The 72,089-nt window shown below is 41.9% G+C and overlaps 3 protein-coding genes across 3 annotated transcripts; 2 read left to right on the top strand and 1 right to left on the bottom strand.

The window, feature by feature from the left end:
• Positions 1 to 20,141: 20,141 nt before the first annotated feature.
• Positions 20,142 to 21,067, top strand: LOC120858083 (olfactory receptor 8S1-like). The gene is given in 2 exon segments (XM_040233949.1): positions 20,142 to 20,169; positions 20,172 to 21,067. Coding segments are annotated over 2 exon segments (924 nt in total).
• Positions 21,068 to 36,190: 15,123 nt separating this feature from the next.
• LOC120858145 (zinc finger protein 641) lies at positions 36,191 to 47,343 on the top strand. Its single transcript, XM_040234010.1, has 6 exons — positions 36,191 to 36,282; positions 39,325 to 39,533; positions 40,150 to 40,241; positions 41,894 to 42,023; positions 42,646 to 42,759; positions 43,611 to 47,343. The coding sequence occupies exons 2-6, from the start codon at positions 39,350 to 39,352 to the stop codon at positions 44,363 to 44,365; spliced, it is 1,275 nt and encodes a 424-aa protein (XP_040089944.1). The 5' UTR covers positions 36,191 to 36,282; positions 39,325 to 39,349; the 3' UTR covers positions 44,366 to 47,343.
• A 9,209-nt stretch (positions 47,344 to 56,552) lies between these two features.
• LOC120858082 (testis-specific H1 histone-like) lies at positions 56,553 to 57,828 on the bottom strand. Its single transcript, XM_040233947.1, has one exon. The coding sequence runs from the start codon at positions 57,826 to 57,828 to the stop codon at positions 57,010 to 57,012; it is 819 nt and encodes a 272-aa protein (XP_040089881.1). The 3' UTR covers positions 56,553 to 57,009.
• Positions 57,829 to 72,089: the final 14,261 nt, after the last annotated feature.

Raw genomic sequence — 72,089 nt, 5'->3', positions numbered from 1 at the left:
GAACAGAATAGAGGGCCCAGAAATGAACCTTTACTTATACAGGTAATTAATTTATGACAAAGAAGACAAGAATATACAATGGAGAAGGCAGCCTCATCAATAAATCCTACTAGGAAACCTGGGCAGCTATATGTAAAAGAATCAAATTGGACTATTTTATTATAACATCAGTTCAGTTCAGTCACTCAGTCATGTCCGACTCTTTGCAACCCCATGAATCACAGCATGCCAGGCCTCCCTGTCCATCACCAACTCCCAGAGTTCACTCAGACTCACATCCATCAAGTCAGTGATGCCATCCAGCCATCTCATCCTCTGTTGTCCCTTTCTCCTCCTGCCCCCAATCCCTCCCAGCATCAGTCTTTTCCAATGAGTCAACTCTTTTCATGAGGTGGCCAAAGTACTGGAGTTTCAGCTTTAGCATCATTCCTTACAAAAAAATCCCAGGGCTGATCTCCTTCAGACTGGTTGGATCTCCTTGCAGTCCAAGGGACTCTCAAGAGTCTTCTCCAACACCACAGTTCAAAAGCATTAATTCTTCGGCACTCAGCCTTCTTCACAGCCCAACTCTCATATCCATACATGACTACTGGATAAACCATAGCCTTGACTAGACAGACCTTAGTCAGCAAAGTAATGTCTCTGCTTTTGAATATGCTGTCTAGGTTGGTCATAACTTTTCTTCCAAGGAGTAAGCATCTTTTAATTTCATGGCTGCAGTCACCATGTGCAGTGGTTTTGGAACCCCCCAAAATAAAGTCTGACACTGTTTCCACTGTTTCCCCATCTATTTCCCATGAAGTGATGGGACTGGATGCCATGATCTTCATTTTCTGAATGTTGAGCTTTAAACCAACTTTTTCACTTTCCACTTTCACTTTCATCAAGAGGCTTTTGAGTTCCTCTTCACTTTCTGCCATAAGGGTGGTGTCATCTGCATATCTGAGGTTATTGATATTTCTCCTGGCAATCTTGATTCCAGCATATACAAAAATAAATTCAAAATGTATTAAAAACTTTAGAGTAAGACTTGACACCATAAAACTCCTAGAATAAAACATAGGCTATATGTTCTAAGATATAGTTCTTAGCAATGCAATTTTTTAATCAGTCTCCTCAGGCAAGGGAAACAAAAGCTAAAATAAATAAATGGGACACTACATCAAATTAAAAGCTTTTTCACACCAAGGAAACTACTAACAAATGAAAAGGCTGCTTTTGAACAGGAGAAGATATTTGCAAATGATATCTGATGAGGGGTTAATAGCCAAAATATGAAAAGAACTCATGCACTGAACATTAAAAAAAAAACTCTGATTTTTTAAAAGGAGAAAGGACCTGAATATACATTTTCAAAAAAAAATACAGATGACTAAAATGCACATAAAAATTCTCAATATCACTAATCACCAGGGAAAGGCAAATCAAAACCAAATGAGATATCACATCTGTCAGAATGTCTATTTTCAAAAAGACAAGAAATAAGTGTTGGCAAGGTTGTGGATAAAAAGAAACTCTTGTGTATTGTTGGTGGGAATGTAAATTGGTATAGCTACTATGGAAAACTGTATGGAGATTCCTCAAAAAATGAAAAATAGAAATGCCATACAATCTAGCAATTCCACTTCTAGGTATTTGTTATGAGAAAATGAAAATACTAAATCAAAAATATATGCACCTATATGTTGATTACAGCATCATTTACAATAGTCAAAATATGGAAACAAACTATGTGCCCATCAATAGATGAATAAAGAAGATATATGTCACACACAATGGAATATTACTCATCAATAAAATAGAATGAAATCTTGTCATATGTAGCAACAGAGATGGACTTACAAGGTACATGTTAAATTAAAAAGTCAAACAGAGAATGATAAATATTATATGATTTCATTTATATGTAATGTCTAAAAACACAAAATAAATGAACAAATGTAACCAAACAGAAACAGAGTTCCTGGAGAAAAACTAGGTGGTTTCCAGATGATAGCAGGATAAGGGGGGATAGAAATAGGTGAGGGATATTAAGAGGTACAAACTTTCAAATAAATGAGTCATGGGTAATAAAATATACAGTGTGAGGAATATAGTCGATAATTATGTAATATCTTTGTATGGTGACATAACAACTAGACGTGCTCATCATTTAAAATGTATTGAAATATTAAATCACTATGTTGTGTAACAGGAACTGACATAGTGTTGTAGGTCAATTATACTTCAAAAACAGACTCATTACAAAAGAGATGATGGATTAAAGACCTAAACATAAGACCAGAAACTATAAAACTTTTAGAGGAAAACATAAGCAGAACACTCAGTGACATAAATCACAGCTATATCCTCTATGACTGATCTCCTAGATTAATAGAAATAAAAACAAAAATAAACAAGTGGTACTTAATTAAACTTGCACAGTTAATTAATTAAACTTACACAGCAAAGGAAACTATAAACAAGGTGAAAAGACAACCCTCAGAATGAGAGAAAATAATAGCAAATGAAACTGATAAAGGATTAATCTCCAAAATATATACACAGCTCATACTACTCAATATCAGAAAAACAAACAACTCAATCAAAAAGTGAACATAAGGCCTCAATAGACATTTACCCAAAGAAGACATACAGTTGGCTAATAAACACGTGAAAAGATTCTCAACATCACTCATTATTAGAGAAATCCAAATCAAAACTACAGTGAAGTATCACTTCACACTGGTCAGAATGGCCATCACCAAAAAATCCACAAACAAGAAATGCTGGAGAGGGTGTGGAGAAAAGGAAATCCTCTTGCACTGTTGGTGGGAATACAAATTGATGTGGCCACTGTGGAAGACAGTATGGTGATTCCTTTAAAAACTAGGAATAAAACTACCATATGACCCAGCAATCCCACTACTGAACATATACCCTAGGGAAACCAAAATTGAAAATGACACATGTACCCCAATGTTCATTGCAGTACTATTTATAATAGCTAGGACATGGACACAACCTAGATGTCCAATCAAGAGATGAATAGGCAAAGAAGCTGTGGCAATTATATACAATGCAATAATACTCAGCCATAAAAGGGAATGCATTTGAGTCAGTTTTAATGAGGTGGATGAACCTAGAGCCTATTTTACAGAGTGAAGTAAGTTAGAGAAAAACTAAATATCATATATTAACGCGTATATATATGGAATTTAGGAAGATGGTACTGATGAACCAATTTGCAGGGCAGCAATTGGAGAAGGCAATGGCACCCCACTCCAGTACTCTTGCCTGGAAAATCCCATGGATGGAGGAGCCTGGTAGGCTACAGTCCATGGGGGTGCAAAGAGTCAGACACGACTGAGCGACTTCACTTTCTATTTTCACTTTCATGCATTGGAGAAGGAAATGGCAACCCACTCCAGTGTTCTCGCCTGGAGAATCCCAGGGACGGGGGAGCCTGGTGGGCTGCCCTCTATGGGGTCGCACAGAGTCGGACACGACTGAAGCGACTTAGCAGCAGCAGCAGCAATGCAGATGCTTCCCTTGTAGCTCAGTCGGTAAATAAGCTGCCTGCAATGCAGAAGACCTGGATTCGATTCCTGGGTCAGGAAGGTTCCCTGAAGGAGAAAATGGCAACCCACTCCAGTATTCTTGCCTGGAGAATCCCATGGACGGAGAAGCCTGGCAGGCTACAGTCCATGGGGTCACAAGAGTTGGACACGACTTAGCAACTAAACCACCACCAGTGGAGATGCAGACATAGAGAATAGACTTACGCACACAGACAAGGGCTGGGAGGAAGGAGAGGGTGGAATGAATGGACACAGTAGCATGGAAATATATATGCCATCATATGTAAAATATATAGCTAATGGGAATTTGTTGTATGACTCGGGGAACTCAAACCAAGGCTCTGTAACAACTTAGAGGGGAGGGAATAGGTGGGAAGGGGTGGGAGGTTGGAGGGAGGTTTTAGAGGGAGGGGACATATGTATACCTATTGCTGATTCATTTTGATGTATGGCAAAAACCAACACAATATTGTAAATCAATTATCCTTCAATTAAAAACAAATTTTAATAAAGAGAGATGAGATTTGTGCTACCTGAGGTGGAGGGTGAGAGAGGAGGAATTAGACAAAGTGTGTCAAAAGGTAGAAACTTCCAGTTATAAGTGAGTACTAGGGATGTAATGTGCAACATGATAAAAATAATTAATAACGCTGTACATGATAACAGAGAAGGCAATGGCACCCCACTCCAGTACTCTTGCCTGGAAAAATCCCATGGATGGAGGAGCCTGGTAGGCTGCAGTCCATGGAGCTGCCAAGAGTTGGACATGACTGAGCGACTTCACTTTCACTTTTCACTTTCATGCATTGGAGAAGGAAATGGCAACCCACTCCAGTGTTCTTGCCTGGAAAATCCTAGGGACGGGGGAGCCTGGTGGGCTGCCCTCTATGGGGTCACACAGAGTCGGACACGACTGAAGTGACTTAGAAGCAGCAGCAGCAGCAGTACATTATAAATGAAAGTTATTAAGAAAGTAAATTCTAAGAGTTCTCATCACAAGGGAAATAGTTTTCTATTTTTTTAATGCTGTGTCTATATGTGATGATTATTTCATGGTACATGTAAGTTAAATTGTTATGTTGTATATCTTAAACTTATATAGTACTACATATCAATTATAGCTCAACAAAACTGGGAAAAGATAGATAGATATTTTAAATAAATTTTTTTAAAGCCAGAAGACAGTTCTTTGAAAAACAACTTCTGGCAGATTGAAGAAAAAAAATATTGGGGACAAAGAGGGGTTATAACTGTAGGTATAGGAGATATTTTTTAACTGTGGTGGAAATTTCTCTGCTGATTTGTGTTCTGTATCCATTTAGATAACATCTGGCAGTATGTATGTGTAAACAGACTCAAGGATTATTAAATTGTGTGATCTGAAATATTAGTGGTTTTTCTTTTTTTCTAAAAGTCAACCTCTAATATCTGGCACTGCTACACAGAAGAGTTTGCATAAGCCATTTGACTCCCAAGAGTACTCCTCTTGTATTGCTGCTATCAATATTTTGTTTAAACCATTTATTTGTGCAATAAGTGTTTGGAATCCTCATAAGGAAGATATTGCTAGCCTATTACTAGCATATCTATAATATTATCTGCCTTTTTTCTATTACAATTAGTACCAATTAAAGCTCTGGCTCTAATAGTTTTCAGTTCTGGAGTTACAGTATGGAATCCTCTACCACACATCTATTTGGAAATGATGGAGAGGATAAAGTCTTACTACCTTGTTCTTGTCATCAAAACTAGATGTTGGTGGTGGTGTTTAGTTACTAAGTTATATCCAACTCTTTTAGAATAAACTAATGGTTACTAAAAAGCCTGTTGATGAGAGTGAAAAAGTTGGCTTAAAGCTCAACATTCAGAAAACAAAGATCATGGCATCTGGTCCCATCACTTCATGGGAAATAGATGGGGAAACAGTGGAAACAGTGTCAGACTTTATTTTAGGGGGCATTTCTTTGGGCTCTAAAATCACTGCAGATGGTGATTGCAGCCATGAAATTAAAAGATGCTTATTCCTTGGAAGGAAAGTTATGACCAACCTGGACAGCATATTAAAAAGCAGAGATATTACTTTGCCAACAAAGGTCCATCTAGTCAAGGCTATGGTTTTTCCAGTGGTCATGTATGGACTGTGAAGAAAGCTGAGCACTGAAGAATTGATGCTTTTGAACTGTGGTATTGGAGAAGACTCTTGCAAGTCCCTTGGACTGCAAGGAGATCCAACCAGCCCATCCTAAAGGAAATCAGTCCTGGGTGTTCATTGGAGGGACTGTCGCTGAAACTGAAACTCCAATACTTTGGCCACCTCATGGGAAGAACTGACTCATTGGAAAAGACCCTGATGCTGGGAGGGATTGAGAGCAGGAGGAGAAGGGGACAACAGAGGATGAGATGGCTGGATGGCATCACCGACTCGATGGACATGACTTTGAGTGAACTCCGGGAGTTGGTGATGGACAGAGAGGCCTGGTGTGCTGCGATTCATGGGGTTGCAAAGAGTCGGACAAGACTGAGTGACTGAACTGAACTGAACTGAACTGAACTGAGTGGTTACTAAAGGCAAGCAGGAGAAAAGTAAGCAAAAGGAAGTAAGAAATACTACCAATTACGAATAAATAAGTTACAGGGATGTAATGTACAGAACAGGGAATAATAGTTGATATTTTACAGTAAATTGTATAGATATTGAAGGAATCTATAAGGATATTGGATGACCATGTTGTATGCCTGAAACTAAAAAATATTGTCAACTGTACTTCAATTTTTAAAAATATAGATAAGCTAACCCATGCTAATAAAGCTTCAAGGTACAATAGGAAATATAGTTAAAAGTGCCTGTAGTATGTGCTGTACTAAGTATGTCACTTCAGTCATGTCCAACTCTTTGTGACCCCATGGACTGTAGCCCATCAGGCTCCTCTGTCCATGGGATTCCCTGGGCATGAATACTGGAGTGGGTTACCATGCCCTCCTCCAAGGGATCTTCTTGACTCAGGAATCAAACCGGTGTCTCTTACATCTTCACATTGGCAGGTGGATTCTTTACCACTAGCAACACTGGGGAAGCCCCCAAATCTGACCTAAGTGCTAACGAACCATGCCAGTAACATGTATTCCAGATTGGAATAGTTGACCAACTTTAAAGTATAGAGTAAAATAACTAACACAATATAATATGCTTAGGTTTTTAAAAGCAAATCATTGATCTCATAACACCTTGAAATTTGACAAGCTTGTCAAATAATAAGCTAGTCAAATTTCAGGAAGCATCTATACACCTCTGAAGAATAACAATATGAGTAAATTCTCTTTACTGGATATCAAAATTTATAATAAAGCTAATGTGGCATTAGTGGCAAGATATACAAATAAGCCAATTGAACAGAATAAAGAAGTCAGAAATGAAGGCGTATACCCTTGGGAAATTGATGGTACAGCTTGCACTGTAAACCAAATATAAATTTCCCTAAAATTTCCAGGAAATTTTTAAAGTATTTTTTACATTTAAGCCTGTTATCCACATAGAAATTATTTTATGAATGTGTGATATAAGAAAAGATTCAATTTTATTTTTTTCCAAGTGGATGCCAATTGTTCCATTTACTGAAAAGCTCCTTATTTTTCCTACTGATTTGACATCTCCATCTTGCCAAGTATTGTTTTCATCTCATAAACATAATTTTGAGAGAATAAAACATGTCACTGCATAATACATATTATTATTTCCTTTATGTAGGGTTAAAAAATATACAAAACTAAACATATAGCTTAGGAATATATACATTTGAGATAAAATCATAAAAACAGAAGGAAAAAAATTAAACTCAAATTTTAGGACAATGGTTATCAGAGGGAGGAGTGTACAGGGATCTTTCAAAGTGTTACCATGTTTTTACCCTTCAATTGAATGTACACAGAGGTCCATTTATTATAATTTTTACCACACATAGACAAAATATATAGCCTTTTTCATGTCTGATATACTTCTTGAGAATTCAGAGTTCCAAGCTGGAGAGATAATTTTTTTAAAACACAATGTAATCACTTAATATACAGTGAAACTTGAGAACTTCAAAAATGAATAACACTTTCTTAAAAGTTTCTAAAATATTTCTAGAGATAAAGAATTCCCTACTAAGCAAAAAGATCAGATTGACACTTAAATTAACAAAAGCTACAGAGAGAGAGTGAAGAAAGACTTTAAAGCATTGAAGGAAATAAATTTTAAGATTAAGAATATCTGCCCAGTGATGCTTTCTCTTTTTAGATAGAAAGCCTTGGAAAATTTACCCAATATCCACCTTCTTTGAAAACAGTTTTTGGTAAAGTATGCTAATAAGAAGAGAATAAAACAAGCAGGATGCTATATTTCTTGCTGAGGATTGTATCACCCAGAGTATGTCATCCTTCTCAGGGTACCCTGAGGCCTGAGTACTTTCTGCAATGACCTATGATGGATAATCCGTCTACTGTCACTCTTGTTCTATTCCTCAATCAAGAACAATGGAGGCAAGAATAAACAATGGGGAAAAGACAGTCTCTTCAATAGGTGGTTTGAGAAAAAGTCAGATACACATAAAAGAATGAAATTAGAATATATTCTCATGCCAGAAACAAAAGGAAACTGAGAATGTATCAAAGGCCTAAATGTAAGATTGGAAACCATAAGAACCAAACCTTGGGCAGAATACTCTTTGACATAAAACACAGCAGTTATTTTTTTGGATCTGTCTCTTAAGGCAAAAGAAACAAAAACAAAAGTGAACAAATGGGACCTAATTAAAAGCTTTTGCAAAGCAAAGGAAACCATCAACAAAACAAAAAAGACAACCTACTGAATGGGAGAATATATTTGAAAATGATATGGCCAATAAAGGGTTAATATCCAAAATACATAAATAGTTCACATAACTCTATATCAAAAACAAAAGTTTAAAATATCAGCAGAAGACCTGAATAGATATTTTCCAAAGATGATGTACGGATGGGCAACAAGCACTTGAAAAAATGCTCAACATTGCTAATCATCAAAGAAATGCAAATCAAAACTACAATAAGATATCCCCTTATATCTATCAGAAAAACTATTCATCAAAAAGGCCACAAAAAGGGCTTCCCCAGTGGTCCACTGCTTAAGAATCCACCTTCCAATGCAGGGGACACCGGTTTGACCACTGGTCCAGGGGGATCCCACATACTGCACAGCAACTAAGCCTACTGAGCCCATATGCCTAGAGCCTGTGCTTGGCAACAAGAGAAGCCACCACAATGAAAAGCCCATGCACCACAACTAGAGAGGAGCTTCCACTCACAGCAACTAGAGAAAGCCTGTGTGCAGCAACAAAGAGCCAGCAAAGCCAAAAATAAAAATAAATAAATCGTTAAAAAAAAAAACAGATAACAAATTTTGGTGGGGAAGTGGAGTAAGGGAACCCTTTATACTTTTGGTGGGAGTGTAAATTTGTATAACCACGGTGGAAAACAGAATGGAGTTTCCTCAAAAAACTAAAAATAGAATTACCATATGATCCAGCAATTCCACTCCTGGTTATATATTGAAAGAAAATAAAACACTAATTTCAAAAGATACATGCACCCCAGTGTTCACAGCAGCATTATTTACAATAGCAAGATACAGAAGCAACCAACAGATGAATGGATAAAGATGTGGCATGTATGTGTACAGACACACACACACACATACACACACCTACATATATATATACAATGGAGTACTATTCAGCCATAAAAATGAAATTTTGCCATTTGGAACAATTTGGATGGACCTGGAGAGTATTATGTTTAGTGAAATAAATTGATGTGTGGCAGAACCAATACAATATTGTAAAGTAATTAGCCTCCAATTGAAATAAATAAATTTAAATTAAAAAAAAGATAAATACATGTGTTAGCACTTATATGTGGAATCTAAATAATAAATGAATCAGTATAACAAAACAGGTTCACAGATACGGAGAAGAAACTAGTGGTTACTTGTGGGGAGAAGGAAAGGGAGATGGGCAAGATAGGGACAGGAGATTAAGAGTACAAACTACTAAGTGTAAAATTAATAAGGTACAAGGATAGACTGTTACAGCAAAGGAATATAGCCAATATTTTACAATAACTAGATGGAGTATAAACGACAAAAATTCAGGATGGGGAACACGTGTATACCTGTGGCAGATTCATGTTGATGTATGGCAAAACCAATACAATATTGCAAAGTAATTAACCTCCAATTAAAATTAATAAATTTATTTTTTAAAATTGAATCATTGTGTTGTATATCTGAAACTGATAAAATACTATAAATCAACTATACCTAAATTTAAAAATACAAACAAACTCAACCATTTGCATTTATATAGACTGAGAAGAGAAAGTGGTGAAAGCAGGTTTTGACCTCCTTGCTGACCATTAATTTGTTTCCCAACATGATTTTGTATCACTGTTCAAATTACTTGCTAACCCCTCCTGAGGAAGAGTCATAATTTCTCTGCAGCCCATGCACCTCAGGTTTTACCCGTGCCTCCTGGGGGGAGGATGATACACCTCTGCCCTACTGAAGTCAACTGTGGCCATATGACTTGCTTTGGTTAGTGAAGTGTGGTCCAAAGTCCCATATGGTTTCTGAGCAGGAGCTTCAAGAACCAGCTCACAGTTCATCACTGTACTCTTTTCTAACAGCCCAACAATAGCTATACCCCAGTTTAAAGGCTACTCCAAAAGTCTAGGTCCTGAAGAAAATTCTGTGTAGTAAAAGAGTCACAGCTATCCTAACAGACACATAGAATGAGAAGTGAATCTTTACTATTGTTACACTGGTGAAATTTTGGGTGCTTTTCACAGGATAACTTAGCCTAAGCTGACTGATACATTCAACTTCAGTTCAGTTCAGTTCAGTCACTCAGTCATGTCCGACTCTTTGAGACCCCATGAACCGCAGCACGCCAGGCTTCCCTGTACATCACCAACTCCTGGAGTTTACCCAAATTCATGTCCATTGAGTCAGTGATGCCATCCAACCATCTCATCATCTGTCGTCCCCCTCTCCTCCTGCCCTCAATCTTTCCCAGCATCAGGGTCTTTTCAAATGAGTCAGTTCTTCGCATCAGGTGGCCAAAGTATTGGAGTTTCAGCTTCAACATTAGTCCTTCCAATGAACACACAGGACTTTAGGATGGATTGGTTGGATTTCCTTGCAGTCCAAGGGACTCTCAAGAGTCTTCTCCAACACCACAGTTCAAAAGCATCAATTCTTTGGCGCTCAGCTTTCTTCACAGTCCAACTATCACATCCATAACAACTTCTGAAAAAATCATAGCCTTGACTAGACAGACCATTGTTGGCAAAGTATGTCTCTGCTTTTTAATATGCTGTCTAGGTTGGTCATAACTTTCCTTCCAAGGAGTAAGCATCTTTTAATTTCATGGCTGCAGTCACCATCTGCAGTGATTTTGGAGTCCAGAAAAATAAAGTCAGCCACTGTTCCCACTGTTTCCCCATCTATTTGCATTGAAGTGATAGGACCGGATGCCATGATCTTCGTTTTCTGAATGTTGAGCTTTAAGCCAACTTTTTCACTCTTCTCTTTCACTTTCATCAAGAGGCTCTTTAGTTCTTCTCTGCATATCTGAGGTTATTGACATTTCTCCCGGCAATCTTGATTTCAGCTTGTGCTTCATCCAGTCCAGCATTTCTCATGATGTACTCTGCATATAAGTTAAATAAGCAGGGTGACAATATGCAGCCTTGATGGACTCCTTTTCCTATTTGGAACCCATCTGTTGTTCCATGTCCAGTTCTAACTGTTGCTTCCTGACCTGCACACAGGTTTCTCAAGAGGCAGGTCAGGTGGTCTGGTATTTCCATCTCTTTCAGAATTTTCCAGTTTCTTGTGACCCACACAGTCAAAGGCTTTGGCATAGTCAATAAAGCAGAAATAGATGTTTTTTTGGAACTCTCTTGCTTTTTCCATGATCCAGCAGATGTTGGCAATTTGATCTCTGGTTCCTCTGCCTTTTCTATAACCAGCTTGAACATCAGAAAGTTCACAATTCACATATTGCTGAAGACTGGCTTGGAGAATTTTGAGCATTACTTTACTAATGTGTGAGATGAGTGCAATTGTGTGATAGTTTGAGCATTCTTTGGCATTGCCTTTCTTTGGGATTGGAATGAAAACTGACTTTTCCAGTCCTGTGGCCACTGCTGAGTTTTCCAAATTTGCTGACATACTGAGTTCAGCACATTCACATCATTCTCTTTTAGGATTTGAAATAGCTCAACTGGAATTCCATCACTTCCACTAGCTTTGTTCGTAGTGATGCTTCCTAAGGCCCACCTGACAGAATGTGGTCCACTGGAGAAGGGAATGACAAACCACTTCAGTATTCTTGCCTTGAGAACCCCATGAACAGTATGAAAAGGCAAAAATATAGGACACTGAAACATCAACTCCCCAGATCAGTAATTGTGCTGTTTGTCTCTGTATGTTTATTCTTTAATTCTTCTAAGTCTTTGTTAATTGATTCTTGCATTTTCTCCATTTTGTTTTCAAGGTTTTTGATCTTTACTATCATTATTCTGAATTCTTTTTCAGGTTTGCCTATTTCCTCTTCATTTATTTGGACTTCTGTGTTTCTAGTTTGTTCCTTCATTTGTGTAGTATATCTCTGCCTTTTCTTTTTTTTTCTTTTTTAACTTTTTGTGTTTTAGGTCTCCCTTTCCCAGGCTTCAGGGTTGAATTCTTTCTTCCTTTTAGTTTCTGCCCTCCTAAGTTTGCTCCAGGGGGTTGTGAAAGCTTCCTATAGGGTGAGATTTATGCTGAATTTTTGTTTGTTTGTTTGTTTTTCCTCTGATGGGCAAGGCTGAGAGAGGTGGTAATCCTGTCTGCTGATGCTTGGGTTTGTATTTTTTGTTTGTTTGTTGTTTAGATGAGGCATACTGCACAGGGTGCTACTGGTGGTTGGGTGATGGTTCAAATGGTTTTCTTTGTGTGAATTCTCACTAATTGATACTCCCTAGGGTTGGTTCTCTGGTAGTCTAGGGCCTTGGAGTCAGTGCTCCCACTCCAAAGGCTCAAGGCTTGATCTCTGGTCAGGAACAAAGATTCCACAAGTGGCATTAAGTGAGATTAAAACAAATATCCAAAAGGCATTGTTAAGGCATTGAAAGTGAAGTCGCTCAGTCTTGTCCGACTCTTTGTGACCCCATGGACTGTAGCCTACCAGGCTCCTCTGTCCATGGGATTTTCTAGGCAAGAATACTGGAGTGGGTTGCCATTTCCTTCTCCAGGAGATCTTCCCGACCCAGGGATTGAACCCAGGTCTCCTGCACTACAGACAGACGCTTTACAGTCTGAGCATCAGGGAAGTCCTCAATTAAGGCATTAAGTGAGATTAAAATAAATATCCAAAAATGAGAAACCAAAGATGAATCCCAGACAAATTGCAGCTACAAAATCAGCAAATAATAATTAAAATAATGGAATATACACATATAAATATGTGTATGTATGAGCAAAGTCAAAAGAGTCCAAAAAATTAAGTACAGTAGACTGACCTGGTGAACAAAGGAAATGAAAAATTATATTTGCCAGTTAAGAACAAAACTAACTGAAGCATAAACTGGAAAACAAAACTAAAGCAAGATGCCAAGTGGGGAATAAATCAATGAAAACAAAACTAACAGTTATGTTGAGAGGAAAGAATATAAAGAAAGAATAGATATGCAAAGTTAAACAGAAGTAGGTGAAAAAGATTTACATACCTTAAAGATTAACTGCAAGGGGAAAAGAACAGTAGGAAAGGCAAACAAAGGAATAAATATAGAAAAAATATAATAGGTTTTAAAAAGTTAAAATTATTTAAAAAAGAAGAAATAAAAAAGGAAAACTCTACAGAACTGCAAAAGCCCAATGTAGAGGCAGAGGTTTATAACAACAATAAAAAGTGTGACAATATACACATACACATATACACCCATAAGCTAAATCAAAATAGTCCAACAAAAATAAAGTGCAATTGATTGACTCGGCAAACAAAGGAAACCAAAAATTTTATCTACCAGAACAAAACTAACTAAAGCACAAACTGGAAAACAAAATTAAAGCAAGGTGCCAACTAGGGAAGAAATCAATGGAAATAAAACTAACAAATATGTTAAAAGGAAAGGAAAGAAAGAAAAAAAAGAAAATATAGATATGCAAAGTTAAATAGAGGTAGATAAAGAAGATTTATATACATTAAAGATTAACTGCAAGGGGGAAAGAACAGTAGGAAAAGCAAAGGAATAAATGTAGAAAAACTAATAATAGGTTTAAACATTAAAATTTTAAAAAGAGAAAAGAAATAAAAAGGAAAAATCCACAGAACTGCAAAAGCATAACATAGAGGCAGAGGTTTATAACAACAATAAAAAATGTGACCAAGAGGAAAAAAAAAGCTCAAAAGCTTAATTGGATTTCGTAATGCCAATAAAATCGACAACTACAACAGAGGGGGAGAAAGGGGGATAAGAAAAAGAAAAAAATTCAACTACAGAACAAGTCAAAACATAAGAATAATAAATGTTTTTCTTGAGTCACTGCTGTCACAGTCCTTTCCGTCTCCGGGAGTCACACACCACCTCACCTCCCTAGGATGCCTTCCAACACTGTGCTGATCTCTGGACCTGCTGTGGGGGCAGCTCAGATTCTAATCTGGTCCTTCTCCTGTGTGTTCTTGCCTCTAATGTCCACAGCTATCAGAACTAGTACATTTTCTTTTGTGGGAGGTCTCAATGTCCAAATTATATATATTCCATAGACACAGAACCTCCCTAGGTGATCGTGTGGATTTAATCTGCAGCTTGTACAACTGGTGGGAGGGGTTTCGGGTCTTCTTCCTTAGGCACACTGCCCCTGGGTTTCAATTGTGGTTTTATTTCCACCTCTGCATGTGGGTCGTCCACTGGGCTTTGCTTCTGAAGCTGCCCTGGAGGACTTGGGTTTGCCCCTTTGAGGGCCAGGTGTGGAGGTGGTGCAGCTGCTTGGGTCACAGGGGTTCTGGCAGCTCCAGGTACTCAGGGGAGTTGGCAGCTAGGGCAGCAGGAAATACAGTGCTCTAGAAGTGTATGGCAACAAGTAATGGCCAATATGCTCCAGTATTTTTGCCTGGAGAACTCCTCTCCCTGACAGAGAAACCTGGCAGGCCACAGTCTACAGGGTCGCAAAGAGTCGGACGCTACCAAAGCGACCCTGCACGCATAGACACAAGACTTTTTTGCCTGTGGCAGCTCTGCCCCAGTGAGAGTTGAGTGTGAAGGTGGTGCAGCTGCTTCGTTTGTGGGGACATGGACTGCCTCTGCCACAGGAGTTATGGCCCCAGCAGAGTCTTTTTTTGAGCCTCTTGTAGCTGGCAATCAGAAGGCCTCACTGGCCAGTTTCTCCATAGCTCTGTCCATTCAGGCACTTAGAGGGCTCCCTTGTCTGGGGTCCTTCTCTGTTGTTCATCACATCAGGCACATAGAGGGGCCCCCCTGGCTGGGGTCCTACTCTGTAGTTCGGGGCATCAGTCACTTAAAGGAGCACCCTGGGTGAGGTCCATCTCTGTAGTTCAGGCTGGCATTTGATGGCCAGCCTCTCTATTGTTCAGCTGTCAACGCTGGCATGTGGGGAGAGAGAGGCTATGGTAATGGCTCCACCCCCTATGTGTTAGTCAGCAGTATCACCTTGCTTCCACACCTGCCTGGCTTTCCTCCATGGGCATTTTCCACCACAGTCTCCTCCCTCACATCCCTTTGATCCGTCTCTCCGTAGTCAACAGCAGCCCTCTCCTTGGGATTGCTCCACAATCCCTAAATTCCAGCTCCCAGCCACTGCGCCTTCCAGGGGACCTGCGTAGGGACTCAGAGTATGTATGGCTGCGGCAAGGATTATCTGATTCTCATCCCATTTAGGCTGCCACAGATCAGCTGTTTCACGCTAAGCCTTAAATGTTCCTCCTCTGATTCAGACAATTGCCCCAATGTGGGGCTCAGATCCCTGCTTCCGTTCCCCCACTGGTGGAGGGCAGGTCCAGTCCTACTAACACTGCTGTGTTTCCCCCTAGTTCCTTCATCCTACCAAGTTTTGCATGGTTCTATATATTCTTTTCCCCTGGTCAGGTACTCCTGTCTGCTATCAGCTGGTGTCCTGCATGCACTTCTGTGTCTGAAGGTGTATTCCTGATGTATCGTGGAGAGAAATGTACTCCACGTCCACCTACTCCTCTGCCATCTTGTTCTCTCCAAATGTGTTCTTTTTTATACTTGAGTAATACTTTGCCGACTAAGGTCCGTCTAGTCAAGGCTATGGTTTTTCCAGTAGTCATGTATGGATGTGAGAGTTGGACTGTGAAGAAGGCTGAGCGCCGAAGAATTGATGCTTTTGAACTGTGGTGTTGGAGATCTTGAGAGTCCCTTGGACTGCAAGGAGATCCAACCAGTCCATTCTGAAGGAGATCAACCCTGGGATTTCTTCGGAAGGAATGATGCTAAAGCTGAAGCTCCAGTACTTTGGCCACCTCATGCGAAGAGTTGACTCATTGGAAAAGACTTTGATGCTGGGAGGGATTGGGGGCAGGAGAAGAAGGGGACGACAGAGGATGAGATGGCTGGATGGCATCACTGACTCGATGGATATGAGTCTGAGTGAACTCCGCGAGTTGGTGATGGACAGGGAGGCCTGGCGTGCTGCGATTCATGGGGTTGCAAAGAGTCGGACATGACTGAGCGACTGAACTGAACTGAACTGAACTGAACTGAACTGAATATTCTATTGTGTATATGTACCACATCTTCTTTATCCATTCATTTGTCAATGGACATCTAAGTTGCTTCCATGTCCTAGCTATTGTAAACAGTGCTGCCAAGAACACTGGGGTGCATGCATCCTTTTCAATTATGGTTTCCTCATAACTGGTATATGCCCATAACTGGTATATGCCCAGTAGTGGGATTGCTGGGTTGTATGATGGTTTTATTCCTAGTTTTTTAAGGAATCTCCATACTTTCTTCATAGTAGCTATATCAACTTGCATTCCCATGAAGAGTGAAGAGGGTTTCATTTTCTCTACACCCTCTCCAACATTTATTGTTTGTAGACTTTTTAATGAGAGTCATTCTGACTGGTGTGAGATAATACTTCATTATAGTTTTGATTTGCATTTCTCTAATAATGAGTGATGTTGAACATCTTTTCATGTGTTTGTTAGCCATCTGTATGTCTTCTTTGGAGAAATGTCTGTTTAGGTTTTTTCCCCACTTTTTGATTGGATTGTTTGCTTTTCTGGTATTGAGCCACATGAGCTGCTAGTATATTAAGTTTAATTAGGTCCCATTTGTTTATTTCTGTTTTTATTCCCATTACTCTAGGTCAGTCGTAGAGAATCTTGCTGTGATTTATGTCAAAGAGTGTTCTACCTCTGTTTTCCTCTGAGTGTTTTACAGTTTCTGGTCTTTAACGCATTTTGAGTTTATTTTTGTGTATGGTGTTAGGAAGAGTTCTAATTTCCTTATCTTACATGTAGCTGAACAACTTTCCCAGCACCACTTACTGAAGAAACTGTCTTCTCTCCACTGTATATGTTTGCCTCATTTGTCAGAGAGAAGGTGCCCATAGATGCATAGATTTATCTCTGGGCTTTCTATCTTGTTCCATTGGTCTATATTTCTGTTTTTGTTCTCACTATGTTTTTAAAAATGAAAAACATGAGCAATAACCAGTACTAAAGCCTAACAGAGGAAGAGATACAGCAAAATTAAAATAAGCATAGAAACATTTCCTCCGTGAAGTAAGAGACAAGAACTTAAGCTGATTGCTAGAGAAACAAGGGTTTAGAATGGAGCAAATGGCTTCATAAGAGTCATACACTTTCAAATTGTATAAACCTGGGTATATGTGTTTGTGTGCATGCACACACTTATGCTCAAAATCTGAAAGAGCTGTCAGAGACAAGATGAATCCTTTATAGAACTTCTGGATCCTCTGCTTCTTAATTAGTAGAGCAATTTGTGGCCAGGAGCTTTCTAAACTCCTGTGCCCTAAACCAAATACTCTTGGAAGCAGCCATGTCGGTAACCACTCAGTCCCAGGACCAGTGGCCCTTCTGTCTCTAGCTAATGCTACCTCTCCCATGGGCAGTGGACAATTCCTGACTCTGGAGCGTCTTCTCACTGTTCCTCGCCAGGGACAAGATCCCAGGACTCTGATGAAAGAGGAAATGCAAGTCACACAAACTATCCAGGAGCTCTCCCTGGGACTAAGGGAGTACAAGGAGAAAACAAGAGAAAAACCTAAGTCTTAAGAGAGCCCTCTCCAAAGAGACCCACACCTGAACACTTTGGCTCTTAACCACTGCCTGTCTGTATCTGTCTCTGGCCATATTATTGGCTGGGAAACAAAGTCCACCTTTCCTGGGACCTGACTGAAGCCTCTCATCTCAAACTGCTGGAGTCAAGTCTCCTTCCAGCAACAGTGTCTTGTGGCAAGAAGCCTGGCTGGAAATTTGAAAGACACAGCAAACCCTGAGCAGTTGTGCTTAGTAAGGCAGGTGAGAGACTTAAAGGTGCATAGTTATTTGTAACTAGTGAGAGCTGTACAGGTATCTGGTCCAAGCCCCTCCTGTTTCCACAGAAGGAAATTAGATCCAGATTAGGGAAGTATCTTTCTCAAAGTCAGACACTGCTACCTTCATTCAGGTAATGGCTGAGCTGGAAGATTGAGCCTTCTGCCCTTTGTCCATTTGGAGTCTTCCTGTTTGTTCCTTTATGTATCAAGTTCTGGGACCCCTCCCTCCCCTGGAATTTAGGCCTTTATTTTAAATGGGAATGTTTTTACTCGCTGAAAAGCCAGATGAAGAGTAAGGAGGAGATTTCCTGGAGGACTGAAAATGAGAAGGGTGGAGAATATAGTGAGAAAAACAACATTATTCTGGCCAAGGAATCCCTAGGTTGCAGGGTTTTCGAAAGTTTGTACTAATGGGATGCTTTGCTTTGATGAAATCCTACCACCAAAATCCTACTATCAAGTATGATTAAATAGATGAATGGAGAGATGGGGCAATTGAGGTGGATGTGAGGACCCCAAACACCCTGTAACTCCTCAGTCTCTTGATACTTAGGGTGTCTCCCTAAAGCACTATGACAAACTGTTTTCACACTTTGAAAACAGTGCCCTGAAGTATTCTGAGATCCTGGACCTGGAATATTTTTAAATGGCACTGGGTTCAGTCCCACGTACCCAAGCAGGATTTGGGACATGTACTGAGTAGTGTCAAACTACTGAGATGCCCAGTGGTAATGGGGAAGAAACCACAAAACAATTCACACTTTAGAGGTTCAGCTTCCTTTGCCCAGGAGCTTTCTCTCACTGCAATTCAGTATTTCTCTCTGAAGAAAACAGAGCTAAGCTGAGAGTTTCCTGAAAGTCTCCAAATCTTTTCTTTATAGATATATAAAAAAAAGAAATGTTCAATGGAAAAATAATTTTACAACATTAGAGAAACTGTTCAAAAGAAATGAATGCCCATAAGCCTACTAACCAGTAGAGAAATCACTTCTATTTTTCAATATTCTGTGTCAATCTTTGTTCATACACACATTTGGTGTTTTTGTGCAGTGTGTCATGGGCTAGACAGTTTGCAAAAGCATGTTTCATTTGCCCAATTTCATAAATGAAAAAGGGAAGGTTTCAAGAAACTGAGTAACTTTTCTCAGATGATACCATTAGAATATTTGAGCCAAGACTCAAACTAAGGTTAGTACTCTAAAACTAGCACTCTTTCCACTTAATAGCTGCTGTCACAGAAGTGTAGGGAGCACTATATCAGAGCCAAGGAATACCTGGACATAATTTAGGTGAACTCCCTACTAATTAAGTTGTTCATAACCCCAAAACCACACAAAACTCATATTAACAATCAGTTTAAAACCAGTAAGTGTGGTACATGAGGATGCACGCAAGACTAATTGAAACATCTGGGCTAATCCCAACCTTGACTTCACTTTGCGATGAGGCCTTAGGCATCGCATTCACCTCATATATAAAATGAAGGGGTTAAAAGCCATTATGACAACATCCTAGCATACTGTGAGTCTATGATCTCACTATTTAAGAAGGAATCACTTTCCCATGGGCCTCTCAGCCCTTAACCAGGAAGGGTTTTCTGGGCTCTGCCCCTTATTTTGAATCCAGAACCTTATTTTCCTATGCATGATACATTGTTATTATTAAATGCACGAGTTATTATTATTACTAAGAGTGACAAAGTAGGGAGAAGGATTAAAGATCATGACAAGATAATGCTAGCAATTAGAAAACAAGGTCAAGTGAGAATATTGTATCTGAGAAGACACTCCCTTATCCTGAGTTTCCCATTTTGGTCTATAGGTAAGAAGGTATACAACTAAAGCAGCTTAGCACACAGCACAGAAGGAGATATACTCTCTTTGAGCAGAAGTCTCTTGTTCATGGAAAATGACTCAGATTAATGTCTCACAAATGTAGAACCACTTGTTTCTTGTGAGGGACAGAATCTCTAAGCAACCATGAAAAATATCAGTATTATTACTGAGTTTGTCTGGGATTGTCCAGTGACCCCCAGATCCAGACAGTGTTCTTTGTGCTGTTCCTGGGGATTTACCTGATGACATTAGTGGGGAACACAGTGATGATCCTGACCATCAAGGCTGATGCTCGGCTCCACACACCCATGTATTTCTTCCTCAGACACCTGTCTTTCCTGGATCTCAGTTTCTCCTCAGTCACTGTGCCCAAAATGCTACAGAACTTCTTGTCTCAGAAGAAAAGCATCTCAGTGTGGGGCTGCATCACTCAGAGTTTCTTTTTCACTCTCTCAGGGGGGACAGAAGCCTGTCTTCTCTCCGCCATGGCCTACGACCGCTATGCTGCTATCTGCCACCCTCTGCTCTACACTGTGGTCATAGACAGACCTCTCTGCACCGGGATTGTGAGCATAGCTTGGGCAGTGGGATTTTCTATTTCCTTGATGAATAGTCTCTTTGTTCACAAGTTACATTTCTGTGGTTCCAACATCATCGGCCACTTCAGTTGTGAGCTACCTCCACTCTTCCCTCTGTCTTGTACTGACCCCACTGTCAACGAGATTCTTCTAGCTGTGCCACGTACATCTTCAGGGCTGCTGACACTTCCCCCAATCCTCTTTTCTTACTCAAGAATCATTTCTGGCATACTGAGTATCTGCTCCTCTGAGGGCCAAGGCAAGGCCTTCTCCACCTGTTCCTCCCACCTCACTGTGGTGCTCCTGTTCTATGGGACGGCTCTGTTCAGGTACATCAGCCCTGACTCAGGCCCAGTGTTGGAGCGAGTGGTCTCCATTCAGTACAGTGTGATCACTTCCTTGCTGAACCTCCTTATCTACAGCTTCAAGAACCAGGAGGTGAAAACAGCTCCACAGCGACTGCTGAGGCAACAGAAGTGTGCCAGCAGGTAAGAGAGAGCTGTGTGCTTCTGCTCAGGAAAGAGAAAATGTATCTCTAAAGGAGAAAGGTGTTTATAGGCACAAAGCATTTGGGGAAATTGAATTTCAATTATATTTAACTATGTGTGTAGATTTTGAAGTAAATAAGCTGCCCCCAAAAAAGAGAGGAGGGGGCTGGGGGGAAAAGAGCTTGATGTACAGGTTCTTATCCAGGAGCCCTTTGCAAAATAATCAGAGAGAGACCTTCATAGCTCTCTCATAGCTTCCCTCATATGAGGAGCTTCCCTCATAGCTCAATTGGTAAAGAATCCATCTGCAATGCAGGAGACCCCGGTTCAGTTCCTGGGTCGATCTGCTAGAGAAGGGATAGGCTACCAACTCCAGTATTCTTGGGCTTCCCTTGTGGCTCAGCTGGGAAAGAATCTGCCTGCAATGAGGGAGACCTGGGTTTGATCCCTGGGCTGGGAAGATCCCCTGGAGAAGGGAAAGTTACCCACTTAAGTATTCTGGCATGGAGAATTCCATGAACTGTATAGTCCATGGGGTCACAAAGAGTCAGACACTACTGAGCAACCTTCATTTCACACACATGTTCACAGAGAGACCTTGGCTCTGTGTGAGGAAATAGCAGGACTTGCTGACATACATAAAGTATATTGAAACAGAACAGGGTCTCTGGCCAAAATGTCAACTTTTTATTGGCATTTTCACAAAGGCACACAATAAAGAAAGGAGCCTACAACAAAGAAGAAATCAGGTATAAATTATACTCCAGAATGAAAACAGTCAGAGCCATCCATTCATAAGACCTGGTGGTATTCTCTGGCATCAAAAGGCTAGTGAACCTGAATAGGCTGATGTGTTGGTTAATTTTACATGTCAACTTGACTGGATTAAGGGATGCACAGATAGCTGGCAAAATATTATTTCTGGGTGTGTCTATGACAGTGTTTCCAGAAGAGATTAGGATTGAATCAATAAACCTAGCAAAGAAGACTGCCTGGGTATCACAATGTGCCTGGGTATCATCCAACTGCTAAGGGCTAAAATGGAACAAAACAGGGTGAGTTTGATTTCTCTGCCCTTAGATATTGATGCTTCTGGTCCTTGGACCTTCAGACTAAATGTGGGACTTCTCTCACTAGCTCCCCTGGTTCTTAAACCTTCGGTTTTGACTAGAATTACAACACTGTCTTTCCTAGGCCTCTGTCATATAGATGGCATATCTCAGCTTCCATAATTGTGTGAGCCAATGTCTCACAATAAATCTCTTCTACATACCTATGTATTTATATACATAGTCTATCAGTTCTGTTTTTTAGAATTGTGACCAATATGGCAGGAAAAGGTGAAAAAAATTATATTATTCTCATATTAGAAATCCGTGTATCATGCCTATCTTATTTTTCCTAAGCTCTCTTGCTGAGATCTTATGTTTAAAAAATACAGCATGTGCATTTGATCCAGGTACATATTGTATAACAGTATATGGAGTAGGGGGTAGGCATGAATAATTATAGAAGTAAAATTAAAAGGTCAGTAAGGTACCCCTTGGCATCTATGTAATTAATAAACAAATACATGATAGCAGCCTATTGAGAAACATTAATGAAGACCTAAATAGAAAGTAATATATCATGTTTATAAATGGTAGATGATTTTTAAAATGACAATTGTTCCCAAATCATTTACATATTTAGTATGTTGTTATTGTTTTAGTTGCTACATCATGTTCAACTCTTTTGTAACCCCATGGACTGTAGCCTGCCATGCTCCTCTGTCCATAGGATTTTTCAGGCAAGAATACTAGAGTGGGGTTGCCATTTCCTTCTCCAGGGGATCTTCCTGACCCAGGAATCAAACCCACATCTCCTGCATTGGCAGGTAGATTTTTACCACTGAGCCACCAGAGAAGCCCATATTTTTAGTATAATTTCAATTAAAATTCCAGAACAATTTTTTATTAATTTGAAAAGTTGATTCCAAATTTTATGCAAAAGTAAACAGCTCAATAAAGGCTGAGTTAAGAAGAATAAGACATCAAGATTTATTATAAAACTATGTAATTAAGACTTTATATTACTGACAAATAGACAGACAAATACACTAATGGAAAAGAGAACTCAGAAATGGACCCCAAACTCAGAAGTAAACACTGAGATGGCAAGGTAGATCAATTCATTGAGGGTGTCTTTTCTATCAATACTGCTGCAATGATTAGCTCTTCATGTAGAAAATTAATAAAATTTTATCCTCACCCAGCATAAGCAAAAAAACAGTTCCAGTCAAAGTATTAAATGTGAAAGGCAAAACTAAAAATCTTTTATAACATAATATAGGACAATACATTCATGGCAGAGGAGGATTTTTAAAAACCAGATATGAAAAGTACTATAACCTCAGATATGCAGATGACACCACCCTTATGGCAGAAAGCGAAGAAGAACTAAAGAGCCTCTTGATGAAAGTGAAAGAGGAGAGTGAAAAAGTTGGCTTAAAGCTCAACATTCAGAAAACTAAGATCATGGCATCTGGTCCCATCACTTCATGGCAAATAGATGGGGCAACAATGGAAACAGTGACGGACTATTTTTCAGGGCTCCAAAATCACTGCAGATGGTGACTACAGCCATGAAATTAAAAGACGCTTGCTCCTTGGAAGAAAAGTTATGACCAATCTAGACAGCATATTAAAAAGCAGAAACATTACTTTGCCAACAAAGGTCCATCTAGTCAAAGCTATGGTTTTTCCAGTGGTCATGTATGGATGTGAGAGTTGGACTGTGAAGAAAGCTGAGAGCTGAAGAATTGATGCTTTTGAACTGTGGTATTGGAGAAGACTCTTGAGAGTCCCTTGGACAGCAAGGAGATCCAACCAGTCCATCCTAAAGGAAATCAGTCCTGAATCGTCATTGGAAGGACTGATGCTGAAGCTGAAACGCCAATACTTCGGTCACCTGATGCAAAGAACTGACTCATTTGAAAAGACCCTGATGCTGGGAAAGACTGAAGGCAGGAGGAGAAGGGGACGACAGAGGATGAGACGGCTGGATGGCATCACCAACTCAATGGACATGAGTTTGAGTAAACTCCGGGAGATGGCGATGGACGAGGAGGTCTGGCGTGCTGCAGTCCATGGGGTCACAAAGAGTTGGACACAACTGAGCGACTAAACTGAACTGAACTACAAAAAAATGTTGATAAATGGAATTATATTAAGATTAGGAACTTTGACTTTTCAAAAAAGAACCTCATTAAGAATGAAAAGATGAGCAAAAAATATATGCCACACACATAAGCAGCAAAATCCTAGTATCCATTGTAAAAAAAGAAATCATTCAGATAGGAAAATCAGCAAAAGTCTGGAACAGGACTTTGACAAAAGAGGAAATCCAAATCTCTTAGATCCTCATCCTTAATAGGAATCATGCAAATGAAAACCACAGTGAAAATTACCATTAAGCAGATGACAAAATGCAAAAATTAAGAAGCCCAATAAAACAAGGTATTGGCAGTAGTGTAAAACAATGAAATTTCTCATTTGGGAAAAAGTTTTTTGTTAACTATTATGTGGTAAAGTTAATTCAGCCCAAAGTTCCCCTATTATGGATTTATCTAGAGAGACTCTTACTCATTGCACCAAAACAAATGTACAAAAATGTTATGGTAGCAGTGTTTGTAATAACCAAAAACAGGTAATAACTCATACCATAATACCATAACCAAACTCGCTCAGTTGTGTCTGACTCTATGAGACCCCATAGGTCTCCTGCATTGCAGATGGATTCTTTACTGGCTGAGACACCAGGAAAGCCTGCATAGCCATCTACAATAGAAATTAAAATATAATTTTTGATATATCCATACTGTGAAGTGAATCGGCTTCCCAGGTGGTACAGTGGTAAAGAATCTGCCTGCCTATGCAAGAGATGCCAGAGATGCAGCTTTGATCCCTGGGTTGGGAAGATCCCTTAATCTTCCCAATGGAAATGGGAAATGGCAACTCACTCCAGTATTCTTTCCTGGAAAATTCCATGGACAGAGAAGCCTGGCGGGTTTCAGTCCATGAAGCTGCAAAAGTCAGACACGACTGAGCAGACGTGCATGTGTATGTATATGTGAAGTGAATACAACCAAAGAAAATGAATAAAGATTTCCACACCATGTAGCATGGATAAACCTTAGATATAATATTGTACAAAATGTTGCATGAAACTATTTCATTCATATAAAGTTCAAATATAAAGGCAAACAGGACTATAATATTTAGGGATGCATGTATAAATGGTAAAACTATAAAGAAAGTAAGGAAATCAGTAAGAATGTTAGGCAGCCTGTGTTAGTACTAAGAGAAGAAGGGACAGGGTTCCTGTAGCAGAGTGATATACATTCCCGGTGCTGGTAATGTACTATTTCTTAACCTTTAAATTTTTTCTTATATAGTGATCACATAGATCTTTGCTTTAGTAAGTAATTGTTAAGTTATACTCAAATGTTACATGGAATTTTTAGTAAACATGGTAATTTTAATTTCTTGGATAAACTATAAATAGTGAAATACTGAAGTGATTTCTATTAAAACCAGAAACTGAGATGACATGCCTGTTTTCTCCACTGTTTCCTTACATTGTTTTGAAACTTATAACTATGATAATAAGACATGAAGAGGAAATACTTAAAATAATTATAAAATACCAAATTACTTATTTTATATGCAGATGATATGATTAATTCTTAGACTCAATAGGCTGAGGTGAAGGGAAGAATGAGAATTAATAAGAGAGATTAAGTGGACAACACAAAAAATAAATACTCAAAAAGTTTATTACTATCCTATCAAAAACCAATTTGAACTGAAAATGGAAAAACATCCATTCACATTATCAACAAAATAATAAAATAACTAGTAATAAATTTAACCAAAAAATACAGAATTTGACTAAATCTATATTTAGTCATAAAACAAGATCTGAATTAAAATTTCTTTTTAAAAAAGTTTGTAGAATTACTATCCTTTTGTTTAAGTTTGATCAGATTCACCAGTAAAACCATCTGGACCTTGAGTTTCCTTCTGATTATGGTTACAAATTCAATCGTTGATAGTGCTACTGTGGTTTTCTAGATATTCTTGTAATTTGTTCATCTGTGTCTTTCAAAGAATTTCTCCATTTAAATTGTCAGATGCATTGGCATAAAATCATTCATAACATCCTCATATTGGCTTTTAAGTCTATGAGGGATCTGTAGTGATACACTCTCTTATTCATGCTCTTTATAACTTGTTCATTGGAAAAGACCCTGATGCTGGGAAAGATTGAAGGCAGGAGGAGAAGGGGATGACAGAGGATGAGATGGTTGGATGGCATCACCAACTCGATGGACATGAGTTTCATCAAGCTTCGGGAGTTGGTGATAGACAGGGAAGCCTGGCATGCTGCAGTCCATGGGGTTGCAAAGAGTTGGACACGTCTGAGTTACTGAACTGAACTGATACACAGAAACACTTAAACTTAAAAATCTTTTATTCCAAAGATGCAGGATGTGTAATATTCACAAACTAACAGTGTGATATACCCCATTAACAAACAAAAGATAAAATTCACGTGATCATCACAACTGACACAGTAAAAGCATTTGGCAAAACTCAACATCACTCATGATAAAAAAAAAAAAAAGTCTATACCCTCAACAAAGTTGGTATAGAGGAAACATACCTCAACATGATAAGTCCATCTATGACAAAACCAAGGCTAACATCATACTCAGTGCTGAAAAGCTGAACATTTTTCCTCTAAAATCAGGAAAAAGACAAGGATGCCATTCTCACAATTTCTATTTAATATAGAATTGGAAACCCTAGCCAGAGTAATCAGACAAGAAAAAGAAATAAATGGCACCCAAATTAGAAGGGAAGAAATAAAACTATAAATATGTACAGATGACATGATGCTAAATATAGAAAACCTTAAAGTCTCTACCAAATTTAGAATAAGTGAATTTAGTAAATTTGTAGGATATAAAATTAATATACACAAATCCATTGCTTCTCTATACACTAATAAAGAACTATCAAAAGAGAAAGCAACAAAACAATCCCATTCAAAATCACATGAAAAAGAAAAAAATATCTAGGGATAAACTTAACCAAGGAGATGAAAGATCTGTACTCTGAAAAATATAAGATATTAATGAAGGAAAGTGAAGATGACACAAATAAATGGAAAGATATCCCATGTTCATGAAGTACAATTAGAAAAAAGTGATATTGTTAAAATGGCTATATTACCCAAAACAATCTACAGATTTAATATAATCCCTACCAAAATACTCATGCCATATTCCACAGAACTAGAACAATCCTAAAATTTATAGGAAACTGCAGAAGACTTCAGTCAAAGCAATCTTGAACTAGAATAACAAAACTGAGGTATCACATTCCCTGACTTTAGACTATATTATAAAGCTACAGTAATCAAAACAGTATGGTACAGGCACAGAAACATAGATCAATGGAATAGAACAGAAAGCCCAAAAATAAATAAACCTATGCATTTATGATCAATCAATCTATAACAAAGTTGGAAAAAATGGGGAAAAGACAGTCTCTTCAATAACTGGTGCTGGGAAAACTATACAGCTACATGTAAGAGAATAAAATTAGGATATTTTATCATACTACATACAAAAATAAATGCAAAATGGATTAAAGACCTAAATGTAAGACCAGAAACCATAAATGTCTTAGAGGAAAACATAGGCAATGCACTCTTTGACATAAGTCTTAGGAATATTTTTTTGGATCTGTTGCCCTAGGCAAGAAAAGCAAAAGCAAAAATAAACAAATGAAGTCTGATTAAACTTAGAAGATTTTGCACAGCAAAGGAAACCACTGACAAAATAACAACCTACTAAATGGGAGGGCTTCCCCAGTGACTCAGCGGTAAAGAATCTGCCTGAAATACAGGAGATGCAAGAGACGTGGGTTTGACCCCTGGGAAGATCCCCTGAAGGGCGGCTTGGCAATCCTCTCCAGTACTCTTGCCAGGAAAGTCCCATGGACAGAGGAGCCTGGCAGGCTACTGTCCATGGGGTCAGAAAGAGTCGGATACAACTGAAGCAACTGAGCACTGAATGGGAGAAAATATTTACACTGGTATGACTGATAAGGGGTAATATCAAAGTTCATACAACTCAATATCAAAAAACAACTTAATTAAAAATAGGCAGATTGCCTAAAGAAATATTTTTCTGAAGAAGATATACAGAATGGCCAATGAGCACATGAAAAGATGCTCAACATCACTAATAATCAGCGAAGTGCAAATTAAAAGTATGATGAGTTAGTACCTCACATCTGTCAGAATGACTACCCTGAAAAAGATAACAAATAATAAACGTTGGTGAAAATGTGGGGAAAAGGAGCCCTAGTACACTGCTGGTCAAAATGTACATTGGTACAGTCACTGTGGAAACAGTATTAAGTTTCTCAAAAATTAAAAATAGAACAATCGTATGATCCAGCAATTCCAATCCTGGTTATATATCCAGAGAAAACGGAAAAAAAAAAAACTAATCTGAAAAGATATTTGCACCCCCAATGTTCATAGCAGCATTCTTCACAATAGCCATCTAAGAAGCAATCTTAGCCATCTAAGAAGAATCTGCCATTCACAGAAGCAATCTAAGTGTTCACCAAAAGATGAATGGACAAATAAACTGTCCATTCATATGTCCAAACTGTTCAATCAAATAAATGTTTATCATTAACAGACAAATAAACAGTCAAACACACACACACAAATGGCATATTATTCAGACATAAAAAAGAATCTACCATTTGTAACAACATAGATGAACTTGAAGAGTATTATGAAAGGTGACATAAGTCAGAGAAAGACAAATACTGTATGTTTTCACTTATATGTGGAATCTTAAAAATAAGACAAATTAATGCATATAACAAAACAGAAACATACTCAGATACAGAGAACAAACTATGTTTACCAGTGGTGAGAGCAGTGAGAGGAGAGACATGATGGGGAATGGGATTAAGAGGTATGAACTAGTAGGTATAAAATAAATAAGCAATATGGACACAGTACAGTACAGGGAATATAACCAATATATTATAGTTACTTTAAATGGGGTTTAATCTATAAAAATATTCAGTCATTGTTGTATACCTGAAACTAATATAATATTATAAATCAACTAGTCTTCAATGAAAAAAACAACAGAGAACTAAATTAAGATACCATACTATGTCAATGAGTAACCTGTTAAGAATTAAGTTTTTGTACTATAAAATAATGACAATTTGAGATTACACCACTTTGAAGTTGTCTGAGTATAACATGATATTTCACAGTGCTGGAATTCCCTGGCAGTCCAGCAGTTAGGACTCCACAAGCATTTCCTACAGTTCCAGCTTACTGTTACCTGTCCTTGGGTAAAATTCCTGTGTGACCCTGTGTGACAGCCTTCTCTGGTCTATAGCTGTAAGTAACAAAGAGTTCTGCCTTTCACCTGTCTGTCTCTGAGTTGTGTCCTACCACCAAAAAAACTTTAAATCTTATAAAAACATTTAGTCTTACCCTGATTGCAACACCAGCTCACTAACTGACAGCTGCTGGTACTTGGTTCACTATTTGCACTGACTACAAATTATTTCTGCCAGGTAACATCAATTGCCAACATCTTGCTTACAAGTGTTTTAAAAGTGTTACACGATGTGTCATATTATTATTTAATTTAGTCCTCATAGCAGCTTTTAAGGAAAAGAAGAAGGAATGACATTATACCAAGTTGATTGATCTGTCACCTAGAGGCAAAGCCAAAACTGAAAACAAATCCTTTGCTTCTTAGTTTAGTGCTATTTCCAGCACGACTCCATGCCCACTATTCAATTTAGCACTGTCTTTCATATCAAAATTTTCCCATTTAAAGAGTACACAAGAGGGACTTAACTGGCTGTCCAGTGGTTAAGACCATGTCTTCCAAAGCAGGGGGTGTGGATTCCATCCCTGGTAGGGAAGCTAAGATCCCACAAGCCTCGTGGCCAAAAAAACAAAACATAAAACAAAAGCACTATAGCAACAAATTCAATAAAGGCTTTAAGAAATGACGATGTTCTGTCGCTAAGCCATGTCAGCACACCAGACTTTAAAAATGGTCCACATCAGAAACTTAAAAAATAAAATAAAATCAACAAAAAAGAGTACACAAGAAACTGTTACCTCCTTATAAGGCTGCTCCTTCCCTCCCCTCAAGGAAAGTAAGATTTAAGGTTAAGCCACAGAACTGCTTAATCCTTCACACCACCACCACTATTGCCAAGCATGATTTAAGAGACCTTGGAGCTCTGGCACTTCTGGAAAGACAGCCCCTCTGGCCTTAACTCTGTTCACAACACGATTGAAAGAGGGTATACAAGTGCAGCACACTTCTAGTGAGATTTTCATTCTATCACAGACACTTCATCTACTCATCCCACACCAACCCTTAAACCTCACCTCACCACTGACAAGACGACTATCATAAGAACTGGCTATACACATCCCCCTGAGAGTACTAATTCCATCATGTCCCATATCTCTGCTTACAACACTGGCCACAAGAAAACTTGGCCTCCAGATCACCCCTCACCATAGAGATTCTTACCCTATTACTGTCTGCTACATTGCCTAATTTGAATCAGACTCTAACCCTCAAAACAACTTCTAACTTCTTCCACTGTGATCTCTGGAATTCAGGATCCATCATCAAAAAAATCCCATTGCTGTAGACTGAATGCTTGTGCCCTCCCAAAATTCACATATAGGAACCTAATCCCCAATGTGATGGTATCTGGATGTGGGACCTTCAAGGAAGCGATTAGGTCTTTTGCGCAGACCCCTCATAAATGAGATTAATGCCTTCATAAAAGAGGCCTCCGAGAGCTCCCCTGCCCCAAGAAGACACCAGCAGTAGTTTCTCACCAGAATCTGTCAGTGTCTCAGTCTTGGGCTTCTCACCCTCCAGAACTGTGAAAACTAAATGTTCACTGTTTATAAGCTGCCATGTCTATGGTTTTTGTTACCACAGCCTGAACAGACTAAGACACTCCTATATCCTTCAACCTCTTTGACAGATGTTTCTTTCACCTCTTTTATCTAACTAAAACCTGGCTACCTCTTTAGGAAAAAGCAGGCTTCTTTTGCAGTCCTCTCAAGGGGATTTTTCTCTGATAATATACATACCAATGCTTCTCAAATGGTAAATTGCAACCTATTCATGGTTTATGAAATTAATTTAATGGGTATGAAGTTAAAAGCTTCAAAAATAAATAGATAAATATCAGCATATACTGCATGTAGTTAAGGTATTGTTCCATGAAAGTAAGCTATTTTTTTCAAGTATATAAATGATGACTTTCAAATATACGTTTTCTTTTCAAATACAATATATGAAATTTGAAAGCCACGACTTTACACCTTCTAGGGTTAGAAGTAGAATAAATATGCTCTTTGCTCTTCATTACTGCCTCAAGCACCACTTTCCTCCTTTCTCCCTAAGTAATGTCCTGCTCCTTTGAGACATCAGGCCATTCCGCACATTACCCTTCCTTGTTATTACCACCTACCATAGTCCTGGTCATTCTCCTTCTTTCATTAAAGACTCCCTCAACTAGCTTGCTATCTCACTCTATGTAACCTCATCATCATTCATGGTAGTATCCACGTGGATGGCCCATCTTATGCCCTGGGTTCAACTGTGCAAGTATGATCATTAAAATACTGAAATATTTTCATTGCCACTAGTGCCTCCAGGACCCTGCACAGAACTATAAGTGCCTTCGTTTTAATGGACCCATGCCCACACTAGTACTGGTAGTTAAATATTTTGATTACTATCCCCACTAATACCCAGCCTCTCCATTCCTTGACTTTCTCTTACCTTAAATAATCTTGTCCACAACCTCAGTCATTCACTTTTACAGTCATACCCTATATCTAGTTATTACCAATAACTGTAGCCCCTATCCCAAGCTCCAGTTGAAGCTCCCACTCTGCCACCTACACCTTCAGCTCCAATCAACTTGTCTACCTCACTGAGACTCAGGAATAAATTTATCTTTTATCCCATCTTTGCTCTGTCCCACCCTACTAAAGTCCTCTTTTCACCAATTATACAGCTCCATACCTAGGTCTTATCATTTACTGAATTATTCATATGTGTTAAATTATCTATTTTGTTGACAGAAAAAAAAAAAACCCACAATGTGAGAGTAGTGTGTTAAGTTTCATTTGGAGGAAAATGAGGACTATAGCCTGGGAGACACCCTCTCAGATAGCTCTGAGGAACTGCTTTAAAGAGGTAGGGGGGAGGTCAATATATACACGATTTTGCTGAAGGGGGATACATATATCCAGCATATACTTTGGCAGATTACTGCTAGTCACAGAAGGTTGCTGATAGTCACAAGGAAAGAATGTCCTCATTAATGATATTAGGGCTTACCTAGATATGAGACGATGCAAGAAATTAGGCTCATAAAACCTTCTTCTGAAAATATCTATCTGAAAGCCTGTTCTGCCAGTTTTTCCCAGAGCACGGAGTGCCTCATCCTTGATCTCCACCCTGAAGTCTTTTTAAGATGTGTTGAAGGTCAGTGACAACAGCGGCTAGTGACCTAATCCTTGTAGAGGCAAATGGTGAATGACAATTTTTAGGTGGCAATTTACATTCTCATTTATTCTTCAGAACCCCTACAGAGTAAATATAATGACATTCATTTTATTGATTAGAAAACAGATATATCTATATAAATCTGCCCAGAATTATAGAAATAAAAAGTGAGGTTCTGCAATTTTAAATATCTGATCTGCAATTTCCTTAAATGTAAACTAGGGATTATTGTTGTTGTTGCTCAGTTGTATCTCTTTGTGAAGACTAGGGATAAAGATGATTAGTCTATCTCCCTGAGTTACGAAGATCACATGTATACAGAAGCACTTTGTAAATTTTAAAGTGCTCTACAAGTACCAGTTTTAATTATTAACTACTGACTAAGGGGCCCTTACCTTTCTTTCCACAGGAGTCCTACTACAGTTTCCTTGACCTTCCTCTTTCTTTTATAGACCCAGATATAGAGGAAGCAAATAACTGCACTGCCCTATTAGTGAAAACTCATGTTCAACATGAAGCTTCAAAAACTTTGAGTGGAAGAAAAGCAGTGTTATAAACGGTGATTGGGCTCTAATTAGCAATTGGAGGTATGTTTATTACAGTGGAACAGGTTTTTATAAGCCAAGCTGATAATTTATTACAATCAACTAATAAACTCATAACATGATCATAAACTGGTGAACACCTGCATTTTACTTTTTTTATTCAAACCATGGCAGAACAAGAGTTCAGAAATGAAGGAGCCAAGGCTGACAGACAAGAGACTGAGCCTCTTAAGGTCTTTTGAAGTCCTCACAGAGAACTTGGAACCTTAAATGACTGTGACTTCCCTGAGCCCCAGGAAGAATACTGCTATGTCCTGAGGAACTCTGTACTATACACACTAGAACCTGGCTTTGGGTCCAACTCATCCCATTCTATTGTTCTGAACTCTATCAATAGGGCAGTCCTGAATAAAAGAGTCCCCTTAGAATGATATAATTAGACCCATCAGGTATATCTCTTGCTTATAACACTAAATATAGTGACTCTCTATAACTTGACATGGCAAGTTAGAAATCCTTGACCCACTATTCTAATCTATCATTTTCCTCATTTCATTTCTTCTCTAAATAGGCATATCTGCATATGTTCTTCACCCTACAGCATGTACGTTTCCGCCTTCCGATTCTACCCAAGATGCCGTCTTGATCTAAGACTAGAAAGTCTTAAAAAGATGGAATCATCTGCCTGCTACTCCCTGCATGTTTAATTATTCCACCTTACATAGGAATTTGGATTCATCCACGTATTACTGCGAAAGGTAAAGTAACACTCTGGTGACAGGTGCACCAGATTATAAGTCGAAGGCCTGAGTTCAATTCCTAATTTTGCCTTTTGGCTCACTGAATGCTCTTAAACCCTTGCTTAGATGATATCTATACCTCACAGCTTGCTGACTGATATCTAAAGAGATGGCACATTAAAGCTAATAATAAAGACATTTATATTTTTTCCCGTGATATTAAAAAACAAATTTCTGGCATAAAGTAAATGTTTATTAAATATTAATGTCCCATTATTGTGTCATCAGGCCAAAGATGACTATTTTGCCTCCTTTTTCGTTTTTTTTTTTTTTATATATAATTTGCCACCACTCCCCAAATATCTCCTTCAGGTAAAGTCAGGTTTAGGTGCTTGATTAATTATACATGTGACAGAAGCAATGCTAACCATTCATCAAACCCCATTACCTTCACACTTCCTGTGAAGTCACTTCAGTCACCCCCTGCAGTTAGGTGCCGCCATGTAATCATGTACTTGAACCCTGGCTAAGGAAATGGGGTACAAATGATGTATAGCACTTCTAGGGCTGGGCCCTGATACCTCCACCAAGTCAGCCCACAGATTGAATGATTCCAAGGCAACAAGGGATGGTGGAGCCACAAGATGGTAGAAACCTAGTCTTTCCATAAGTGGAAAGAGCATGTAACCCATTCACTGGCCCCAACAAGCCTGCTACACACGGACTTATATGAAACATAAGCTCTTATTATGTTAAATCACTGAGATATTGTTATTATTAAATACTCAGATTAACATACCTTGTATTTCTCACCTGTGGAAATATAAATGAAAAGAACCTCTGGATTTAGTTCCAGGAACTGAGATATAAATCCTGGCTCTACTACTTGCGCAAAATACCCTATGATATGCTCTTGAATATGGTCTATATCCTTTTGCAACTGAATGTCTAGCACATTCTCTTTCATTAATGGAGCCTCCCCCACCCTTCTCTCCCTCAAGACTTGTCAGGCCTTCTCTGACCTCCCAGCCATGCAGATTTACTTCTTTGCTCCTAGTGCAAAGTATACTCCTCCACTTTAGCATCTGTTATGTTTTTTTGCAAATATTTGTTAACATGTGTTTCCACAGACTTGAGTTTTTGAATCCACGGACAGACAATTCCTTTGGGATCTTTGACTTCCAGGATTTAGTTACAGTGCCTGGCACATAGCAAAAATAACTGTATATTAAAGGAGTGTCTGTCCCCTATGATCTTGAGTCACTTGTTAAGCCTATAAAATACAATTGTACAGAATTGTTCTGATGACGAAGAATGCGATTTTTTGATTATAAACAGATTCTAAGAGTAGTGTGTTTATTCTGTTTTGTAGGCCCTTTCTCATCTTTGCCAGTCAAACCTATCTGTTTCGAAGTAGCTTTGTCCAATAGAAATACGTAAGCCGCATATACAAACACCTTAGTAGCCATATTTAAAAAGCTAAAGGAAGTAGGTGAAGTGAATTTAAACATTTTAGCTCAACATATTCAAAATATTGTTTATTAGCTATAGTTCACTTCGCTAATTTTGTCTTCCGAATTATCTGGTGCGTATGCTACAACACACCTCTGTCTGGACTGTGGCTGGTGGGTTCGCAAACTGGACAATGCAGCCGCAAGGCCTACTTCAGACACACGTCTCGGGTGAAGTCAACCTCGTTCAGAATTAGTGACTCCTCCTCAACGCGCTCTCAGCCCCTTATCATCACCGTCATTTTCTTGAAACCTAGAAGGTGAGCTCCTTGAAGAATTCAGACTGTTGTCTCTAGAAATCAGCCTCACAGCGACTGCCGGCGTATAACCAGCGGTTGTTATAATGTCAAGGTAATTAACGAGCCCAAGTGCAAAGGAGCCGGCGGGGGGCCGAGGGGCCGGGAGGGAAGATGACCAGTCAGGGAGAGGGCGGGGCTGAGCGACCACCGTCAGCCGCGAGCTGCGCGCTCGGGCCGGCGGCGCCCCGGGGTGGCGGGCGCTGGAGTGCGGGGCTGGGCCGGCCGGGGGTCGCCGGAGCCGCAGCGCGTCCCCCGCACCGGGCCCGCCCCTCTTAGCGCCGCCGCGGCCGCCGAGCCCCGGAAGCGGGCGGGGATTTCCTGTGCCCGCCCCACCCGCGCCCGCAGGGCCGCCGTCTCCGCCTGTCGCTGGCTCCGCGGACGCCGGCTCCGACGAAGCGAGGACGGAGGGGAGGGGCAGGCGGCGCCCGGGACGGAGACACCGGGCTGCAGGCCAAACCGACGCGGGTGAGTTGGGGCCGGGCCGGCGGGAGTCACGGCTGGAGGGAAGGACACCTGGCTTCCCCGGGCGGCGAGTGGGGCCGGTCACCCGTGGGGGCGGGGAGGAGGGTCGACGCGGCCTCTGGGTCGCTTGCCATTCCCAGGTTCGGCTGCACTGACATTCTGTGCCCGCCCCTCTCCTGTCTCTTCGTCCCCAGCGTCGTCGCTGTCAGGCCCCGCGGGTTCCCGCCGCTGTCACCGCGCGCAGGTTTCCCCGTGGCTCCTTTTTCTTCACTTGCTCCTGTCCCAGTTCACGGACAACCTGTTTTCTGACCTCACTTCCCCTGCTCCAGCTCTGCCTCTCTCTCGAGTTCTCTGAAACCTGACCCTCTCCCGGGGCACGGAGACGAGGAGGGACGAAGCAACCCAACTCTGGAGTGGGCACCTGTCCCGCCCACACCCAGCCCCGGGACTGGGGCCAGGCTTCTCTGACAGCGACTGTCCCTGTGCCCTTGGGCTACTACTCATTTCGGTAGCGTGGCCCTTTCTCTGTCCAACAGCACTAGCTGCAGAAACCAACTTCTGCAGGTGCCATGCCCCCCTAAGATACATGAAGCAAAAGGGCAAGCGAAACTTCTAGAACCCTGACTCCAGTAGGCCTGAGATACATCCTGGAACCAGGAAAATCCAGGTTAGGGCTGATACCTTAACTGCCCAGGTGCTGGCTCAGAGAGCATGCACATCTTAGCAAAAGCAGTCTGAGGACAAGTACTCGCCCCCTCCTTTGCTGAGATTTCTTCCACAGGTTTTCTGTCAATGGTCTGGAGAGTCTCACATCTGGCCTGCGAAAGAGGCTTCCTGTCAAGGGACTCTGCTGCTAGGGAGATGGAGAAATGGATCTCAGACAGATGTCCAGATATTTACCTAGAGGGAGGGATTGGGGGCAGGAGGAGAAGGGGACAACAGAGGATGAGATGGCTGGATGTCATCACTGACTTGATGGACGTGAGTCTGAGTGAACTCCGGGAGTTGGTGATGGACAGGGAGGCCTGGTGTGCGGCAATTCATGGGGTTGCAAAGAGTCAGACACGACTGAGCGACTGAACTGAACTGAACTGAAAGCCCTGAGGGAGGACTTTCCAACGAAGTTAGTGGATGAGGAAGACCTTTGGTGAAGATGGGGAATCCATGCTTTACATATCAGAAGTGAAGAGAACACAGGGGCTGGAATTCAGAGGAGAAATCTAAAATGGAACTCCCCCTTTATTGCTTTATTGGGAATTTTCCTTTCTCATGAGAAGTCTCTGAAAAGGAAACCTAAGCTGGGAATCAGTCCAGAATGTTCCCAAGAGGCCCTGAGACATCTTTGGACATCTGAGATGAAAGGGGAATTTGTTCCCTTGCTGTTCATTGAGTTTAGGGTTCTCATTTACCTCTCTTGTCAAAGACAGGCAAGAAAATAAACAACTTGACATTTGTCATTATCTGTTCCGGGCTTCTGGGTTCTTGCAAATGTCATTAGATGAATGTGAGTGAGCCAGAACAGTTACGGAGATTCTAACCTGTTTTTGGAACACTTTCACTGGCTCTGATTGCTTGGGCATTGAATAAGAATCACAAAAATACAATGTTGCCAAGCAAAAAGTGACTCTGCACAGTCTTATAAACTTTCTTTGCTGTAAGGCAGGGAGACTGCTATCACAACACAACCTGTTGTGCTCCGAAGAGGTCCAGAGCAAAGAGCCTTCAACTCTGTGCACTGCAGGATTATTAAGAATTTTTAAATCTTACCTAAATCTATTCTCTTGCAATCAAGAGAAGAGATCTACATAGAGAAAGAAAGCATCTCTTTTTATTCATTGGCAGTGTCATTCATGAGCCTTCTTCCCAAGGCAAGAGAAGACTAGGTCCATTGTTTTGAACTTTTCCCTAATGGACCTATTTCCCATCCCTTTCTTAACTTTTTCTTGTGGTGGAATACACTCTGGCTTCACCATACCCTTCTTTAAAATTGAATATGTTTTTATAATTAGATCTGACTGGTTCTATCATGTGTCACAGGTTCTTTGCCGTGTCTTAAATCACAGGGCTGTTATTCACCCCAGGGTCATGTTAGCAGCACCTGTTTCCCCTTGTTCTACCTATACGAAATTCTTTCTGTTCTTTTTTCTTTCTTTCTTTAGACATAGCTCCTCACTGCCAACAGTTTCTCTTATCTGTTAGGGTTGCTTTAGAATCTTACATCTGCTTTCCAAGTTATTGATCTGTCCACCATATTTACTACCAGTTCTGATTTTCTACAACAGAATGATAGGCTGTAAGTCTCTTAGTTGAGGCTTGTTCTAAGTAAGGCACCATTTGGTTCAGCCTTCTGAGAAATACACCCTTTGACTAGGACTTCTACCTATAGTAAGCATTTCATTCTAAATTGATGAGAATGGAGTTTGTGGCAGAAAATCTTATGTGGGATTATCTCCATTTTTGTTGAGTACAAATCTGTTTGCGTTCCCTCTTGCATATTTCCAGATTGCTTATTTTCAGTGGTTGAGATTCCTAGATTAAGTATTTTCCATGGTTGAAATTAATTGATAGCTTTTGAATTTCCAGGATTTTTTTTAAATGAAGTTCTGCCAACCATGAGGTCCCCAAAATAACCATTAGTGACTTTACTATATAGCACCTGCTCATTTATGGCTCAGGTTCAGTTGATTGGAACACATCAAACTTCCCTGGTGGCTCAGATGGTAAAGCGTCTGTCTACAATGCGGGAGACCTGGGTTCGATCCCTGGGTCAGGAAGATCCTCTGGAGAAGGAAATGGCAATCCACTCCAGTACTGTTGCCTGGAAAACCCCATGGACAGAGGAGCCTGTAGGCTACAGTCCGTGGGGTCGCAAAGAGTCGGACACGACTGAGCGACTTCACTTCACTTCAAACTTTTAAAGTTCATCTTCCATCAAGCTCTTCCTATCCAGTTTCATCTTTTATCCCTGGACTGTTCTCCATAACTCCCTTAGAACTATCACCCCTTTCCATTGTCATGGGCATAACTGATATGAATTTGTTCCAGGTCACAATTTGAGTTTGCAGCAAAAATGCTTTCAGAACAGACAGCAGCCCTGGGGACAGGATGGGAGTCGATGAATGTCCAGCTGGATAGAGCAGAGCCCCAGGTGGAAAGGGGAAGCCAGGAAGAGGTGCCATGGAGAACAGCTGCAGGGTCATTGGAGCACCTGTGCTGTGACCTTGAAGAGGAGCCACAGTCCCTTCAGGAGAAGGGTGAGAGCCCATAGGGTGTGTGTGGGAAGCACAATGCAGAGAATAATCTAATCTCTATTGAAAAAGTAGAATTAAAAATCTCCAAATTGCCATGGACTGACTGAACAGCACAGTTAGTACCAGGACTAGGGCACAGAAATAAAAAGAACTTACAGGCCCTAGTCAGGAAAATATAAGAAGCATCTGGATTCTGCAAACCATGTAACTGGGTTTCTCCCATTTCTTACATAATCACTCCCTCCACCTGTTACATGGTTAGTGGTAACAAATATGAGAGACAAAGGAAGTGACAGAAACACTGACTGCCACTGGAAAACACACCCATAAAATGCACTTTACAAGATGAAAATTACATTTGAATAATATAAATTCAAACCGCAGCTAATTTAGTAGAAATGAATGACATCAATGCTCTACTAAAAACCACTCAGTACCCTTTCAGAACATTTGAGGGAAGGTCTCTTCTACTACAATATATTTATGCATTTGAGTCTTACCAGTGGCCGTAGATATAGAGGAAAAATATGACTCTTAAGCCCCACTAAAATAGGGTCCAGGCTCTAACTGGAAAAAGATGGGTGCTCCATCTCTAATGGTTCCTCTCTCCCCTCACCAGCTCAGTCCACTCCCTGGGTTCCTGCCATTCCCCAGGAAGGGAGCACTGGAGATTGGGAGATGGCAGCTGCACTTCTTGCGGCAGGATCACAGGTGGGCTATGTTCTTCTCTTGGCCTCTCTCGAGGTCTTGTCACTGCTGCTTTTCTGTAGCCTTTGTGTCATTCCATTGGGCTTCCCTGGTGGCTCAGATGGTAAAGAATCTTCCTGCAACGCGGGAGACCTGAATTTGATCCCTGGGTTGGGAAGATCCCTTGGAGAAGGGAACGGCTACCCACTCCAGTATTCTGGCCTGGAAAATTCCATGGACAGAGGACCCTGGCAGTCCATGGGGTTGTAAAGAGTCAGACACAACTGAGTGACTTTTACTTCACTTCATTTAACTGATTTGTCACTTGATCACTATTGGTATTTAGTCTGATATCTGCACAGATTCTATCCCTTTCTAAGGAACTCATACCCTTTTGAAAAATGAATGGAGGCATGATGAGAAGAAGAAAATTCCTACAGATTGAGTTCGTTTTGTTTTAATAGATCCTCCACAAGGAGAATTTAAGAAAAATTCATTAATGTTCATTAAGAAATAAATCATGGGCTTTCCTGGTTGAACAGTGCTTAGGAATCTACCTGCCAGTGAAGGAGACACAGGTTTGATCCCTGGTCTGGGAAGATTCCACATGCCATGGGGCAACAAAGCCCAAGCACTGCAACTACCGAAGCCCATGCATCCTAGAGCCCGAGCTCAACAACAGGAGAAGCCACCGCAATGAGAAGCCCATTCACCGCAACTGGAGAGTAGCCCCCTGCTCACCACAACTAGAGAAAGCCCATGCACAGCAACAAAAACGCAGCACAGCCAAAAATAAATAAATTATGTTAAATTTGAAAACAGAAATCTGGAAAGATTAGGAAAAGAGGACCTGAAGGAAGCTTGGAAGAACATAAAGTAGACTGGATTAGGTGGATGATGGAGCATTTATGGACATGAATAGAAGATAGAAAGATGTGAAGAGGGGCAGCACCAGAGAGAGAAAACAAGTTTAGATTCAGAAGGCAAGGGGAGAGCCATGGGAAGTTAGTAATAATAGTAGTTGTAGTATCCATACTCCCAGAATGCTTACCATGCTTGCTGTTCTTTGAGTACTTTATGTACATTAACCCTGAGAGAAACGCAGTTATCCCCAGACAAGAAAATTGGACAGGAAGAGATTAAGGCACTTGTGTAAGGTCATACTGCTAATATAAGTGACAGAGCTAGGAGTCATTTGGCTCCAGAATCTGGGCTCCTAACTGCCAGACTATGCTGCCTTAAAAGATAAGGATATGGCATAATAGCGGGAGGAGGCCAGAAAGAATATTTTATCCATATTGTTTTGTGCAGATAGGAAAGGAAAGGTCAAATAGAGAAAGGAGGAACTTGTACAGTGAAGAAGGGCAGATGAGAAGAGACTGGGTAGACACTTGTAACTACACAGAGGGACCAGTGAGTTTGTGGTGCCTCCAACTTCTTATGGTCCCAACTTGGGAATCTCCTCTACAGACATTATTGCTCACACCCTGACCATTACTTTTGCCCCTTTCCTCTTCACCAAAACCATGTTCCGGGACTAAGAAACTGTGTCTGGGCAGTTCTTTTGCTAGACCTTCTCTTGCCACCTCTCCTCTACTACCACCTTAGCCGTCTATACTGAGACTCCATTTTCCTTAAAGAACAGCTGCTGATAGATGATGCTGCATTTGTTTCAGGGCCTGGTAACCATCAAGGATGTGTCGCTGTGCTTCTCTCAGGAGGAGTGGAGGAGCCTGGACCCTTCTCAAACAGACTTCTATGGAGAATATGTCATGCAGGAAAACTGTGGGATAGTGGTCTCTCTGAGTAAGCACGACCTTCCCCAGCCACTCAGTGACTGTACTCTGGGAGAGTGGAGCTGTCTGCTCTGGGACTGTTGCATAGTGTCCATTTGGGGTTCTTTTCTTGGCAGGGAATCTGTCTAGGTTTCCACTAGGGAAAGAGCACTAGGGTTAATCCAAAGAGAATAGAAGTGTCACTTTTTAAAAAACAACAACAAAATGCTGTGAATTATTAGAGACCTTTAGGCAATTCTTGGTTGGGAATTGGGAGGTTCTTTCAGAGAGAAGGACACCTAAGAAGTGGAACTGAGTCCTTGGAAACTCAGAAACCATCTAGGGAAAGATGAGAGTGGGGTGGGGGTGAGACAGCTGTAGTCGGGCTAATTAAGTGAAGTTATGACCAGAAAGAACAGTTGAGCTGAAAGCATGTGAAATTTTCACAAAAGAGAACACTTGTTGGAAAGAGAATATGATTTTCTGAAAGGAGAGGGGACTTAGCAAAAATGGGAGTGGGGAGAGGGAAAGGTTTGTTGTATCTGGCCTTCTTTATCTAGAGTTCAAAGGAATAATCTAGGAGAAAGCTTGCTTCAGAAATGAAAATTACAGTTGAACAAACTGACGTCTCTGTTTTCTTTTCCCATGGTCAGGATTTCCAATTCCCAAACTGGATATGCTTTCTCAACTAGAAGGAGGAGAAGAACAATGGGTCCCTGACCCCCCAGACTTAGAAGAGAGGGACATTCTGAAGGTCACATACACAGGTAATGATGTATGATAGACTCAGCCACGACCTTCACCCCTTTTGGAGGTTTATCATTACGTGTCCGTCCAACCCCTCCTCTGCCTCAAACAGTTATAGCATTGAATGGTTTAGAGATCTTCTTCTTCAAAAGCAAGACTGTAACATAATAATTTAGAGGGCAGGCTCTAGAGCCAAACTTTGTAGATCTGAATCTAGGACCATACCTGTGGAACCTTGGAAAAGTAATTAACTTCTCTTTGGGTTCCTCATCTATAAATTATTATGAGATTTAAATATGTTACCGTAGTCAAACAGTACCAAGCACATAGTAAGCACTCAATAAATGTTAGTTGTTGTTCAACCTCCCACTCATTGTGGAAATGCCTTCCACAATGTCTCCAGTGTTGCTGACAAGGTGTCATCTGGCCAGAGATTTTCAGACCATTCCTCACCTCTCTTCATGGTGATGGTGATTAATATGGTTGATTAATAGTTTTTTTTTAAGTGCTAAATAAATAATAGTAATAAATAGATAACAACAATAGCATAGACTATTGTGACTAACGTATGCAGGTACTATCCTATCTGTCTTATAACATCTACCTTATAATTATTCCCATTTTGCAGAAGAAGAAATGAAGGCCTACAGAAGTGTAGTGGGAAAACAGATTTTGTGGGTATCTGTCTCCTAAGTCTAAGCTCTAACCACTGTACCTGTTATACTGTCTTGTACATTAAAATCTGTTCTTTCAGCACTTACGGGGTAAGGTTTAGACCCTAATAGGCATCATACAGCCTCATTTGTGACTAAGTCCTGGGCTACTCCCTTGTGACTCACCTCTTGGGGTCTGTATTATCCTTTTTCCACAGGAGATGGAAGTGAGCATGAGGGGGATACCCCTGAACTAGAAGCAGAGCCTCCCAGAATGCTATCTAGTGTGTCTGAAGATACGGGTCTCTGGAACCCAGAGCAGGATGCGAACTGGGATTCCATGCCCAGAAGCTCCAGAGGCACGCTCCTAGGCCCACCTTTTCTTCAGGAAGATAGCTTCTCAAACCTTCTGTGTAGCACAGAAATGGATTCCCTGTTAAGACCACACACGTGCCCCCAGTGTGGTAAACAGTTTGTGTGGGGCTCCCACCTGGCCAGGCACCAGCAGACACACACCGGGGAGAGGCCCTACAGCTGCCTCAAGTGTGAGAAGAGCTTTGGGAGAAGACATCACTTGATCCGACACCAGAAAACCCACCTACATGACAAGCCCAGCAGGTGCCCTGAGTGTGGCAAGAATTTCCGATGCAACTCCCATCTAGCCAGCCACCAGAGAGTGCACGCAGATGGCAAATCCTGCAAGGGCCAAGAGGTTGGAGAGAGCCCTGGGGCTAGGAAGCGGCAGCGTGCACCGCCTGTGCCAAAGTGCCACGTGTGCACTGAATGTGGGAAGAGCTTTGGCCGACGGCACCACCTGGTGAGACACTGGCTGACACACACTGGAGAGAAGCCCTTCCAGTGCCCACGCTGTGAGAAGAGCTTCGGCCGTAAACATCACCTGGACAGGCACCTGCTGACCCACCAGGGACAGAGTCCCCGGAGCAGCTGGGACAGAGGGACATCTGTCTTTTGAAGTCTGTTTCTGCTGCAGCTGTAGTCACATCTGTCAGCCGGTGCTACTTGGAGTCTCTGCCAGAGCTGCCCTTCTCCTGCACCCCCGTGGTCAGAGTCATGAGTCCTGGCCCCATCCCTAGAGAGATGCAGTTCCAGCATTAGCTAGAGCCTTTCTCCCCAGTTCTGTGAGATGCCACATAAAGTAGAGTTCTTTGGGCAAAACTCTTGGGAAATGCTGCTTACTGGGTGGGCTGATATTCAGCCTGATCCCGTTCTCCAGGGTACAGTGGTACCAGCAGTTTGTGGCTAAGGCCCATTCTGATTGGTTGAAGCCTGTGCCATACCAGTTGTTAAATATTTGAGTATCGTGCTTCTATAACGTAAATATTCTGTCTATATATATATATATATAGAGAGAGAAAACACATACTAGCTTATTAAAGGCTCGAAAATTTATGCATTAGAGCAAATGGTTAAGCCTTTCTTACTGCAGTGCTTCCTAAATTTATTTGACCTCAGTATCCTTTTTGTCTCGCATCTCACAGAACTGGTGACTCCTTGCACCACACTGGTGAACACTGGGTTACAGAGTAATAAGGAAACAGAGAGTGATCAGGCACCCTGAGCCCCCTTTTTTATCCAAATGAAAGTTGAGAAGCAGACCTCATTCCTGTGTGGGCCTATCACCCCTACTCCAATCATCTGAATATACATCCACACCTCTCACCCCACCTCCTGAAAAACAAACAGTAACCTTCTCACCCCCTGTTCCTGCTCCCTTCACCCTGCATATACATATATCTAGCTGAGAGATCGCGCTACAGTGTTAAGAGATGGACCTTAAACCCCCGGGTAACCCAGGCCCACACAGAAGAAAAATACTTTATTCCCTTGAACAGACCCCTCTCCTCTTGACAGTGTCTTTATGTGTCTGTGTATCTGTGTGCAGGGTCTTTGAAGAGAGCATGCAAAGTGCAAACTGTATAAGCTAGATTTTCTAGGGGCTGTGTTCTGGGGATGAGGGTAGTGGGGATGGTATGGGGTTTTTGGTTTGTTTTGTTTCAAGATAATAAGCAAGCCGAGAGATTAAGGGAGCCCTAGTAGAAAGGCTTAAGTTTGGGGGGTTGAGGTATACACAGCCTTCCCCAGTATCACTGAGATCAAGACAACTTGGATATGTAAGTCTAGGTCTGAATCTCTGGGCCACAGATTCTTTTTGCCTAAGTGGAGAGAGAGACATCCTCTGTGAGGTGAGCTATGTCTTATTAATTTCAGGTCAGGTGCACATAGCAGCTTTGTGCTGAGTGGGTTTTGGGGTCTTGTTTTAAGTGCTGAGAAGTTACAGCAGGAGTCACGGTGCTTGCAGGTTGTTGTCGTCACTCGTTTGACCTTGATTGCCTCATCAAGGGGCAGAGTTATTGTTGCGGATCTCATTCCCCTAAAGAGAACTTTAGGGAAAATGGCTGTGGCTTAGCTATTTGGCTGATGCAGGGTAATGAGCTTTCTGGTTGGTTCTCCTCCCAGTTCTGGGAAAATGTCTGCACTGACTCTTAACTTGCATAAGTATTCTAGCATTGGTTAATGCATTGGTCATTGTTTCTCTTTATTGATAATGTGTTAATACCAATCTTATAATTTAAAAATTACCTTGTATGTAAGAGCAGCTTGTGGGTAGGGAGAGAGAAAAGCAAAGAGGATGGAAGTGGGATATTTTCTCTCTAATGCTTAGATTCTGGTTTTTCCTTAACACATTTGTTTCTCAACCACAGTTGGTGGAATTAACCAGAGAGACAAGGAAATGAGCTGCAACAATCTAGTTTAATGGCTTTTACACTTGCTTAGGAAAAACTGAGTAAATCATAGCTCCTCAGAGTCCTGGGCCCAAATGGAGTCGAAAATAGGGTCATTTTACTGACTGAGCTTCTTACAGTGGACATAACTTGAGCAATCCAGGCCCTACCTCCCTTCTGCTCAGGGCAGCCTTCCCATTTTGCCTAGAATGCACTTCTCTTGCTTATGTTCCTATGGATAGAGCAAAATGGCCAGCCATCTGTAAGGCATCCTTGTCCCAGGTCCTCTGAGACAGGAGCATTTTAGGATCAGTATTAGGAGACACCCCAGGGCATAGGAAAATACTGGATTCCACTGGCAAAACTGAATGATGCCATTTCTTTTACCTCCCACTATGCCTCATGTATAAACACACTCAGCTCTATGTGAGCATCGTCCAGAACCTGTTTTGGATCATAGACCCTTTTGAGAATCTGATTTAAAAAAACAAAAAACAAACAGAAACTCACTTTTGAGCAGAAAAGACATTAGTAGTTCACTCAATTTTGCATACATATTCAGCAGGGTCAGAGCCCATCCATGGAATCACTAAAGTTACCCTGATCCAATATGGTCATTATATCTTTGTGTCAAGAATTACACAGGAAGGATCTCTAAACATTTTAAGGACTAAGATACCAGAGGCAGTAGGATATCAGGAGAGTGTTCAGTCTTTAATGATTTGAAGGGTATTGCTTACACTCTGTGCTTTCTTAAAAATTTATATGAGTTGCTGGCAAATCCAGTTTCTCACAAACCTTGTTGTAAAGACTTGTATGAGGTGACCCTCCATACCATTGGATCACACCTCTTAAAAACCAGGTGTTAACCTCCAGCCTTTGATCTCTTGTAATTTTAAGGAGGGAAAATGAAGCCCCCAAAGTGCAGGTGCACTCAGCACCCAACTGAAAGGCATCGTGGAATCTAAGGGCATTTGGCAGAAGGGGCATCCCTTTAGGTCATTTCTACTGTACCAGTCTTCTCTACCTCCGTCCAACACCACTTCCCTTGGACAAAAAATAAAATAAGCAACAGCCACCAGCTGGGCAAAGAGATTTGAGTGATTTTTCCCTCAGGGAAAACTCCCATCTTCTTCCCAACTCCCTCTGCCACATGTCTACCCTACCCTATCCCCTTTAAATAAAAAAAAAAAATGTCTCCGTGTTCTCTCTGGACAAAATGTAAAATAGGGAAGTCTGTCTTTAGGGACCTGTCACCTTTTTCCCTCTGTGTGGTGCCTCTGCCCTATTCAGAGCCCAAGTATCCCTGCCTTTCCACCCCATTAGGGTATCTCTGCGAAGAATCCCTTACAATGGAGACTATAGCCAAAGGTCTGACTTTCCCAGAGCTATCTACATTTTAAGCTGTAGCTCTGACAGTGACTTAGCAGCAGCAGCAGCAGCAGCAGCAGCTGATAGTGGAAGAAGGAAAAGTTTCCTTGTTAAAATCATGTTATGCATTCAGGGAGCAAAGAGGTGATAATTTGGGATAAAATCCTCCCCTTTCTAGCACTCCTACAATCAAATCATTATTTCTTGTTTCCATCAAAGACAAAGCCCTAACTCAGAACCAGAGGTTCCAGAGAACAAGTTCTTTCCAGCTCTGTTTAGTTGAGTGCTCTGGATGAAGGTGAGCAGGGCTGGGCAACAACAGAGAGCGAAATCTATTCCCTTGGATCCCTTAGAGATTCTGAGATGGCAAAATTTATGGGTCTCAAATGAATCTTTGGACCAGCAACATCAACATCACCTAGAAGAAGTTATGTTAGAAATGTAAATTTTCGCCCTGGACAAACTGATTCAGAAACTGGGATGGAATCCAGCGATTGGTCTTTAACCTGCCTTCCAGGGTATTTGATGTGGACCCAAGTCAGGATGGAACAAATGGAACCAATGGCTAGGAGATCCAGATTCCATTTTAACCAGTGGTTCCTCACCCTCTTCAAATAGCCAAGTCACTTCAGTAGTGTCCAACTCTGTGCGACCCCATAGACAGCAACCCACCAGGCTCCCCTGTCCCTGGGATTCTCCAGGCAAGAACACTGGAGTGGGTTGCCATTTCCTTCTCTAATGCAGGAAAGTGAAAAGTGAGAGTGAAGTCGCTTAGTCGTGTCCGATTCTTAGCAACCCCATGGACTGCAGCCTACCGGGCTCCTCCATCCATGGGGTTTTCCAGGCAAGAGTACTGGAGTGGGTTGCCATTTCCTTCTCCATCTTCAAACAGGGAGAGATGGAATCTTAACACCCGTGTTCTCAGATTTATTTTCTGCAAACTCCTAAGACAGTTGCTCCTCAGTTCAATTCCTCTTGAGTCAAAGAACTGGGTTAGTCACCAATTTCAGAAATTGTGTTGGGGTAGCTACTAAGTTTCTGTAATTGGTTGAGGCTGGAGCTTCTAAAATGGGTACTGAGGTTTCACTGGTCTAGAAATCTAAAAAGACAAAAAGGAGCAGACATCTCAAAGATGGTAAATTCAACATAAAACTGAAAAATGGACATCCAAAGAAATGGTCCTCCTCATCTGGTCTTTTTCAAGCCTAATATGAGTTGCCCTGGAGGCAGAGGGGTGGGCATTTACTCAGCACAGAGGCAGAGTAAGGCCATCTGTCTCAAGCCCTACCCAAGTATTCTTACCTCACAATTGCACTGAAGACCAATAAGGTGCCATACAAAGGGTTTCTCATGATGATTTGGCCAACCCTGTGGGCAAGGGCAGCAGGAGGATCAGAGAGACCCCCAGGACATAAGAGGAGACCAGGTTCTTTTAGTAAGATAAGACATGAAATCTGAACCGAGACTGTTTACTAGGTAGAGGTTGTAACTAATTAAGCCACAGTGCCTATATAAAAAATGCATTCTCCTGCTTTGAAGATTTTGTCTTGGCCCTGATACTTCTTTCACCCTCTGTCCTAGACATACCCATGAGGATCCTTGCAAACCTGCCACCTCTTTGGGGCTCTGCAAGGTCAAAAGGTTAGCATGAACCCCGGTCTCTTTGGAAATGATCAGCTCCTCTCTCCTAAGGCAGAGAAACTCTAGGCCTCAAGCTCTGGCTCTCTCCTGTCGCTGCCTCCATCTGTCCAATAAACAGCTCTTCTTCTACTCTTCACTCCCACTTCTCTTTTTCAATTTGGTTTGATTCTCTCTTTTGTTTTTCCTGGGGAATGCCACACCTTCCTAAGGGCATTTGTTTTTCCCAATTCCTACCCTTCTTCCATTGTAGTTTCTCTCTTCCAGTTTCTAGCCAGTTCCATTCTATTGTGAGCCTACTTGCTACCTGTACCTCTGCCTATTGTCCAGTTTCTTTTCTGTCACCTTCAAGCCTACTAAGAAGGGTCCTTTCGTCACACTTCCCACTTTCTTCCCTCAGATTCTTGGCTTGGCTGTGGCAGCTCAACCACCATCACCCTATTCTACCCCCTCTCTCTTGTACATACCTTCCCACATCTGGACTAGGCCAAGGTTACCTGTACTGCCAAACCCAGGCCCTTTACACCCTCCCTACAGACTCTTCTTCCCTTGATGCAGTTTCCAAAACTCAGTCCCTTCCTGTCTCTTTTGGCTCCTGAGAATAAGCTTCAGTTCTACAAGCCACTTTTTGTGTGCTTACTATGTGCCGGGTGTGGGCTGTCCCAGGCCTGAAGGACTGAGTACAGCCATGGTCCCTGTACTCAGCATCTTCCTCAGCTGACCCCCCCCCCTTGCCAGCACTTTGCTGCCATACCTCAGACCACCGTGCATCGGCAGCCTCAGGGCTGTATACCCACTGGCTATCCAGCCTAATTACCTAGTGCCTTCCAGATTTCTAGCTATTGTCTGACTTAGTTCCCTCTGATGGACAGTGAACTTCCCATAGATCATCCAACCAGGGACCTTCATCTCTATCTATAGAGATCTGTAATCTACTCTTCATGGTCCCTGTCAGCTGAATAAAGGATGTATTGGCCATATCACTGACATCCTCTCTCCATCCTCTCCTCTACCCTCCATTCTCAGCTCTTCTTTCTGATACAACAAAGTGGGGAACACCAGACAGCTCTCGGGGGAGTCACACAGCCATGCAGGAGCCCCCTTGCTTCCCTTCCTGAAACGAACACCTTAAGGTACCCATGTTAGGTCTTCCCACCTTCCTCCTAGTGTCTTGGCTCCCAGATCCCACATCTGGGGATGCAACGCATTCTGGAGACTGAGGGAGCAGAGTGCTGAGAAGGCCAGGCCAAGGGTGAGGGAACAAGGGCCTTGCACACAAATATAAGGAGGCATTCCATCTCAGGGTTGATTAAGTGCTGACCCACTCTCAGGAGACCCTTAGAGTGCTGAGCCTAAGTCTGGAACTTGAGGTGGTGATTGAATTGACCTCCCAGACAAATTCACAAGTATTGGAAGTTTGGAGGGACCCAGAAGAAACCTGCACAGTTGAGTCCACCAGATACATTGACCATTGAGGGTGAAGAGGATGGACATCTGGTAGAGGGTATCAAGAGGACAGAGTGAGAAACAACATGGGGAAAAATCATGGAAAACCAGCCTGTGACCCACTGACACGGCCTCTTACCCATGGAGCTTCACTGGGATGGGGGCAGGAAACCACTCTGCAGGCACTGGGTACACCCCAAAGGCTTTGCTCTTCTCCATGGGAGTTGCCTTTAAGAGCTTCAGTCCTACTGCTTAGGGGTGATGTGTCTCTGCAGCTTTCTTAACACCAGCCAGGCTGTTTGCCACCTGCCTTGTGCTCCATGTGTTTCCTTATTTTCTTACATTCACTCTTAATTCCCCCCAGTCACTTGGAATAAAGCTTTTGATATGTCTAGCCTCTCCCCTAACCAAAATGGGGAAGAGGGAAGGAACTGACAAAAGGAGGAGAAACACACTGTGATTGTTCATCGATTGGCCTGTTCTCTCAGCCAACTCCAGTGGACTACTGACATCCTGACTTCCTTCTTACCATATCAATGTCTTTCCTAGCATTGACAGCGCTCATGCTAACACCCCCTCAGCCAGTTTTCAGTTCCTCTCTTCCAAATCCTTTGGCTTTCTTTGAGCCCCTTTCAGCAGGGTGTCCCTCTGTCAATTCCCCAAATGGCCTATCTTCCTGTCCTTACTAGGCACTTAAGGTTTTGGTTGAATCTGCAATCCAACCAGACAGCCTTGCCATGTTTGAGATCCCCAGAGAAGGAAGAACAGGAGAAATCTATTGTTTTGAGACCACTAACAAATGGAAATATTTTCATGATCAGAAAACAACCTCCCCACCATGTGTTTCCCCACCAAGGGAAACACCTTTCCCTACAAGAAATTGCTAAATTATTAAAATACTCAACTGTATAAATGAATTCTAAACTTCTGACCTTTCCCTACATTAACTCTTGTAGAGGCCCTACTCAACTATAACTATAGTGAAGAGAGCCCTGAATTTGCAGTTAAAAGTCGATTTCTAATTGTACATTTTCTAACATTAGATTTTTCACTTAAAATCTAAGACTGTCATGAAGTAAAATGAAACAATGCATCCAAAAGTATAAACCACTGTATAAGTGAAAAGGCTATAATTGACAATTATGTGGAAATTTCTACCTTATCTTTGAACAAGTTAAAATTTATATGATTCTGAAAACAAATACGAGAAAAGATATGGTAGAGAGTTTTATTTCTATGTGTTTTCTACAGTTCCCATTACCTTCCCCTCACAACAGAAACAGGATTTTGTGTATCTTTCCAGAGTTTCTTTATACAGTTGCAAAGAGACACATTTTCTTTCACTTTACACAAAAGGTAGTTTGGTATACTCAGTGTCCTGAATTCTTTTACTTCATCTATATTGGGGAGTTTGTCATAATACATAGAGAATCTTTATAGCTGTGTACGATTTCACTGTATTGAAGTTTCACAGTTTAATCAATCCCCTAATGCCATTACCTTACTTTCTTTTTTTGTTGTTATTGCAATGCTGCAACTAAATACATTGCACATGTCTTTACACATTAATATTTAAAAAGCAAATTCCTAAAAGTGGTTTCCACTGAATCAAAGGACATTTGCATTTATAATTATCAAAGCCAAATTTCTTCCACTGGGGTCATGGAGATTTACACTGTCACTAGCATTGTGTATTGTCACCGTGCTTATTTAACTTCTATGCAGAGTACATCATGAGAAACGCTGGGCTGGAAGAAGCACAAGCTGGAATCAAGATTGCTGGGAGAAATATCAATAACCTCAGATGTGCAGATGACACCAGCCTTATGGCAGAAAGTGAAGAGGAACTAAAAAGCCTCTTGATGAAAGTGAAAGAGGAGAGTGAAAAAGTTGGCTTAAAGCTCAAAATTCAGAAAACTAAGATCATGGCATCTGATCCCATCACTTCATGGGAAATAGATGGGTAAACAGTGGAAGCAGTGTCAGACTTTATTTTGGGGGGCTCCAAAATCACTGCAGATGGTGATTGTGAGAGGGTAACAGGCAGAGACATTACTTTGCTGACCAAGGTCCATCTAGTCAAGGCTATGGTTTTTCCTGTGGTCATGTATGGATGTGAGAGTTGGACTGTGAAGAAGGCTGAGTGCCGAAGAATTGATGCTTTTGAACTGTGGTGTTGGAGAAGACTCTTGGACTGCAAGGAGATCCAACCAGTCCATTCTGAAGATCAGCCCTGGGATTTCTTTGGAAAGAATGATGCTAAAGCTGAAACTCCAGTACTTTGGCCACCTCATGCGAAGAGTTGACTCATTGGAAAAGACTGTGATGCTGGGAGGGATTGGGGGCAGGAGGAGAAGGGGACGACAGAGGATGAGATGGCTGGATGGCATCACTGACTCGATGGACGTGAGTCTGAGTGAACTCCAGGAGTTGGTGATGGACAGGGAGGCCTGGCGTGCTGCGATTCATGGGGTCGCAAAGAGTCGGACATGACTGAGCAACTGAACTGAACTGAACTGAACAGGCAGGAAGGCCAGGGGTCTCCAAACAGAGGAAATAGCCTGCAAGTGTCAGACATTTTTATCTCTTTTAAGCGGCAGCAGGAAACAAACTAGCGATATTTTTTCCTTCTCTATACAAATTTAAAAGGAGGTTTCTCTTAAAATACTATGTTGCCATAATGACACCTGGTTTCACCTGAAGTTAACTATTCTCAAACCTTGAGATAACCAATGCCTTTTTCTTATGAAAATGTTTATCTTAAGCTATGCTAATGTACTATGCATTTACCCCAAACTCTGTCTTCAAGTCGGTTCACCTCTTGCTCAGAACCTACTTGACAAACCAGCATGTTATACTCAGATATTGTTCCCCTAATCTACGTAAACGAAACTATTTGTATGGTGATCTGTCCTTCTTCAAGATTCAAGTTAATCATTTTATGGCCCAGGATGAAGCATTTGGTGCCAAGATTATCCCAAAATGCATCTTAAGGGTGAGGGACCTGGAGCCATTCTGAGTTTTAAGATGTTCCTTTCTTTCATTAACAAACTGCTAGTGACTATATAGGGCTTCCTTGGTAGCTTGGACGATAAAGCGTCTGCCTACAATGAGGGACACCCGGGTTCAATCCCTTGGTCAGGAAGATCCCCTGGAGAAGGAAATGGCAACCCACTCCAGTATTCATGCCTGGAAAATCCTACAGGTGGAAGAGCCTGGTGGGCTACAGTCCATGGGGTCACGAAGAATCCGACATGACTGAGTGATTTCTCTTCACTTCTTCTTCACTTAGTGACTATATAACATCCAGCTGAAGATTAGCAGGGGAGTACTCCTTCTGCCCCCTTCTGATGCCTATGTCACAAGCTTTCTCTATCTCCTTTATATTTTAATAAAACTTTATTAGACAAAAGCTCTGAGCGATCAAGCCTCGTCTCTGGCCCCGGATTGAATTCTTCTCCTCTGGAGGCCAAGAATCCCTGCGTCTTTTCTTTCAGCAACAACCTTTCAATTGCAGCCATGAAATTAAAAGACGCTTACTCCTTGGAAGGAAAGTTATGACCAACCTAGACAGCATATTAAAAAGCAGAGACATTACTTTGCCAACAAAGGTCTGTCTAGTCAAGGCTGTGGTTTTTCCAGTGATCATGTATGGATGTGGGAGTTGGACTGTGAAGAAAGCTGAGTGCCGAAGAATTGATGCTTTTGAACTGTGGTGTTAGAGAAGACTCTTGAGAGTCCCTTGGACTGTAAGGAGGTCCAACCAGTCCATTCTAAAGGAAATCAGTCCTGGGTGTTCACTGGAAGGACTGATGCTAAAGCTGAAACTCCAATACTTTGGCCACCTCATGCAAAGAGCTGACTCATTGGAAAAGACTCTGATGCTGGGAGGGATTGGGAGCAGGAGAGGGGACGACAGAGGATGAGATGGCTGGATGGCATCACCAACTCAATGGACATGAGTTTGAGTAAACTCTGGGAGTTGGTGATGGACAGGGAGGCCTGGTGTGCTGCGATTCATGGGGTCGCAAAGAGTCGGACACGACTGAGCGACTGAACTGAACTGAACTGAGCATTGTATATGAGTGCCTGTTTCCGCACAGCCTCACCAACAGAGTATGTTCTCAAATATTTTGATTAAAAATGTTATCTTATTGTTTTAATGTACATTTCCTTTATGAGTAAAATTATACTTTTTTCCCATATTTTTCAAGGCCATTTTATTTGTTTTTTCAACAACCTCTGAATATTTGATGTTAGATGGCATTACAACTCTAAAGTCCAAAAATTTTCTGACCATAATTGCACTAAGCAGTTGAGATAAAAGGAAAGCAAAGAATTGAGGGCAGGGATGTTCTATTTTCTCTGACCAAAGTTAAATACCTAAATATGCCACTAGAATGTGAGCACTAAAAAATGGAAATTATGTTTTATCCATTTTTATTCTCAGCAAAACACTCAGAATCTTGCAGACACTTAGTCATCAATGAACACTAAGGATGAAGTGAGCTATTCTTGGCAGTTTCTCCATGGAAGTTAGTTTCTCCATGGAAGTTAGAATCATGACCTAAACAATCTGGATGGCCTACCTATGAGTTAAGATCATGCCTTTTATTTAATCAGAGTACAGTCACCCTAAAGCTTATCAATGAAAATAATCTGAAATGACCATTGTTAGCTATGTAAATTATATAAATAGTTTAATTTGGTAAATTTACTGAGTAATAACATTTGCTTAAATGAAGAAAAACATCATAATACAAACAGAAGCATTAAGATTCCTAGGAAATTTAGAAAACAAGTTGTTGCCAGTGTCCTTCCCATCCTAATTTAGGGGAAAGGGATTTCTAATTTGAGATGATCTTGTTCTTTAAGTAAAAACATCTTGGAACTATAAAGGGGCAGTAACATCTGGTGATCATATAGGCATTTAATTTGTTCTAATTGTGTTCAGTAGACAATGTTTCTCTTTGCCTTTTTTTCGGGTGGCTATTTTCTGATTGTTTGCTTCATTCTGCCTCTTACAGACAATTCAAGTGCATAGTAAAACTAATTATAGCAGGGGGAGATTTCAAAGTTCAGATCATTTATAGATGAAATACAAGGCATGCATTTTGCTGTTACATTGTATAGGCTTAAAGGAGTGATCCTCATTTAAAGGTGTCAGTGAATATTAGCATCACTGAAGTTTGTTTTAAATATAAATCCCATGCCCCCTTATAAAAGATATCAGAATTTTCTGGGGAAAGTTTGGTCAGGTATACTCTAAAAAACTCTTATGTTTACTTCCCAAGGAACCATTTCTGTGTCCTGTCATGGCCGATGGCATGAGAATTGTTCTCATAGTGTGCTTTATGCCTGCTTTGAGAACCCAAAGAAATCATATATTTGCTCCAATTTGGTATATAGTGCTTACTACATGTGTTTTGAGAAGACCAAAGATCTAGCTATTCATTATTTAGCCTTCCCCGTCTTCTTTTATTTCTGATATGCATTCTGTATATCTTAGTAGTTTCCTCACCAGGAGCTAGTACTTTCCCAGCTGATAATTCCCTTAATGAACTTTGTTAATCAAACCATACACCATGATGTCTAAGTCCCTCTTATCATTTTATGGACACTTAAGATCACCTAAAATAATCCTACTCTAATTCCAGCATTTTTTTAAACAGAGAAGGAAACCAAGACCATCAGTGGTTAAATAACTTAGTTAAGGTCAGAGTGGCAGCACTTTGACTAGGATCCTGGTCTCATTAAGTACTGATCCAGTATAGTTTTCTGTGGTAGCACATTATCGCTCTATCACAAATCATTTACACTCATATATAATTCTTGTGATAAGCACCTACCGTGACTTAAGCCTTGTGCTAGACACTTTCACACACACTGTCACTCAATTGAGGAGTAACATATTAAGACATATTTTTCTAAGTTAAAACAATTATCAAATCAGGGCAAAAATTACAAATACATTACAATCAATTGCGGGAGACAGGCCGTCTTCTAAAAGGAGTTTCCAGTAAGAACACTTTGGATTAGTGGAACCGCTTAACCTAAAGGCTGTCTGTTCTCTTGCCCCAGTGATGCCCCCACCTCTCTCCTTACTTGCCCTTCTCTCCGAAACTCAATTTAGATTTGCTAGGCTGTCTAACATTAATCCAACACATCCTCTAACCCCGTGACGTTGCTGGCTTTCTTCTACCTGTTTTCTTTCCTTTTGGAAGGCATTTTCCTGGCTCCTGAAGCAGAAACAGAATGTCATACTCGTTCTGTCTTCACTCGACAGGCTTCTGCTACACGTCTCAGCTCAACACCCACCCTTTTCCCCTTCAGGTGCAGCAAAGAGGAAACAGACACAATGTGGTGGAAAGGTCTTGTATATAGTTTTGTTCATTTCAACGAGTGTGGGGAGCTGCTCTCACTGGCGCTTATGGGGAAGGCATCTGTGCCTGGAGGAAGGGGCGTGGCTCCCACACTGTGGACTCCGGGTGGCACTCCGAGCACCTTTAGCTTTAGCCGAAGTCTTGGGGCGAGTAGCCCTCGAGTCGCACGTCTTCGCCTGCCCATGAGGAGTCCGGCCGGTTTTAGAGGAAGGCGGCCTCTGGGCGGTCCGTTTCACCGGCTTCTCCGGGTCCTGCTTCTTTTCTCCCCTGGCCTTGGAGCTTGGCCTCTTCGCATTTCGCGATCTGGGCCTGATGTCTTCCTTCTTGGCCCTCCCTTCCGCCTTGGTTCTGGAACTCACCAGGTCCTTGGCCCTTGACCTCCCCTTCCTCGAGTCTGCCCTCGAGCGCCCCCTCCTCACCTTCCGGGCCACCGTGCGGCGGGCAGGGCGCCTGCGTGAGTTCCGCGAGTTCCGCGTCCGGAGCGGGGTCCTCGGCGAGCGCCCGCCCTCCTCCAGCCTTGGGCGTCCTGGCTTTCTCTTCGGCTTCGGAACCTTCCAGATCCTGAAGTAGCCGGCGGCTTCGCTGCCGCTCACCCGGAGGAGAAGACTCTTCCCTTCAGACCTGCACCTTTCGCCCGAGAGGCGGCCGCAATTCCTGCGCACCTCGTAGCCCGCATTTCCGAACTCCTTCTTGAGAGCCGCCAGGGTCAGCCTTTTGTGTGAGGCGATGGCGCGGAGCAACAGCTGGGACACCTTGAGCACGGAGCGCGAGCCCCGCCTCGGCGGTCTCGTGGGCTGCTGGGTTTTAACTTCAGTACCGTGGGATTCGTCCATGGGCTCAACCCCTTCAGCCATAGCCCCGCTCCCGCTCCCGCTCCCGCTCCCGCGGGGCCACTGGCTCTGAACCTCACCCCGGTATGAGCTAATAAGAGCGGCTGCCAGGCCACGTCACAAATGCGGGTCCTATTACGAGGGCGGCCGACCCAATGGGTAGGGGGTCTTTCTCACTTTGAAAAACCAATCAGACGCCGTTTCCTTCTAGGTCTAAACCAATTCGGATTTTCAGAGCCTTTGCACACCTGAAAAATCCCCTTTATAATATCTAGGGTTCTGTTTCCTGGTCTTAAGTTTACACTTCTCATTGATCTTGATCTCAACCGCTTTCTGAAGGTCACTATTTTTTCTGTGGTCCTGCACACCATCTACCCACATTCTCCTAAAAAGGAAGAGAAGTTGTTCCCAACCACCCACAAGTAATATAATGCCTTTAAAAAGTAGCTATGGTAGTCTATAAAACACAACCTGGCTGAGAAATTCCCATTTTTAGGTCCCACCAGGAAAATGTATGCAGTCATATCTCCCTGGCTCTCAGCACAGTGGATTTTGTGCAAGAGTATGAAACAAAGTAAGAAATCACTGTGGTCCCTCTACCCTAAACATAGTTCCCACACCTGTAAAGTTCAGATGCCTCGTTCAATTGGATTGGAACAATCGATTCCAAATAAGGACAGCCTAGGAACGCTGGTCTAATCATTATTCTTTAAACAGACTCTGATTTTCTGCTTCTTGTCCTCTTCTTAGATCGCTTATCCCATCTCTGTCCAGATAAATCCTGCTTGTCTTTCAAAATCCTGCTAAATGCTCCTTCACTGAAGCCTCCTCAGACTCCTTCAGTAAAAGAATGTCTTTTCTCTTAATTACCACAATTACTTCTGTAACCCTATATGGTTTTTTCTTTACTGTAAATTAATTTTATATTAGAAGGTACAGTGTGGCACAATATTTTAAAAAAGAAAAAACTGGAGCTGGAAGATATGAATACATATCCTAGCTCTTTAATAGCCATATGACATTAATAATCCTTAATATTTTTAAACCTGACTTCCTTATCTAAGAAAGAGGTTTAATAATCCCTTCCTACCAACATCACAGAAACATACCATACTGCAAAAATTCAGAAGATGTGATAATAGACAAACGAGCATAAAAGTTATTTCACTCTGGATCTTTATATCTTTCCAATGAAATTAAAAGTTCGCTCAGAGTCAGACGGTCTTTGAATTTCTCTACCCCGTGCTGTACCTAATACAGCATTATTATATATAGCAAGCATTTGATTTGAGTCTGCTTAAGCTCCTTGCTGGTGAGGAGGCTTTTTCTGGATTCAGAAGGAAAGTCCCAGAAAAACATGAGAAAAGAGCAGGATGAATTTCAAAGAGCTGGAAATGAAGGCAACCAAGGAAGCTAGTTGTTCAAGGACCTCTAATTTAAGACACGGTTTAGTTGAGAATAATTCAAAGAATACCTCAAGTTGCAAAGCATATCATACTTTTCCAGAGGACATTCACATATCATCAGCAGTCATAGGCTGGAGTGTGGCATTGTTACTTCCAGGAATCAAAGTTCCAGGAAGTTGCTTAGACCAGAGCTTGTTAAGTTTTAACATGCACTTACTTCATAATGTACAGCTTCCAATACATTAGATCTGAGATGGATCCAGAGATTTTACCAACAAGCTCCCATGTAGTTCCTGGATAAAACACAACTGCTAGGGGTAGAGGAGAGTAGACAATGAGAAGGAAAGTGGCAGGAGGTAAGACTGGAAACGTAGATGAGGGTCAAGTTGTGAAGGACAGATACCATTATAATGACACAGATGTTATAGGTCACACAGCAGTTAAGTGATAGAGTTTGGATTTAAACCTGAGTCTACTTAATTCTGGGCTTCCTTGGTGGCTCAGAGGGTAAAGTATCTGCCTGCAATGCAGGAGACCCAGGTTTGATCCCTGGGTCAGGAAGATCCCCTGGTGAAGGAAATGGCAACCCACTCCAGTATTCTTGCTTGAAGAATCCCATGGACGGAGGAGCCTGGTAGGCTGCAGTCCACGGAATTGCAAAGAGTTGGACACAACTGAGACTTCACTTTCACTTTCTACTTAATTGTAAGGCCTGAGTTCTTAAAATTACTATGCTAGGTTTCCTTTTCTCCCCACCGCCCTATATATCTCCATTATAGAACAGAGGGGCCTCCCAGGTGGTCCCGGTGGTAAAGAATCTGCCTGCTACTGCAGAAGAAGCAAGAGACGCAGGTTCAATCCCTGGACTGGGAAGATCCCCTGTAGTAGGAAATGGCAGTCCGCTCCAATATTCCTGCCTGGAAAACTCCATGGACAGAGGAGCCTGGTGGGCTTTAGTCCATGGGGCTGCAAAGAGTTGGATGTGACTGAGCAGCTGAAAACATATAGAGTAGAGGGAAGTTTAGAATCACAGCTCAGGGTCAAGAGTATTTATGAGCAATCACTGTACTTTCTCCAAGGCTTTCGATCAGGGCAGAGTTCTGTGACCCTGAGGATCTCCAGGGGCAAGGGCTAACACAGCAGCACAGGGACAACGCACCAAGGAAGAGCTGCCAGATACAGAGGCAGAACTACATGGTGCTAGATTTCTCCCATTTGTAGAGTCTCTTGGCCTGGCTATTCTTCCTGGTTGCATAGGCCAGTGGTCACAGGAAGGGGCAACCACCAGAGAAAAAGAAAAACAGACAAAGTGTTTGCTTTGAGAATAGGAGGAAAGTAAATGAAATATCACCTTCGTATCAGCTGATTCCAGGTAAAAACAGGTTGTTTTTTTATGTATGATACTGCATACAATGGTATCATCATGAAGGAAAGAACCAAATAAAAAACCATGTTTACTGATACCCCTGTGATCACAAAGGAGGCAAATTGGAAAACTTTGAGGCTGAAATCAAAGGAAAAGAAACCTATGAAAAACTATCCAAAATACCAACACCTATGACAAAAAAGAGAAAACATTTTTTATTTATATATAACCGTTCATTTCACATAGATTTCTGTATAAATATGCTGTAAATAAGAGAGGAATAACTAAAAATGGGAGGTAGAAAACAAATGCCCCCACCACCACTCAGATGACTCAGAAGCTAAGAAAGCCAGTTGACATCTTTCATAGTGTTAGGTAGTTAGAATAGGAAAAAGGAGTCCAAAATGGCAGTGGCTAAAAGACAAAGAAGGGAAAAGCCTGCAAAAATAGAACAAAGGAAGGTCTGAGGACCAGAGTGAGGACCTCAGGTAAAACAAGCAGCCCTCTTGGCTAGCCCAATTTACATAGAGCAGGCTCAGGGAGAGGAGAGAAAACATAAAAAGATGAGCCAAAATTGAACCAGGGGCTTCTCTTCGCGTCTTTTGGGTCTGCCCGCCCTCATGCCTTGAGGGTGTATTTTCCTTTGCTTGCCAATAAAACTGAGCTATAACACTGGTCCATCCACCACTTCAAATTTTTGCTGCAGCAAGACAGAACTGAGAAAATTACACATTCCTCCAACATATATGGTGCCATGACTCGGGTTTAACCTGGCTGAAACAATCTCGGCTCAGCCCCCAAGAGTCAAGATGCCAAGCACAGCAGAAGCCTAACTCAGTGAAAGCTTCCACAGTGGAAGCTGAACACGAAGAAAACCCAGTGCAGGGGAAGTGACAAGAAGCTCACTGTGCTGGAAACCGGGACAGCAAAAACAAACTCAGCAGAAGGCTCACACGGCTCAGTCTCAGATTCCAGAGACCACCGATTCGAGTAGGAAGTCCTCGCTCCTGTGGCTGGAAGGACATATGGCTAACAACATCTTAATTCTTTTACAATCTCTTGTTTCTTGTTTCCTTGAACCTCCTGCGAACAGGCAAGCAGCAGTGGGTGCCCAGGGTGTCTCGAAGGCTCCACTATCTGTGGTGCCCTAGTAGCTGTTGCCCAAGTGGGTGGGGATTCTTCTGTCCTTAAGCCACTGAAAACTGTGAGCACAGGTCAGGTATTCAGCAGATTTTCTGGCAGGTTATGAAGGGGATTCCTTGGCACATTTTCCCCACTGCTTTTTCCTCCCATCCTTCAGCTCCTCTCCCCGTCTATGCCACTGCTTACAAAGTATTGGGCACGTCATCATCTTTCCATTCGTGAAAGTTGCGCTTGAAACCATTTACCTAAGATTGGGACTCAAACCCACATGGCTGGGACTCTGCACTACGCTTAGTCACTCAGTCATATCTGACTGGGACTTGAAACCAGCCAAAACCCATGGTGCCTGGTTTTAGGACCTAATGAAGCTCAAGCTCTTGATACCTCATTGCAAAAAATCAGTGAGAGACACAGTGATAAGTAAGAGGTGGATTTGTTCGGATTTAGAGAGAAGTACACTCCACAAGGTGTGGGCCATTGCAGAGAGTGGTGTGGTTAGTTTTCCCTGAGCTGGGTGATTTCATATGCTAATGAGTGGGAGAATCATTCTGACAATTGGGGAACCACCCACTCTTCAGTCTTTTGACAGTGCCTTGGAACTGTCCTGGCCAGATAACCTCTGGCTATGTCATTTAGCTTGCATATTGAGGATCAAGGTTTAGTTGAATTTGGCTTGTCATCTTGGACCCATTTGATTTTAATTGGTCTATGTTTTGCGCTTGGGCTATGTCATTTTTTCTAAAGTTGTGCCCTGCCCCCCTCCTTCCTGTTCCATGCTCCATTCCTGAGCCCCATCCAGGCCCAAAATGTTGCCTCTACAATCTTCTGGAGGGACTTGGGAGAGACATACTGTATAATATCCAATCTCTCTAGATATTCAGGCCCTCGTCTTCCATGTTTCCTACAACATGTGCAACAATAGCATCTCTCAGTGAACCCTCTAGGGCAGGTGACAGGCCCACAATGCCTGCTAGCAGTCCATCTGTTGGTGGCATCCCTTCAAAGGCAATTGGGCTTCCAGGGATAATGTTTGCAACTCTGGGAGTTAGCCCTACAGGCCGTTTGGGCCCAAACCCTTACCACCCTTCTCCTAAAGTTACAAACATACCCCTGGATCAAATCTCCACTCCACTTTTATGGAACATCTGGTCTATTGCCTCATCAATTTGTTCTTAAACCGCTCACTAACTCCCACAACCAGGACCCTGCCCCCTTGTAGGCAACATCACTCCACCATGCTTCAGTTCAGTTCAGTCGCTCAGTCGTGTCTGACTCTTTGCGACCCCATGAATCGCAGCACACCAGGCCTCCCTGTCCATCACCATCTCCCGGAGTTCACTCAGACTCATGTCCATCAAGTCCGTGATGCCATCCAGCCATCTCATCCTCGGTCGTCCTCTTCTCCTCCTGCCCACAATCCCTCCCAGCATCAGAGTCTTTTCCAATGAGTCAACTCTTCACATGAGGTGGCCAAAGTACTGGAGCTTCAGCTTTAGCATCATTCCTTCCAAAGAAATCGCAGGGTTGATCTCCTTCAGAATGGACTGGTTGGATCTCCTATTATTAAAATACTCCTAACGCCCCTAACAGGACCAGATAACCCATTCCTTTGTCATTACTTCTGTTATTACCTAAAGTGGGTCTATGACAATTAGATGTTTACCATTGAAGACACCCTAAGCTGCTCTTATGAAAGACTAGGGGAGAAAATCAATGACTTACATTCCCTCAGAGCAATAAGAGGATAAGGCTTATGGCTGTTTCACCAGGTTCCCAGTCTCAGAGCACAGGCTTGGATTACTTTACATCATGGTATCTATTCCCATCTGCAGTGGACAAACCAGCAATGAGTTAAGGTTACAACCCCTTAATCCTACCCAGCACTACTCATGCTGGAGACCTTAGGGACGTCCAACTCCAGCCTGGAGTCCCAGAAGGTCAACGTGCCTCTATCTGCCTAGGGATTCGGTCCCCAGGAGGTTGTCATGCCTCAGCCTGCTCAGGGACCCACTAGCCCGTGGTCCCAAGAGGTCGACCTGCCTAAAGATCTGGTCCTTGGAAGGTTGTCACACCTCAACTTCCTGGGGATCCACCAGTCCAAGGGTCCCAGGAGGTCGGCATGCCTAGCCCTGCCAGGGAGTCAATCTCCAGGAGGCTGTCACGCCTCAGCCTGCCTTGGGATCTGCGCCCTGACCCAGGGGCACCTGGCTCTCAGGTTGCAACAGTACTGGGTAGGATAAGCTTCAGAAAGACTCACCCCTAAGGAAGTCCACCCATGGAAATAGAAGGAAGCCTATTAGCTGTGGGACTATGCTCAGTCTCAGCAGTAACTCAGGAGTCCAACAAGAACCCCATTGCCTTTCTGGAAAGGCTAAACGGCCCTCTAAATGTTTACCAATCTGGACTTAAGCTCTTATGAGGGACAGGTGATTTTAAAAGACAAATTCCTGTGCCAATGTGCATCAGACATCAGGATAAAGTTACAACAGCTATAGCAGCAGGACCCTGATGCCTCTTTAGATGAGATGATCCAGACAGCCACCAATTCCTTTTATAACAGAGAACAGGAGAGGGAGGCCAAGGCCCAGGAAAGGGAGAGAAGAAAAGAGACAAGGCATGCCCAGATGCTGGCCGCCCTCCAGAGAAGCCCTATGGCAAACCCCAAGTCCTTAAAGGATAAGGCACAAGGCAAATGCCTGATCTGTAGACAGGTGAGACATTGGGCCAAAGAGTGTCCAAACTGTGACAAGTCTCCTAAAATGGCTCACTACAAATGCCATCAGTTGGGACATTGGGTGGCACTCTATCCTCAGGACCCAAGAGCTTCTAGGTCAAGTGCCAAGCCTTCCCTCACAATGGTTTAACAGGACTGAGGCAGCCTGCTCCAGCCAGCCCACCTGTCACAGATAACCATCATGGGGCTGCAGCCAAGGGTGCAACTGGATGTGGGAGGTAGGTCCGAGAATTTCTTGGTTGACACAGGGGCTACCTACTCTGTCCTGACCTCCTACTCCGGAACCTTCTCCTCCCAAACCTGTACCATTTGGGGTGCTACAGAAAAAACAATTACAAAAAGATTCATTCACCCAAGAACTTCTCTAGTTTCTTGGATGGACAAATATCTTCCCATCAGTTTCGGGTGGTCCCTGAGGGTCCAACTCCCTTATTGGGAAGAGATCTTTCCTTGCCTTTGAAATCTTGCAGCTATTGCAGACCTTTAAAACTCTCTTTTTGGGGACAAACTAACACTATTTCTACCATCCACCAAGTGAAACAACTCCTGAATGGGAGAGGCCATTTATGGATGTCTGATCAAAGAACCCTCAGATATCATGTAGTGCTGATGGAAAATCAGGCCTGACTATATCCCCTTGTGAGGTTCTTAACCCAGGTACCTTCCTGTTTATCCCCAAGGGCTCTCTCCCCTTTCGCTCTTGCCTAGAAACCTTGGACCACTGAACAAAACTCTGAGAGGGGTTGTCAGAAGATCCTCTGACCAATCCTGAGGAAATCTGGTACGCTGATGGAAGCAGCTTTGTCTTGGATGGAAAAAGAAGAGCTGGATATGCAGTAGTCTCCAATTTTGAGACCACAGAGGCTAACTCTTTGCCACCAGGTACTTGAGCTCATAGCCCTGACTCGAGCTTTAGAGCTGGGAAAAGGAAAAATAGTAGTCATTTACACTGACCCCAAGTATGCCTTTCCGATGCTATATGCACATGCTGCTATTTGGAAAGAAAGAGGCCACTTGACCACCCGAGGGTCCCCAATCAAATATGGTGATCAAATCCTTAGGCTCTTAGAGGCAGTTCATCTGCCCAGTGAGGTTTTAGTTTCCCATTGTAAAGGACACCAAAAAGGAGCACAGAATGGGCATAAGGGAACCAAGCAGCCAATCAGGCAGCTAAGAGAGAAGCATTACAGAATAATGACCTAATAGGGGCTGCCACCTTAGTTCCACAGACTAATTTGCCAGAAACTCCTTCATATACTGAAGGTGAGATTCTTAAAGCTAAGAGTGGGGCTTCCAAGAAGATCATACGGAGTGATTCCAAAAGGAGGGACTCCTTTTTCTGCCTGGGAACCTCCAGTGGAAGTTGGTTAATTCCTTACATGCCACCACTCATTTAGGGGAAAATGCCCTCCAAAGATTACTAGAAAGGTCCTTCAGAGGAACAGGCTTCCAAACGACTATAAGGCAAGTGGTCTCCTCTTGTCCCACTTGCCAATTAAACAACCCCCAAGGAGCTCGAAGACCCCAGCTGGCACAGCCTGTCCAATGACGTGAGATCTACCCAGGAGAGGACTGGTAGATGGACTTCACCCAGATGCCAGTTTTTCAATGGTCAGTCATTCAGTCGTGTCTGACTCTTTGCAACCCCATGACCCACAGCACACCAGGCCTCCCTGTCCATCACCAACTCCCGGTGTCCACCGAAACCCATGTCCATTCAGTCAGTGATGCCATCCAACCATCTCATCCTCTGTCATTCCCTTCTCCTCCTGCCCTCAATCTTTCCCAGCATCAGGGTCTTTTCCAATGAGTCAGCTCTTCGCATCAGGTGGCCAAAGTACTGGAGTTTCAGCTTCAACATCAGTCCTTCCAGTGAACACCCAGGAATGATCTCCTTTAGGATGGATTGTTTGGATCTCCTTGCAGTCCAAGGGACTCTCAAGAATCTTCTCCAACACCACAGTTCAAAAGCATCAATTCTTTTGAGCTTTATAGTCCAACTCTCACATCCATACATGACCACTGGACAAACCATAGCCTTGACTAGAGGGACCTTTGTTGGCAAAGTAATGTCTCTGCTTTTTAATATGCTGTATAGGTTGGTCATAACTTTGCTTCCAAGGAGTAAGCATCTTTTAATTTCATGGCTGCAATCACCATCTGCAGTGATTTTGGAGCCGGGAAAAATAAAGTCAGCCACTGTTTCCACTATTTCCCCATCTATTTGCCATGAAGTGATGGGACCGGATGCCATGGTCTTAGTTTTCTGAATGTTGAGCTTTAAGCAAACTTTTTTGCTCTCCTCTTTCACCTTCATCAAGAGGCTCTTTAGTTCTTCTTCACTTTCTGCCATAAGGGTGGTGTAATCTGCATATCTGAGGTTATTGATATTTCTCCTGGCAATCTTGATTCCAGCTTGTGCTTCCTCCAGCCCAGCGTTTCTCATGATGTACTCTGCATAAAAGTTAAATAAGCACGGTGACAATATACAGCCTTGACGTACTCCTTTTCCTATTTGGAACCAGTCTGTTGTTCCACGTCCAGTTCTAGCTCTTGCTTCTTGACCTGCAATTTTCAAGGGTATAAACACCTATTAGTCATGATAGATACGTTCACAGGATGGATTGAAGGCTTTCCCACCCACACTGAGAAGGCTGAGGAGGTGGTAAAAAAAAAAAAAAAAAAAAGACTGCTCCAAGAAATCATTCTGAGCTTTGGTCTTCGCAGGTCATTATAAAGTGATAAAGGGACATCATTTACTTCTAAGGTCACCCAAGGGCTATCTACAGTATTGGGCATTACTTACTAGCTCCATTATGCCTGGAGGTCTCAGCCTTCAGGAAAAGTAGAAAGAGCCAACCAATTCTTAAAATCAGTGATAAATAAGGTAACCCAAGAGACCTCCCTGGGATGGAAGGAGGCTTTACCAATAGCTCTCCTCCACACCTATATTGCCCCTAAGGAACAGATTGGTCTTAGTCCTTATGAGATGCTATATGGGAGACCTTCTGTTTATGTCAATGACCTCTTCCTAGATCCAGCGGCTCAGTCCCTCCTGTCTTATACCATGGCCACTGGGCAATTCCAACAGGATATAAGCTCATGGGGTGTTAACCAGGACCTAAAAGATTCTAAAAAGTCACCGCTATATGCTCTAGGGATTCAAGTCCTAATTAAAGTCTGGAAAGATGGGTCTCCAAAGGCTCAACTCCAGCCTTTCCAGCTCAACTCCAGGACCCCTACCCTGTAATACTTTTGAGAGGGTAACAGGCAGGAAGGCCAGGTGTCTCCAAAAGGAGGAAATAGCCTGCAAGTGTCAGACATTTTTATCTCTCTTAAGCGGCAGAAGGAAACAAACTAGCGATATTTTTTTTTCCTTCTCTGCTGCTGCTGCTGCTAAGTCACTTCAGTCGTGTCCAACTCTGTGCGACCCCATAAATGGCAGCCCACCAGGCTCTGCTGTCCCTGGGATTCTCCAGGGAAGAACACTGGAGCGGGGTGCCATTGCCTTCTCCAATGCATGAAAGTGAAAAGTGAAAGTGAAGTCGTTCAGTCGTTGTCTGACTCTTCTCAACCTCATGGACTGAAGCCTACCAGGTTCCTCTGTCCATGGGATTTTCCAGGCAAGAGTACTGGAGACAAATTTAAAAGGAGTCTTCTCTTAAAATACTGTGTTGCCATAATGACACCTGGTTTCACCTGAAGTTAACTATTCTCAAACCTAGAGCTAACCAATGCATTTCTCTTATGGAAATGTTTATCTTAAGCTATGCTATACCCCAAACTCTGTCTTCAAGTCGGTTCGCCTCTTGCTCAGAACCTACTTGACAAACCAGCGTGTTATACTGAGATATTGTTGCCCTAATCTACGTAAACGAAACTATTTGTATGGTGATCTGCCCTTCTTCAAGATTCAAGTTAATCATTTTATGGCTCAGGATGACGCAATTGGTGCCAAGATTATCCCAAAATGCATCTTAAGGGTGAGGGGCCTGGTGCCATTCTGAGTTTTAAGATATTCCTTTCTTTCATTAACAGACCACTAGTGACTATATAACATCCAGCTGAAGACTAGCAGGGGGGTACTCTTTCTGCCCCCTTCTGATGCCTATGTCAGAAGCTTTCTCTATTTCCTTTATACTTTAATAAAACTTTAGTACACAAAACCTCTGAGTGATCAAGCCTCATCTCTGGCCCCAGATTTAATTCTCCTCCAGGGCCCAAGAATCCCGGCATCTTTGCGTGATTCAACAACAACCTTTCACTTTCTACCCCCACAGCGGTCAAGGTACCAGGACATGACCCCTGGATTCACTACTCCCAAGTCAAGCCACGGAAAAAAACAGAAGAGGAAACTCGGTACACCTGTGAGTCCTTGGGAGACCTCAGATACCTATGCAGAACTGCAAATAATTGCCATTATAATGCACACCCCCAAAATTAAGTTTCTGGGAATAAGATTTCTCAGGAGAGCTCTAAAGAGCCAACACAACTTGTCAGGGGTTGTACTCCAAAATAGACAGGAGACAGATCTCCTGATCCCTGAATAAGGAGGGACTTGAGCCATCTTGAATGAGACATGTTGTTTCTGGGTAAATACCTCCATCTAAGTTAAAGAAAGTCTTACAGTCTTCAAGAAAAACATTCTAGATCCTACAGGACCTCAGAGAATGAGCTGGAGAGTTCTTGGGGTGGCTACAATCTCTCTGGGGATCCTTCTCCTGGAAATAGGTAATTTGAAGTTGGCTAATGCCCCTGCTAATCCTTGCTATCACCATATTGATGCTGCTTATGATTGCTCCATGTATTATCAATTGTCTAACCCATTTTGTCTCTGCCCTGGTCAACAGGCTACAACATGCAGTGCCAGTTTAACAAGGATATATAAAATTACATCTGACGACAGAAAATATCACTCACCCTTAGATGGACATTGCTATAAGGCTTGACACTGCTATAAATCTCTGAGTCTTGAGACGAGCAAGAGGGGGAGGCCCTACGTCCCTTGCCATCCCAGTTCAGCAGGAAGTAGCCAGAGAGACTTTGACATCCCTATTCCTGAAGAATTGGGCCTCCATCTCTTGAGTGGGGAACGTTAGGTAGTTAGAATAGGAAAAAGGAGTCCAAAATGGCGGTGGCTAAAAGATAAAGAAGGGGAAAGCCCAAGAAAATAGAACAAAGGAAGGTCCAGGGACTGGAGTAAGGACCTTAGGTAAAACCCTCAGGGGAGGCGGGGGGACAGAAAAAAACATATAAAAAGAGAAGCCAAAATTGAGCCAGGGGCTTCTCTTCGTGTCTTTTGGGTCGACCCGCCCTCATCCTTGAGGATGTATTTTCCTTTGCTTGCCAATAAAACTGAGCTATAACTCTGGTCCATCTGTCAATTCAAATTTTTTGCTGTGGAAAGACAGAACCAAGGAAATTACACACTCCCCTGACCAAAGCACCAATCTCTTCCTCTTTAGAATAAATCTACTTGCCAGCTCCCATCTTCTGACACCCCAAAAGGAAAAGATACTCCAAGAGAAAATTATTTCTTCACGAAGAGTCACTACAAACCAACACATACCTAATCAAGAAATACCAACCCCAGCTCCAGAAAGACTGAACTATCCCTTCCAATTTTAATAGTCTATGATTATAAACCAGAAGTTATCACCAAAAGAGGACAGAACCACCCAGTTGTGAGAAAGAGCAATAGCTGTTAATTTCTGGAAGTCCTGGGGACTCTGTGTTGGTGGAGGTGGGCAGGGGGTGGAAAGTGGGGGCAGAGTGGAAAAGGACATTTGGAAATGTGTAGTCTAAACCCTTCTGCTTCAAGTTCCAGAGCTAGATCATTTTGTCCTTGGAAACAAGACCCTTCCTCTAGGTTACTCATGCCTCTATGAGGAGTCTAGAGTAACTTCAGTGAAATATTTAGACAATAAGCACACTTTTATTACTACACTAAATTCTAAGACCATCAGAAGTTTTATTAATCTCATTCCTTCATACAGTGTTATATAGCTCCAACTTCACCGAGGATAACTCCATGTCAGGTACAGCAAAGTTTAGTAGCACACGCTGATCTAATCTCAATCTATAATAATCTATAAATAATCTCACTGCCCCTCGGGCCTGGAGTTCCCAGGGGCTAGGTCTTTCTGACTCAATTATCTTGCATTGATTCAATTTCTTTCTGACCAAACTGAATGACAGAAACCTGTTCAGCAATCTATTACAACTGACCTTAAACTGCTAGTTTTTTTTTTTTTTGCAAAAATAACTTCTCATCTCCTTTTGTTTTATATTCTATAACTCTTTTCCTCCTGAACTACTATTGAGCCTTTCATTTTAGTGTGAATAACCCCACAGCAGTTATTTGTGCACATAAGCCTACTGGCCCACTCATGACTTTCAGGAGCACTAAAGCGGTTTCATAAAAAGTAATGCAAAGATATCAAGATTCCTTAAAAGCATGGAGACAGTCTGGCAATTGGACCTTCACTATTTTTAACCCTCAGCACAACTATTCAGAAGGCAGTCCAGAGAATCTAGACCCATGTGATCTTACCAGAGGACCAGACAAATCCCTCAGCAATTAGCCTGCAAATAGGAAGATCTGGTCTCCCTAAGCCCTTCAAAGAAGCTCTAAGCACTCTGTAAAACATACCCATCCCCACATGCATAAAACCTATATCTATGACAGCAGGAGAGAAAAATGGGCTTTGGTATTACTAAAGTCCTAACCCAAACAAAGATATGCTATACAAATTAAGTCTTTCATCCAGGGCTTATTAATAGTTAAAGTGAAAGTGAAGTCACTCAGTCATGTCAGACTTTTTGCGACCCCATGGACTGTACTACCACGTGCCTCTGTCCATGGGATTTTCCAGGCAAGAGTACTGGAATGGGTTGCCATTTCCTTCCCCAGAGGATCTTCCCAACCCAGGGATTGAACCTGGGTCTCCCACATTGTAGGCAGACACTTTACCGTCTGAGCCACCAGGGAAGTCCTAATATATTGGGTTAATATATTAATAGTTAAGTCTTTCCATAAATCTAAAATATGGGATGACTAAGAGTCATTCTACTACAGTCAGTTAAGTCTCAAGCTAAAACCCCGTTTCTCTGAGGATTTATACTTTTAACACAAGGCTTGGGAAGTCCCAAGACACAGTAATGTTGCAGCCCCCCAGTAACACTATATTCTAGGCATCAATTTTTTTCAATTCAATTCAATCAACATCAAATTTTTCAGTTCTTTATTGTAATTCCCAGCCATCTACCTCTTTTCAAATTATCAGAGTATTCCCAGAATATGTACAAATGAACCCAAAGCAGAAACAGAAAATTGGCAAATAACCATCATTTGTCATAATATATTGGGTTGGCCAAAAAGTTCATTGAAGTTTTTCCACACAATGCTATGGAAAAGCCCAAATGAACTTTTTAGCCAACCCAACATGTTAACTCCTATAGCCTGAGAATTAAAATACCCTAGACCTGAAAGCCCAATTTGATATATCAATCCCACCATGAAGAACCTTATTTCTATCCTAATCTCTAAACACCTAAAATTCCACAAAATTGAATTCACTCATTAAAAACTGCTTTCCACCAAATTAAGTAACCATGTAAATAAATATCCATGCTA

This window comes from Oryx dammah, unplaced genomic scaffold, assembly GCF_014754425.2.
Source record: "Oryx dammah isolate SB20612 unplaced genomic scaffold, SCBI_Odam_1.1 HiC_scaffold_29, whole genome shotgun sequence".
NCBI lineage: Eukaryota > Metazoa > Chordata > Mammalia > Artiodactyla > Bovidae > Oryx > Oryx dammah.
The sequence above is the reverse complement of the archived record's forward strand: the minus strand, read 5'-3'. Positions and strand labels throughout refer to the sequence as shown.

Excerpts from the sequence above, each read along its gene's own strand:
- LOC120858145 (XM_040234010.1), top strand. The coding sequence starts at position 39,350 with ATGCTTTCAGAACAGACAGCAGCCCTGGGGACAGGATGGGAGTCGATG. Across the intron at positions 39,534-40,149 it reads ACAGTCCCTTCAGGAGAAGG|CTCAGTCCACTCCCTGGGTT; the intron begins GTGAGAGCCCAT and ends TCCCCTCACCAG. Across the intron at positions 40,242-41,893 it reads TTCTTGCGGCAGGATCACAG|GGCCTGGTAACCATCAAGGA; the intron begins GTGGGCTATGTT and ends CATTTGTTTCAG.
- LOC120858082 (XM_040233947.1), bottom strand. The coding sequence starts at position 57,828 with ATGGCTGAAGGGGTTGAGCCCATGGACGAATCCCACGGTACTGAAGTT.